Raw genomic sequence first — 72089 nt, forward strand, 5'->3', positions numbered from 1 at the left:
CTTACCTGAGGAAGGACGTTCTTGCCATGGAGGGAGTGCAGCGAAGATTCACCAGGCTGATACCTGGGATGGCAGGAATGATGTATGAGGAGAGATTGTGTCGATTGGGCTTATACTCACTGGAGTCTAGAAGATTGAGAGGGGATCTCATCGAAACCTATAAAATTCTGTCAGGTCTGGACAGACTAGATGCAGGAAGGATGTTTCTGATGGCCGGGGGAGTCCAGAACCAGGGGTCATAGTCTAAGGATAAGGGGTAAGCCATTTAGGACTGAAATGAGGAGGAATTTCTTCACCCAGAGAATGGTGAACCTGTGGAATTCTCTGCCACAGAGGGCGGTGGAGGCTAGTTCATTAAATATATTCAAGAAAGAGTTGGATATATTTCTTGAGGCTAAAGGGATCAAGGGATATGGGGAAAAGGCAGGGACAGGGTACTGAATTTGGATGATCAGCCATGATCTCATTGAATGGCGGAGCAGGCTCGAAGGGCCGAATGGCCTACTCCTGCTCCTATCTTCTATGTTTCTATGTTTCTATAAAACTTGGAAATGTAGTAAACAGTGAGGAGCATAGTAGCAGATTTCAGGAGGAAATAGACAGACTGGTGAAATGGGCAGACATATGGCAGATGAAGTTTAATTCAGGGAAATGTCAAGCGATGCATTTTGGAAGGAAGAATGAGAAAAAGCAATATAAACAAAATGGTACAATTTTAAAGTGGTGTAGGAACAGAGAGACCTGGGGGCTTACATATACAATTCTTGGAGGACAAGTTGATAAGGCTGTTAAAAAAGCAGATGGGATTCTGTGCTTTATAAATAGAGGCATAGAGTACAAAAGCAAGGAAGTTATGCTAAATCTTTATAAAACACTGGTTAGTCTGCAGATGAAGTATTGTGGCCAATTCTGTACACCACGCTGTAGGAAGGATGTGTAGGCCTCGGAGAGGGTGCAGAAGAGATTTATTAGAATGGTACCAGGGATGAAGGATTTCAATTATCTGGAGAGACTAGAGAAGCTGAAATTGTTCTCGAAAGCAGATAAAGTTATGGGGAGATTTAATAGAGATGTTCAAAATTATGAAGGGTTTTGATTTGAGTAGATAGAGGGAAACTGTTTCAAGTGACAGGAGGGTCAGTAACCAAGGATACAGATTTAAGGGATGCTTTATGTTGTTGGTGTGGGGTGGTGCCAACCTGGTGCATCATGCGGCAGCCAAGGTGTACAGCGTCAAGTGAAGTAAATCTGGCCATGGTGAAGCCATCCCTGGCCTCCCAGGCAGCATTGGGCTTGGGTGCCGATGCCCTGCATCCTGTGCAGAAGCAGTTAATTGTGGAGAAGGTTGGTGTTGTTGTTAGTGCTGCTGGTGTGTCTGGTGCTGCTGGTGTTGGGGCTGATTGTGTTGGGATTCTGAGGACCAAGGTGAGAGAGTATAAAGGGCACCCATGCTGATGGAATAGATGGCAGGTGAAGTAAAGATGACAGAAGCAATCTGTTAATGGTGAGAGAGGTAATGAGGTCAGACTGGATGGAGACTTATGTAAAGACTTGCAGCATGGTGAATCTGTTATGGAAATGTAGTGAGGAAGAGCTTGTTGCTGAGGGAAAATATCTCTGTATAAGGTGGGAACTTTTACTGTACATTTGAAGCTGTCAACTCAACAGCTGATTCAATGGCCACTGAACTCCTGCCTCAGTTTAATGGACGTGATCCCCAGGCAGCAAGGACTCCATGGGTGAGCACATAAAATTAAAAGGTGAGCTCAAATGTGTTCTTATTCATTTCTAAACAAGGTCATAATGACCTGAATTGGGTCCCCCGCCACTGCGTGTTGGGTCTGCTCAGAGCTGGCAGACCTGACATTGGGGAAAAGCACATGGCGGCAGGTTCACAGCGGGGTCCTGGCTCATTGGGGAAAAAAACATTTTCCCACCTGACCCACCACCGATCGTGCCTGCTGACCCCCCGGAAAATCCAGCCCAGAGAGTGAGACACAAAAAGAATGATTGGGGGAAAAACAATGAAACACTTACTTCAAGAGAGACAGAATTTTTGTTTCTTTATGAGCATTGCCAAGAAGATCCATTATAATGTATACAAATATCTTATCACAAATGTGCATAAATTAAGATAATTGTTTGATTACAGTGTACTCTACAGGTGGATTTTGGTTTATTGATGCCCATTTAATCTTGTGTTGTGAAAATACTAGATTATATATTATACCTAAAATTTAAGAAAATATATACACACAATATATTGGCCCTGAAATTTCTGTTGGAGGCGTACCTCCGGAATACGCCTCCAACCAACGAAAGAATTCCGAACCTGCCTGCTGGCAGCGAAGCTGCGAAAACTTGCGGTCTCAGACTTTGAGGTGGAGGCAGCGTAATGGCTCATGGATCCCAGGACACAGGCGGTGCAGAAGTGTACCAGGAATCACGTGGGCCTGGTCCTCCAATCACAAAGCAGAATTCCATTTGAATCATTTCCGAAGGGAATCCCTTAATGAGATGTAATGGAATCCTGAAATCTAATTTAATTACAATTTACAGAATTGGAATTTTATTTGTAATTACCTTCATTCCACCAATTTTAGACATCATTTAAACTGATCCGGGCCGATATTTGCAGAAACTCATTTCATACAGTGTATGCATATAATTTACAATCTGAAAATGTTTAATTAATGGCTTAGATATCCCCTTACACTGATGCAAATAACCCTGCGCTTGTTTGAATCAACCATAACACTTATGTGGGCAATTGCTGGCCAGTCGGTGGGCAAATAGCCCAACTCTGCACCAGCGATTGCTTTATCGTGGCCCACGCAGATGACAGGCTTCAAGTTCCAGATTTTGCACATGTGCTAATCCTGAACTTGCGGTGGATTTCAAAGGAGGTATGGCGGCATACTCTGAGAGTACCAACCGCAAAATCTGGGCCATTATTTTTGGAAAATCAGGTGTTGGTCATCAGTCAACAAACATGCAGTGATTACATCACAGTCATTAACCCCACAGTATTGATGATGTCATACTTCCGTTAGTCAATGACACACTGTTGTCGAAGTCTCGACTCCCGAGTAAGACTCTTTAAACACAAAGTATCATTAAAGACAGGCTTTATTTGCTTGCAAGGGAAGAGTTGTGTAGACAAGGGCTACATCAGACCTCTTCAAAGTAATACAGAAATTGTAACATATTTATACAGTAAAAAGCAAAACAGGCTTTCTATGCCACATGACATAGTATTGAATCATAACTGATTACAAAGGCACAGACCTTGCGAATTATTGAAACAACGTATTCCGGGCTGCGTTAGAATAACGAACAGAAATACCTTTGGGATAAGATTAATTAATCCTTTATTATGGGATCTCTCTGTTCCTTCTGTTCTCTCACTGTACCAACTGGGCCCGTGGGCCGATGTTTACCTTATCATGTCCTTGGCTGTTTGTTTGGAAACTGAGGCTCCTTGTTAAGCTTATCACAGACAAGGAGTACATATATGGCATTCCTAAAATGTCTCGTTCCCTTAAAACATGATTAGTGAATCATGCTGTTGGCCATTAAAAGTTTAAATGAATTTTATTCTATGCCTAGGAAGCCATTTTATGTCTAAATGAGAAACTGTACTTCCACACTGTATACCAGCTGTAGTGTACATTATAGTATTTGCTGCTGATAAAAATGTTATTGCCTATCATCTTGTGTCTATCACAGTCAGACATTCAAAGTGTCCATCACCCAAAAAGCACCATACTGTCATACAACCATTGATGGGTTGGTTCAAATAATTAAACAACATATCAATGTTAACTGAATAATGCTGATTACTTGCAATATGAGTATACAGGTAAGGAAATTACCAATGAATAACTACCAAGCAGTAAAAAAGGGTATCCATCAACAACTATCCTGTGCCAAAAAGCTATCAAAGAAGAACTAACAAGCACCACAAAACCATCGGGTGGAATGAGTCAACAGCATTTTCTGATGAGGTTTCTTGTCTGTCTGTTTTTATGGTGTCAGCTGTGGCTCAGTGCGTAGCACTCTCACCTGAGTCAGAAGGTTGTGGTTTCAAGTCCCACTCCAGAGACTTGAGCACAAAAATCTAGGCTGATGCTTCAGTGCAGTGCTGAGGGAGTGCTGCACTGTCAGAGGTGCTGTCTTTTGGATAGGATGTTAAAACGAGGCCCCATCTGCCCTCTCAGGTGTACATAAAATATCCCATGGCATTATTTCAAAGAAGAGCAGGGGAGTTATCCCTGGTGTCCTGGCCAATATTTATCCTTCAATCAACATCACTAAAACAGATTATCTGGTCATTATCACATTGCTGTCTGTGGGAGCTTGCTGTGCGCAAATTGGCTGCCACGTTTCCTACATTACAACAGTGACTACATTTTTAAAAATGTACTTCATTGTCTGTAAAGTGCTTTGGGAACGCCATGAGGTCGTGAAAGGCGCTATATAAATGCAAGTATTTCTTCCTTTTGCCTTAACATTAGACTTGGTTATGGATGCGTGACCTCAAGTCCGATCTGCCAATTCTGGGACCCATTGCTTTTCATATCAGTGCAATTTCCTAAGGTTTTACTTGATTCAAAATGAGACCCCCGCCGACTGAGAACAGGGAATGCAAGGAACAAGTGGAGCACAGACAGGTCTGGGAACAAGTAACTGCAGGGAGGCCAAAGAGCCTTTTTTGGTTGACTTGTAAAGGTGACATTAACTTGCCCTAGGAAACATTAAAATATTAAGGTAAGTGCCCTCCTAGGGTAGCACAAATATAATAAACAAACAATAAGTATCTATGCATAATACAGCGACATTACACAAATAATAATTAAATCATAATGTGATTGTGAGTATCGATTACGCCTCTACACCCTGCGGTGCCTACCGGTCGCGCGAAAGGGGAGGCTGGGGTATCGAGAGCTCCATTGTGTGTTTTACTGAAATTGACTGTCTGGATATGATTGGTCTGGCTACCTGACTGATAATAGCATATGATTAGCATGGACCAATCAACGATGCAACAGGCACTCTACAATGATACACTATGTTCTTGCAGAGGCAAAAGTTTTAATAGTATAGCCAGATTGGAAGCGTGAAATGATATTATGCATGTGTCAATGCTAAGTATGACAGTTGCAACTTCACTTATTAGGTTCATGCTCACCACTGCCCTGAAAATTACACTGTGCGGGGCATAAATGCTTAAAATGTGTTTGGAATTCCTCGCCGCTAAGTATATGGATTATATAAACTAATCGGGAGTTTATTCGATTTTCACTCTTGTTTCCGTGATCAACAGTTTCGGCAGATGTACTTATAATCAACTAACAAACCCGCACATTTCACAACTTTCCTATGCGGGGGCACACAGCTGTAGATCGCCGAATCTTACTGGTTTTCACACTATGGTTGATTCGTTCTCATTCGGATCAGAGCACTTGGGCTGTTTAATGAGCATTGAAAGGGCGTAACAATCTGAAGCTAAATGAAGTTACAAACTGCATCTTTATTTAAATTATTGTGAGATTATAAATTGACTATGTGCACCTTTAAATTCTTATTAGGAAGGGGGATTATAATAAATAATTGCATCATATTGAAAACGCCCTCAAGCAAATATTGTTGTCATTTATAAGCGGGTCGACTGATGGATATTAGCTTCTCGATGTTCTTATAGTTGTCACCCTAAATTACTTAGTAAAATAAAGTCTTATTTTTTAATTGCGTGCAACACCATTCAATGCTTAACCTTCAAACACCCCATAGCTTTTAATATTGGATATTCCTAGCTACTTTTATAGATACTACTATTTTCATTTAATTGTTCTAAGTCGCTGCCTGCATTTTTTTTGTATCGGGCCATTCTGGCCAATGGTGCTCAGTTTCGATTGCAACGTTAAACTATGGTTACCCGCAGCCAAATCGCGTTTTAACTATAAAGTAGGCGCGTCGGTTTTTTAAGAAAACCTCGCTCAAAAGTGACAGCAGTCTAAAAGTCTGCCAGTCACAACAAACCCACGTCTCGATGGAATTACTTGACATCGCATCGGCTTTTCATAATACAGCATTTCAATTTAGAATCAACGTTTTTTCATTCCTGCACACCGTTCTCTACTTTTTGTGATCTAATGGTGGTTTATTATTCCATTTATATACACGCCCAAACTAATGGGGAAAAATAACTATTCCTACTAGGTCTGCAAACTGGTGACGTTAGGATGTTTAGGAGGGTTCATTGGGGGTTGGACAGTTCCGCTACTTTCTATCCAGTCTGGTGGTCATAACAGCAACACTGTTCTTGCAGATACGCCCTTCAGTTGTTACTGGGTAAACTGATAAAACTGTTCAATAATGCTGCATTCCTTTCGGCGATATTTTACAGTCCCTTTTCTAGCGAGATTATTTAGTGATTCGGATCATCATTGCAATAAATGTCAGGCAGGTGAAAGGAACTGCAAACGTTTCATTTTACACCGTTCCAATCAGGAGAGAGAGAGCGATTCGCCAATCAAACCGAGCAGAAAGGTAAGGGCAAGCCAACCAGCGAGTGAATGAGTAAAGTCCCGCCTCCAGATATAATCCAGTGTTAGGACTGCAACAGCAGCAGAGCTCAGAGCCCGAGGCGTAACATGGGAAGCGAGCAGCTTCAAGTCACACCCGCTACATTTCAATTAGAACGGGCAGGATGGACTTCAGAGGATTTTGTGTATTTTTGCAACTACATGGTGAAAGTGTACTTTTGGACGAAAGCTATAACATCAAAAGCCAGAGAAAGGTAATAAACATGTGTGTGTATTATATATATGTATGCATTCTTATATTTCTAAGTTATCAATCACTGTGTGGGTGTTCCTTATTTTAGCTAACTGCTCGATTTGTTCATTTGGATGGATTTTTTTTTAGCAACAATTGTTTGTGACTTTTCGCAGCATGAAACTTATCCGACATATAACTGCTACATTACAGAACAAAGATTATATTAATTAACCTACTACATTCCAGCTTCAAAAAAGTCTTAACAACATCCACTCACACACTTTGTTTTGTGTTGTGTCTCGAATTTCTAGTAAAAAAAAGTCGTCTATAGATGTCTGCATTTTTAAAGTTGTGTTCCTCCGCACTTGGTACACGCCCATGATTTAATGTGTTATATGTTAGATGGGCCTTGTCATTTCTTCAGTTTTTAAAGTAAACCGTTACATGATTTGCTGTTCACAACCTACTACTGTTACATCCTGTAGCGATATCACTTTGGATCTATTCGAATAGTTCGGATAAATAAATAATTTAAAAGTCTCCCTGAAAGCCTTATGTCATGATAACAGTGATTTCCAAATTCTCCTCCACACTTTCTATAGATCGATAGATTTTTGGATATTATGGGATTCAAGGGATATGGGGATAGTGCAGGGAAGTGGAGTTGAGCTAGAAGATCAGCCATGATCTTATTGAATGGCGGAGCAGGCTTGAGGGGCCGAATGGCCTACTCCTGCTCCTATTTCTTATTACCTTATGTTCTCATAGACCAGTCACTCTCTTACTACACCGTTCGTTCTTCATTTAAGTGCGTTTTCTCCTTAAGCGTTATTCTTTTTATATTCTAATTTTGGGGTCTCCATCATCTTTGTACATCTCCCAGCACTTTACATCCTTTAATTTGCGAGGTCGAATGTAACCAATAAAGCACACTGAAAATGATCCTGTTATAAGTACAGTTGACATGTTAAGTAAAATGTCAATGTTTAGGTATGGGGCACTTTCAGTCAATAGTTAAGTGAGTTATCTAGTGTAAGATGTTAAGTTCAGACATGTTAAATTATTCAGATATTCATACCTGCTGTTAAATTCACCAAGTTTCAAAAATCTTGTACTGAATCTAAACGTAACATAACAATTAGTTAAATCTTGGCTTTCATCCTTTATAACATTAGCAACAATCACAACTTAACACATTTCTTCCGAAGTTTAGAATAGGTAAGAGAAAGTGATCTTGAGACACTCAACAGTGAGTATTTGAATTGCAGAAATGTGCTCACAGGGGTTCTTTCCCTTACATCATGTCCAATCAGTGTACCTCCAGGGACAGTTAGCTCGGATGGCCGAGTGTGCAGATGTGCTTTAGCAGCATGACAGACCCGAAAGAAATTATGCGTTGGAAACAAGCAATGGCCCGTATTACGAGAGATGTCCCGAAAGCAAGCGAGGTTCCTGAGTTATTATTGTAAGACAACGGGAAAAACTTAAACAAATGTATGTGTTAGGATTTCGAGGCTATATTATCGAAACAGTTAACACGGGACTGATTTTGTATTGCTGAATTGTGAGTTTAGCTATTCGGCATTTGTTCATTCTTCAAGACCGCTCGATGTATTCAATTTTGGTTTATTGCAGCCATTATTTATGGATGCTTCGTGGATCTATAGCAAAAGCGGTGTGATGCTTTGAGGGCGATGTTATGGGCTCTTATCGATTTTTCTTCTGAACTGCCCTTCGACTTTTTTCAAGGGGATATTCAACTCCCATTTCACCATTGCTACCAAATCATTTTTCAACGGTGTACAAATCTGCCTCTTTCACAACTTATTTTAGAAACAGCGCAGTCTATAAACTTGAGTTGCTCAGTTGCTTCAGGTGATTCGAAGATGAACAGTCGGTTTCCTTTTAAATACTTGCTTCATTGGTCATTAAAGCACTTCAGTGTTTGATTTCTAACAAAAATCATGGTTTTATTGTTATAAAAATTCTACAATTCTTTTTCTGTCAGGAAAGACATTCCAATCATTTGGAGAGTGTCCTAAGGGCTAATATTGCACAACTTTAGAATGGTGAGTAGGAAGAACCACCTTTGGTCATCCCAATTAATATATAATGGCCCAGAATTTACTGGAAAAATAATGACAAGTTCATGGCACACGCCATTATTAGTGCGTAACCCCCCCCCCCCCAGCAATTTGTGGCAAGATAGAGTTACGCCATGGGTTCCGACCATCACAAATTGCTTGATGATTTACGCCGCTCTGCCATTAACGTCGTAAAAATGAGAGCTCACCGTTAACCTCCCCATGAGTGTTAAGAAATTGCTGGATTTGCGTCATAAATACAGATTAAACTGTCCGCAGAAAGTTAAAGCTGCTATTTCATGGTGTAAGACCCTGTTAATGGGGTGACTTCTGGTCTTGATATGCCACTGAACCTTGGAGGACCAGAAAGGGAACAATTTAAACTGGCACCTCACTCCTGCAGCTAGTAAATTTTTCCTACAAATTTTTCAAATTTGAATTTTTACATTTTTTTCTTACTTTTCCTCTCTGACTCTTTTTTCTCCCTTTCTTAATCCGGAAATGTGGAGTAATCAGATCAGCCATGATCTTATTGAATGGCAGAGCAGGCTCGAGGGGCCGAGTAGCCTACTCCCGCTCCTAATTCGTATGTTCATATGTTCTTTCCCTCTATTTCTTTTCTTGTATCTAATTTGACTAATTCACACTATTTCCTTTTCCGTCATTCACTCTTTCTTTCTGTATCCTTAAATTTAATTGATTATGGAGATACGCTGTTGGTCCCATCATTCGCCAAGTTCCCAGATGCCCCATTGACCTCACTGCGCCGTTATTAGCTCACACTTCCAGCAATAATTGGAGCTGAAGGGTGAGGAAAAAAATCCAACTCATGGTGCGTACCGTGAGATGCCCGCTCCAGCAAATTCTGGGACAATATCAGCGACCTGAAACGTTAACTGTTTCTCTCTCCGCAGATGCTGCCTGACCTGTTGAGTATTTCAGCATTTTCTGTTTTTATTTCAAATAAATCTGCAGTATTTTGCTTTTGTGTAGTAGTAAACATAACGCTGTCTGTGGCATAGAATTGGATTGGATTGGCTGATAATCTGCCTGATAATATACAGTACAATGTATAAACCATATCAAAACAAAGTCATTTCAAAAGATTGTTTGCCTTTTATGGACCTTCTAAGGATATCGCTTAAAGAAGGGATCCATCACTTTTTAGGATCAGCTACAAAGAGCCAGTGTAAGCATCAGTTTATTTATTTTTGTTGTTCTTTTGAATTTTTATTGATGGTATAATAGGAAGAGTTTTGGAAGTTGTCAATGTGAGGCAACAGAATTAACATGAATATATGCAGTCAGTAATTCAGACTGCTTGGAACCATCCCATCTGTATGGTTCACCTGTTCACTGATTAAACTTGCTCAGCCATAAGGAAAATTAAACTTTAATAAGAACTCAGGAAATCTGCTGAACCACCTTGAATCTTTACACAGCCTGCAGCAAGTTCTATGCTCATCAGGCTAGCCACGTTTTGAGATTTCAACACACCATAATATTATAGTAATAATGCTATTCGGATGTTGGAAGTATATTTATTACTGTAAGTTTAATACTTTACAAAAACAAACACTTGAATGGCTTCTAATAAATGGTTTCTAATATTCTATAATAATATTTTTGATTTTCATTTTTTTTAATTCTATGGTCCCACTCTCTACTTTGGAGCTAGGAAAAATGTCATCAATATTGGCCACTGATTGGCTAAAAAGTGATGCAAAATTCAAATTTATCAGCCAACAATGGTTACAGCATTGCAGTTTTATCAGTCTGCCTCGCAGAATTGTTCAGGACAAACTTATGGGCTGGAATTTTAATTTGGAGGTGATTAGGGAGCAGAGGGGCGCTGGAAAGCAGTCAGGAAACCCAGGAGAATGGGTTTCCCGCAGGCCCTGCCAAATTTAGCGGCAGGGCCTGATGAGCATTTAGAATCTCTTGTTTCCTGCCTGCAGCCAGCCAGATGGAGAGTCAGGCGGTTAGGCTGGCTGTCAGGCAGGTAGGCCAGCTGCATCAGGCCACAAAGAGGAGGGTGGGAGGGATCACGGGGGCGGGGGCGGGGAGGGGCGGAATTGGAGGCCGCAGGGAGAAAGGCACTTACCTCCTGGAAACCCGCAGTCCTCATCTCACTTTAGTTGGGGGTTCCCCGAGGCCTGGGAATCCTACCTGCCCACCCACAGTTAAATTTAAAATAATGGCATGAGACATGCAGTCTCAATTATAATATTTAAAGTGCCAACCCGCCTCCTGGGCGCAGGTTGGCCACCCACCCCACCCATCAGCCCCCCCCACAACCCCCCGCCGTCCCGCCTCCATTAAAATCGGAAGTGGGCGGGTTGGGGCTAGGACTCTGATTTTGAACTCTTTAACCTCCCACCTGACCCCAACCCACCCAGTTTTGAGGTTAAAATTCTCCCATGATGTTTTTTAAGGGAAAGGGGGCGATAGTTTGCAAGGATGGAGAGGTCAAGGGTTGGTTTTTAGAGGAGAGGTGTGATGACGGCAGATTTGAAGGTGAGGGGGACAGTACTTGTGGAGAGAGAACCGTTAACAATATCAACTAACATGGGAGCCAGGAAGTGAAATTGGGTGGTCAGCAGTTTAGTGGAAATAGGGTTGAGGGAGAAGGAGGTGGGTCTCATGGACAAGTTGAGCTCGGATAGGGCATGAGGGGAGCTAGGAGAGAAACTGGAGAAAGATGCAAGTTCAGGACTAGGGCATGAGGAACCTTAGAGGAAGTTTGGCCTGGTGGGCTAGGGGAAGAGGGGGAAATGGCAGAGGCAGCTGATTGGATAGTCTCAAACTTAGTGACAAAGAAGTCCATGAGCTCCTTGCACTTGTTGTTGGAGGTAAGGGTGGAGGAGACAGAGGGAGGGGTTTAAGGAGGTGGTTTGCAGTAGAAAAATGAAGCCGGGGGTTATCTTTGCATTGAGCAGTTTTGGCAGAGGAGAGCAGGACCTGATAGTGCTGAATGTGGTCCAGCCAGATCTGGCGGTGAATGATTAAACCAGTTGGTTGCCATAACCATTCAAGCCTGCGTCCTTTGGACTTAAAGGGTCAACACTGGGAGGGGTGAGTTGAACGGGAGGGAGATTGGCAAGATTAGCCCGCAGCGGGGGCGCTGGGTGGGAAGGTCGCGAGAGAGTAGGGGTTGCTGCTCGTAAGCAGGCAGTGACGAGTGCCTCGATGAGCCCTTCAGAGGATACCCAGAGAAGCACAGAGGGAAGCTGTAGGCTTTTCTAAAAGGGTGTCAAGCCTGGGACGGCAGCAGGAGAGTAGGAAGGTCGAGGAGTGTTGAAGGGTTGGGGTAGGGATTTGGGAGGGCAGCGTACCTGAGCGGGGACAAATGAAAAAAAGCATGATGACAGGAGTGAGGGGTTTAGGAGGAGTAAAAAGAAAAGTAAAAAAGGGGAGAAAAAAATGGAAATAGCCAAAATGTGCTCGTGAATGGACACAGGGAAAACTCAAGTTACATAGGCCTGGTTCTGTAGCAATTATTAGGATACATATATCCTGGTAGTAAATGGGGAATAGAGAGGAGATAATAGGTGGGAGTCCAGAGTTAAAGTCAGAGGTCTCGTGGAGGGATAAAGTTAACATGCGTAGGGTGGAATCGGCATGGAGCATCAACAAAATGTTGTCCAAGTTTGGAGACAGGTGTGGCGGGTGATTGAAGTCCAGAAGCTATTTGAAGGGTAGAGTATTGGAGGACGCACTGATGGAGGTATTTCTGTGGGAATGAAGATCCAGGAGGTGTGCAGAATCCGTTGCGGGGCAGAAAAAAAATGACGGTGAAGTTGGAGGTCACCATAATATCTAGAAGCGGTAGAGAAATGTACTTCGGCCCAGGAGTGCGAAACTCTAGCCAGGAAGCAGACTGTAGCTGAAGCTAAAAAACCAGTAGGTCAGTCACAGGCTCAGCAGATAATAGCAGCAGTGGGGGAAGGGCAGTAAGCTGATCAAAGTTACTTCAAAATTTAAGCAACTGAGCAGAAGATCAGAGTCTTATGGTGTAGTTCAGTGCAGTCTTGATGTCCAGAGAAGTCCAGGAATTTGGAAGCTAAATTTGAGCAAAGATCCAGTACTCACTGAGGAAAACAAAGAGCAGGCATGGGCAGTGGCAGTTTAAACTAGCAGTTAACTTGTAGTTAGGGCTAAAAGGCACCCACTGTTAGAGCCAGGGGAACTTGAACAGTGGAAGAGAAAAGATTGGGGGAGAAAGGGCAAAGGATGTCAGCGGATGGCCAAGAATAGAGGGGCACAGTAAGGAGCTCCCTAGGGAATTGACCACCCAGGAGCCATCTTGAATCCAGATAACAAAAAGTAATTCAATAGTTGCAAATACTTTAGGACATCCTAAGGAAATGAAAGGCACTATATAAATACAAGTCTTTCTTTATACTGATATACATATCCTTCTGCCATTATAATTTATGAAGATAGTTGTAAATGTGTATCTATCCCAAAGACATATTTGATTTCACTTTCCAAAAAAGGGTTAAATACTAATATAAAAACATAAAATGCTGGAAATACTCAATAGGTCAGGCAGCATCTGTGGAAAGAGAAACAGTTAATGGGCTGAATCTTTATCTTTCCATCAGGTTGGGTGGTGTGGGGGCGTGTAGCTGGTTGCTATCCCGGATGATCTATCAGCGCGTTCTGCAGTGGCTTTTTAACTAAATTGCAATTGAATCAGTCAAGCTTTCCCGGCTAATTAACTGGAGCGGGTCTGATGACGTCACAGATGATGCAACTTCATCTCACCTATTTAAAGGAGAATTGCACAGATGACAATTGTAGGTTGGTGGAGGTGCTGCAGAGGTTGGTGGGGGAGACAGTGGATTGTTGTGAGACTAAGCTAGTTGTTTGAATATAAAGGTATAAAGATCTTTAAGCAAAAATGCAGATTCAGCGCCAAAAGCTGCCCCCAGATTTAATGATGCCTTCCTGGAAATTCTGCTCCAGGGAGTGAGAGCCTATAGGGAGGTCCTCTTCCCTGGTACAGGAAGGTCCTCTTCCCTGGTGACAGGAGGAAGAGGCCAGCAGCAGAGACAAAGAGGGCATGACTGGAAATCACCGACGAAGTCAGCAGCAGGAGTGTGGTTCCCAGGTCCTGGATACAGTGCAGGAAGCGATTTAATGAACTCATGAGGTCAGGAAAGGTGAGTGCAATGCCACATTCCCCTACATCCTGACGTGTGTGTCACCCCAACCCCCTCACTCTGCCTTCCCAAGCCTGGCCCTGCATATCATTCCTCACACCAACCTACCTTGCAGGTGCACCCATCCCTCACTGTCTATGCACCTACTCACATCCCTATCTGACCATCCACCACTGGCACTCACCCTCATCCTAATGCAATCATAGAAATTAACGCCACAGAAGGACGCCATTTGGCAATGTCACGTCACTCCCTCATAGTCACCCTCTACAGATGTAACCCTACCATCCCTTACACTCATTGCATGACTCTCACTCAAAGGTCTCTTGTTTCCCTCTTTACAGAAGAAGAAAGCATAGAACACGCGGGAGAGGCAGAGAATGGGAGGTGGCCCTCCAGTAATGACACCATTGACTGCAGCAGAGGAGGAAGTACTGGAGGTCAGCGGAGTTGCGGAGCTGCTGACAGAGCGAGATGGAGAGAGGGGATCTCCCAGCTACCTGGTGACAGATTAAATATCATACAGCCACATGGCATACAACCGTCACTCATGGTGATTTGATGTCAGCAGCCAGTGAAATATGATCATGTGCATAATGGTAACTTAAAACATTCTTATCATAACAGTTCTCATTCTTGTCTTTCCTCTCCCTCAGGCCCATCAAGTGCCCCCTCCCACCTCCCCACTGTCCAGCCAGAGAAGGAAGATGACTCCTCAGAGGAAGCTGCAGTTTCTGAGGTTGCACCGTCACACAATCCATGCGCACCCAGCACCAGTGCAGATATGCCCACGTCACTGAGCCCAGTGAGAGAGAGTAGTGTTGTCACCTGGTGTCTCACACAGCACATGTGAGCAAGAGCAGATGGTGGAGACAGGGACAGCAGTGGAGAGTCCTTGTTGGAGGGTGCAGGACGCTCCAAGCTCTGCTCAGCTGGACGCAGATACTGAACCTCGGGGGCCGTCGACAAAGAAGATAATTCTGGAGGAGCAGCAAAAAATGCGCGATGCTCTGACAGCTTGTGGGAGAATGGAGGTGTCCATCTCCAACATGAGCAGCACCATGGCTACGTTGTGCTCTTCCATGGAAAGGGTGGCCACCTGCATGGAGCATCAAATGCGCCAAACGAGTACAAGCTTGCTGTTAACAACAGATTGCAGACTCTGATTGCAGTCATATCTAGGAGGGATACAAACCTAGACTTGGCCGTTCAGCACCCCACCGATGTGCAGCAAGGTGCTCTCCAGCTCCTTGCTAGCAGCGAAGTGCGGATGCGCCATGAGAGAGATGATGGTAAGAGAGGACATAGAAGTGGGGGCTCTGCTCAAAGTGCTCCCACTGCTCCCCCATTGCCTCCTCCTCAGTCAGATCCCCACATGCTGCCTCAGATCCCGATGGCTGAGTCGCCCCTGCACAGGTGCAGGAGGAGCAGTCTTTGATGGAGCCCTTACAGGCTCCAAAACTGAGGGAATATTGGCCAAAAGTGTCTAAGCAGTCAGAGCATGGAAGTGAGCAACCTGCCTCTACCTCTGCTGAAGCCACAGGTGGTGCATGTCGTAGAAGTAGTAGGGAAAGAAAAATGACACAATTGTAGATGCACAAGGGTATGCACATGGGTGTGTTCCAAAATGTTAGAGGGTTAAATTTCAGTTCTATTTATGAGCCAGATAAATTTATTTATTTGCACCACTTTCCTGTCTTGCCCATTTTTGCCTGCTACTTGGGAAGTGGCCTTGTCAGTTAGAGTGAATGGTAAGACATTACTTAACCTCGAGCAATGGGTGTGTGTGTGACAGGAATGGCTTGATCATTTCAGGACTGCTTTGTGGTGTTGGTGGGGTGGGGGAAAGTTGGTTCTGCACCTGGGTGCCATATGGGTGCACTGGTGCAACTTAACTAAATCGTGCCATTATGAGGTCATCCTTGGCCTCCCGGGCAGCAAGGTGCGCCGCTGCTGGTGCCATCTCCACCTCAGGTTCCTCCTCCTCCTCCTCCCCATGTTCCACCTGCTGCTCCTCCTCCTCCACTGACGAGGCTCTGCGCTCTGTGCCTTGCTCCTCCTACAGCTCCAATCCTTGCTGCTGTGCTATTTTGTGCAGGGCACAGCACACCACAACGATTCTGGAGACCCTGCCTGGTGTGTACTGAAAGGCTCCTCAGATCTGTCCAGGCATCTGACGTGCATTTTCTGCATCCCTATTGCTTGCTCTATTACACATCTGGATGTCATGTGGCTTTGATTATAGCACTCTTCGGCCTCATTGCTTGGCCTCCTCAAAGGTGTAATCAGCCACGTTTTCAGTGGATATCTCTTTTCTCCAAGCAGCCAGCTGGTAAGTCTGGTCGGAGGTGCGAAGAGCTGAGAGAGGGTGAACTGGTGCAGGATGAAAGAGTCATGACAGCTCCCTGGGAATCTGGCACACATATGCAGGATCTTTTTGTGGTTGCAGATGAGCTGCACATTGAGGCAGTGGAAGCCCTTTCTGGTTCCTGGGTGATGTGGGGGTGCCTTGATGCCCACATGTGTGTAGTCGATGATGCCCTGCACCTGTGGAAAGTCAGCCAAAGCCGCAAAGCCGAGCATCCACTCAGTCATACTGGTTTCATCAGTACATAAGTGCCTGACTGCCCACCCGCTCGCAAACCTGCACTCTCTTCAAAGTGAAAATTCCGACCAACGTTTCAGGTGGATGACCTTTCATCAGAACTGTGTAAAATGTCCTTGCATTTATACAGTGCCTTTCACAATCTCAGGATATCCCAAGGCACATTCAGACATAGTTGAGAACCTTCGAGTGAGACACTGAAATACTAATGTTTCTTAGATTTTTATGACCTATGAATGATATGGTGGGAGTGAATGGTATTTTTACAATCAGTTTTGTTAGTGGGAACAAAACAAAAGTGCACGATTGCAATGAACATATAATGCTAATTGTCACATTTTGGGATCTTTTGACTATTATTCCATTGAAAGGCTTTAGAAAATAAGGGGGAAAAGCTCATCCCCTTAGCGCCTCCTGTTAGCGACAGTAGATGGCACTAATGGGAAGCTAGACCAGTATCGCTGGGACGAGGTGAATCCAGTGCTGCATGCGAAATCCGGCCCACCCCCCATAGCGCTGCCAGTAAGCGGTGTTGCCGGGAACATCAATGCCAGGTAGATTGTGACGTCAGTGAGTGTGGAATGCTCACTGACCGGCCGATTTGCAAAATCGATTCTCGCCACTTACCTCACCGCCTGGAGTAAACACCGACAGGGAGAGCTGGCGTGCAGCACCAGGAAGATGACTCCAGGTATGTTATTTAAAGGGATCATCAGTATTCACTCGCAACTGTCAGGTTAGTGCAGTTTCAGTGTTTTTTTACTAGTTTCACCCACTGCAACAGCTTCATTCAGTAATTTCAAGGTTCTTTTGTATCAGGAGTCTTCTGACAACTAAAAAGTAGCTACATTTATTCTTTAAAGATTCAAACTGCTACACCTGGTACCTTTAATGGGGGCTGTACTCGCAGGACACATTGCCCTCCAGGATCTATGGCAGAGGGAGAGTAGGCAGCGAGAAATATGGGAACATGTGTGCAGAGAGATGAGGAGGGACATCAGGGCTCTCACCAGGAGGCCTTACCCTCTGAGGGTATTCCAATAGCATTTCTCCTACCTGCAATTAAGTGAAGAGCAGTGTATTAGACATCTCTGCTTCATCAAGGAGGCGGTCAAAGAACTCTTCCGCCTCCACCAAAGAGACCTCCAGCCTCACACCAGGATGACTGAAACCCCAGATCCCCTTTCCTCACCACATCCTCATCATTCCATCCCTCTTGCAGGCCATATCACAGCGTAAAGCTGAAATGAGAGACAATACAAAAGAATTGGTAAGTGAAGTAATAAATTTATCAAAAAGTAGTGGACACACATTTACACCAAAAATAGTTACTTTTCACCCTTGTGCAATCCCTTAGTGCCTGTCATTACTGTGCCTTTTCCTGCTCTAGTGCTCCTATGAAATGTTGGCCCAGTGGCTGCAGCACGGCTGGTGGAAGGCTGCTGAGGGTCCATGCGGGAGACTTCAGATGACCTAGCAGGATGTCCTCGACCAGCTCTGAATTTGGAAGGCCTGGCTGTAGACTGCACCACCTCAGCATGGGCGGCAGCAGTCTGGGCTGGCTGGATGACAGGCAACGACAAGGGTAATGGTGGAGTGGCAGTGGTGGGAGCGGGAATGTTGTCATCTTGAGAAAGGACAGCAGGTTCCTGTTTCACTGACCAACTGCCACTCCCCCTGGGCAGCACCTCAGCATCCCTACCAATCTGTTGGAGCACAGATTGCTGGCCTGCTGCAACACCGTGAAAGCCCCGGTTGATGGTGGCAGCAGTCAGAGCTTGCATGGCTTCGAGCGGAGACTGCATGAGAGAAGTCTGAGATTGGATGCCACCAAGCATAGACTCCATTACAGAACTAAAATGTTTTGTCGCTTCCACCTGTGATGCAATGGAAGCTGCCAGATCACCCATCACATGCGGCATCATGTCTGGGCCGCTACGGTCTCTCTGGGAGTCTACCATTCTTTGCAGACTGGAAATGATGGGCTCCATGGTGTGCGCAGAGCCTTGTGCAATGTTGGAGGCGGACTCCTGCACGCTTATCATTGCCGAGGGGCTCTTGGGCACCCTTGCTATTGCACCTATCATCTTCGTGTGCATGCCCATCACCCTTCTTCTAAAGGCCCCCCCATCGAGGTCCTCATCTGAGTCCTATGCAACAGAACTCGTAAAAACATAAGAAATAGGAGCAGGAGTACGCCATTTGGCCCTACGAATCTGCTCCGCCATTAAATAAGATCATGGCTGATCTTCTACCTCATCTCCACTTTCCTACACTATCCCCATACCCCTTGATTCCCTTAATATTCAAAAATCTATTGATCTCGGTCTTGCATGTACTCAATGACTGAGCCTCCACACCCTCTGTGGTGGAGAATTCCAAAGATTCATCACCCTCTGAGTGAAGAAATTTCTCCTCATCTCAGTCCTAAATGGCCGACCCCTTATTCTGAATCTGTGACCCCTGGTTCTAGACTTCCCAGGCAGGGGAAACATCCTCCCTGCATCTACCCTGTCAAGCCCTGTAAGAATTGTGTATGTTTCAATGAGATCACCTCTCATTCTTCTAAACTCTAGAGAATACAGACCTAGTCTGCTCAATCTCTCCTCATAGGCCAAGCCCCCCACCCGAGGAACCAGTCTGGTGAACCTTCGTTGCACTCCCTCTATGCAAGTATATCCTTCCTTAGGTAAGGAGACCAAAACTGTACACAATATTCCAGGTGTGCTCTCATCAGGGCCCTATATAATTGCAGTAAGACATCTTTACTCTTATACTCAAATCCTCTTGTAATAATGCCAACATACCATTTGTTTTCCTAATTGCTGCACCTGCATGTTAACTTTCAGTGATTCGTGTACAAAGACACCCAGGTCCCTCTGAACACCAACATTTCCCAATTTTTCACCATTTAAAAAATACTCTGCTTTTTGATTTTTCCTACTAAAGTGGATAACTTCATATTTATCCACATTATATTCCATTCCATATATTCTTGTCCACTCACTTATCCTGTCTATATCCCCTTGAAGCCTCCTTGCATCCTCCTGACAACTTACATTCCCACCCAGCTTTGTATCATCAGCAAACTTGGATATACAGTACAGGTAGACTATCCTTTATCCGAACTTCCGAAAACCGAAAACCTCTAAAAACCGAAAGTTTTTTCGTTCAGCGTAAGTCGTGCGCACGACATGACCAGAGTGGCGCACGACTTACGCTGAGCAGGGCAGAGGGTCACAGAGTTCCCTCCTGGGTAGGAGATTGCAGGCCGAGCCGGGCAGTGTGAAGGAGGTACCGGGAGAGTGAACCCAACAATACAGCGGCCCGTCCGATAGCTGCAGCGGCCCGTCCGATATTCTTTTCTCCCCCCGACCCGACCCGAACCGAACCGCGGCCCGTCCGATATTCTTTTCTCCCCCCCCCACCTGACCCCCGACCCGAACCGCGGCCCGTCCGATATTCTTTTCTCCCCCCACCACCCGACCCGACCCAACCTGAACCGCGGCCCATCCGATATTCTTTTCTCCCCCCCCCCACCCGACCTGATTTGCGGGCCAGCTTAGTAGGAGTCAGCCGATATCCGGCTTTCCAGAGAAGCAGGAAGGTGAATGAAACAAGGAACAGTCGCAAGAGGTAGTCTGAAATGAAAATTTATATTAAATACAAATTTCCCAGTCTTATAATAATACCTTCTGAAATCCGAAAAATTCCGAAAACCGAAACTCAGCTGGTTCCAAGGCTTTCGGATAAGGGTTAGTGTACCTGTATTACATTTGGTCCCCTCATCCAAATCATTGATGTAGATTGTGAATAGCTGAGGCCCAAGCACTGATCCTTGCGGTACCCCACTAGTTACAGCCTGCCAACCCGAAAATGACCCGTTTATTCCTACTCTCTGTTTTCTGTCCATTAACCAATCCTCAATCCATGCTAGTATATTACTCCCAATCCCATGCGCCCTAATTTTGTTTAATAACCTCTTGTGTGCCACCTTATCGAATGCCTTCTGAAAATCCAAATACACCACATCCACTGGTTCTCCCTTATCTATTCTGCTAGTTACAACCTCAAAAATGAACAAATTTGTCAAACGCGATTACCCTTTCATAAATCTATGTTGACTCTGCCCAATCCTATTATTATTTTTGAAGTGCCCTGTTACCACATCTTTAATAATAGATTCTAGCATTTTCCTTACTACTGATGTCAGGTTAACTGGTCTGCAGTTCCCCTTTTTCTCTCTCCATCCTTTCTTAAATAGTGGGGTTACATTTGCTACCTTCCAATCCATGGGACCCATTCCAGAATCTATGGAATTTTGGAAAATGACAACCAGTGCATCCACTATCTCTATAGCCACCTCTTTCAAAATCCTAGGATGTAGGCCATCAGGTCCAGGGGATTTACTGGCTTTCAGTCCCATTAATTTCTCCAGTACTATTTTTTTACTAATACTAATTTCTTTCAGTTCCTCATTCTCGCTAGACCCTTGGTTCTCCACTATTTCCAGGAAGTTTTTGGCATCTTCTTCCCTAAAGACAGACACTATGGGCTGGATTTTACCTTTCGGTGTGGCTTAGGGGCGGGACAGCTTCCTTCCGGGTTCCAATCCCGCCCCCAATGACATCCGATGCACAGATGCTATTTTGCGTCAATTGGCCTTGTTAAGCCCACCCTGTGGGCTTGCCGGCCAATTAGGCTAAAGCCGGTGTCAGATGACTTCAGTTGATAACGCGTCATCTGCTGGTTTTCTTAAAGGGGCCGGGCACAATTTTTTTTGACAGGTGATTTTTCAATGTTTGACAGCATTGAGCTGCTGCAAACACTGAAAATCACTGTAGAAAGGTGAGCCCTTGCACTCAGGCTCCCCAGTGACTCCCTCCTTAGGCTAGAACAGATGACAGCTGCAGGTGAGGTTACAGAAATGATCTGTCACTGGTGAGAGAGGTTCTCCCAATGAGGTGGGACTACATAAAGACTTCAAAACTTGTTACCTACAGAAAAGTCTAAAAACATTAACAATTATTTTCCCAACATTTTCTTACCTCTGAAACTCACCAGTGTACCGTTGGATCCTTCACACCACTTCTGCAGCTGTCATCAATGAAGAAACATTACAGTAGACCCACAGCACACCACACTTACCCTGGCATGATGTCCGGACGTCGGGAAGCCCGCAGTAGACTTGTCAAAATTGGAAAAAACCTCTTAACTGCCTGTTAACTACCTGTTAACAAGCAGTTAAGTGCCTATAATCCTCTTCCCGCCACTAGGTGTCGGTTGCATGTGCAAATCAGGGACCCGGCACCCGGGAAGATTGTATGGAGGTGGGTTGACAGCGGGTTCGGGATCCGCTGTCAACCTTTGCAATTTTACCGGATGTCCCGCCTCCAAACCGGCACCCTGAGCACCGGCAAAATTCCTCCAAAAGTATTTGTTTAATTTCCCTGCCATTTCCTTATTCCCCATTATAATTTCTCCTGTCTCAGCCTGTAAGGGATTCACATTTACTTTCGCTAATCTTTTCCTTTTTACATACCTATAGAAGCTTTTACAATATGTATTTATGTCTTTCGCTAGTTTACTCTCATTCTATTTTCCCGTTTATCAATTTCTTAGTCCTCCTTTGCTGAATTCTAAAATCCTCCCAACCCTCAGGCTTGCTACTCTGTTTGGCAACATTATAAGCCTCTTCCTTTGATCTAATACTATCTTTAACTTCTTTTGTTAGCCATGGTTGGACCACTTTTCCCGAGGGGTTTTTGTGCCTTAAAGGAATGTATATTTGTTGTAAATTATGCATTAATTCTTGAAATGATAGCCATTGCTTGTTTATCATCATACCTTTTAATATAATTTCCCAATCTACCTTAGCCAACTCGCCACTCATACCTACATAGTTTGCTTTGTTCAGATTCGGAACGGTCATGACCCTGTGGGTGGCGGAGCGGGCCCAGGGGCCGTGTAGCCTCTACTTCTTGTGTTCTAATTATGTGTTAGATTTCAGGAGAAGGCTCTATTCCTGTTCCTGGCTGGGGTGGAGATCACCTTTTACAGAAGGTAAGTACTGTAGAAAATATAGGGACAGAGTGATCTCCTGGACGAGTTTCGATCGCCTAGATGGATCGGAGAGGAATTTCCCAGATTTTTTCTCCCAAATTGGCCATTGGGTTTTTTATCTGGTTTTTCGCCTCTCCCAGGCGATCACATGGGTTCGGGTGAGATGTAGAGTGATAGTAGATTTGAGGTTCGGATCACATCAGCCATGATCTTATTGAATGGTGGAGCAGGCTCGAGGGGCCGATTGGCCTACTCCTGCTCCTATTTCTTATGTTCTTATGTTCTTAAGACCCTAGTTTCGGATTTAACTAAATCACTTTCAAACTCAATATAAAATTCTATTATTTATTATGGTCACTCTTCATAAAAGGCTCCTTTACTACAAGGTTATTAATTAACCCTTTCTCATTGCACAATAGATCTAAAATAGCCTGTTCCCTAGTTGGTTCCTCAACATACTGATCTAGAAAACTATCTTGCATACATTCCATGAATTCGTCCTCCACACAATTACTGCAAATTTGGTTTGCCCAGTCAATATGTAGATTAAAGTCCCCCATGATTAAAGTCACCCTTGTTACATGTGCCTCTAATTTCCGGATGTATACTCTGCCCTACATTACAACTACTGTTTGGGGGCCTATAAACAACTCCTACCAATGTTTTCTGCTCCTTGCTGTTTCTTAGCTCCACCCAAACTGATTCGACTTCTTGATTTTCAGAGCTAAGATCTTTTCTCTCTTCCGTCTTTATCCCATCCTTTATTATCAGGGCTACCCCTCCTCCTTTTCCATTTTGTCTATCTCTTCTAAAAGTTATGTAACCTGGAATATTTAGTTCCCAACCTTGGCCACTTTGCAACCACATCTCCGTAATGGCTATTAGATCAAACCTGTTAATTTTATCTGCACTATTAATTCATCTATTTTGTTGCGAATGCTTCGCGCATCCAGATATAGTGCCTTTAGCTTTGACTTATTTCTCTTTATCCCTGATGTCACCTTAGTCACTGATGCCTTATTACCTTTGTTACTCTCTCTGTCCCTTCCTGACCCACTCTGCTTATTTTTACCCAAAACTCTACTCTGCTCTAGAGCCTTGACATTTCTCTCACGGCTTTTAAATTTACTATTTCCTGAATCCTCCCACCCCACATCCGTTAGTTTAAAGTCCTGTCTACTGCCCTAGTTATTCGGTTCACCAGAACACTGGTCCCAGCCAGGTTTAAGTGGAGCCCGTCCCAACGGAACAGCTCCCTCTTTCCCCAGTACTGGTGCCAGTGCCCCATGAACTGAAATCCCTTCCTCCCATGCCAGTCTATGAGCGACGCATGTAAACCTCTAATCTGTTTGACCCTATGCCTATTTGCACGTGGCTCAGGCAACAATCCAGAGATGATTTCCTTTGAGGTTCTGCTTTTTAATTTAGACTCTAGCTCCTCAAACTCCCTCAGCTGAACCTCATTCCTCGTTCTACCTGTCGTTAGTTCCTATGTGGACCACGACAGCTGGATCCTCCCCCTCCCACTCCAAGTTCTTCTCCAGCTGCAAGGAGATGTCTTTAACCCTGGCACCGGGCAGGCACCACAACCTTCAGAACTCGGTCGCGGTTGCAGAGAACAGTATCTATCCCCCTGACTATACTGTCCCCCACTTGAATGGCCTCCTGCACCATGGTGTCATGGTCAGTGTGCTCATCCATCCTGCAGGCTTTTTTCCTCATCCACATAGGCAGCAAGAATCTCATACCTGTTGGACAAGGGCAAAGTCTGAGGCTCCTCCAGCACTGCACCTGGGGTCACTTTACCTGCCTGAGCTGCAGTCACACCCTCCTGTCCCTGACCACTAGCCAGACCTGTACCACTACCTAACGTAAGGGGTGTGACTGCCTGCTGGATCAAAGTGTCCAGGTAACTCTCCCCATCCCTGATGCCCCGCAATGTCTGCACCTCAGACTCCAGCTCAAAAACTCTGAGCTGAAGTTCCTCAAGATGCAGGCACTCACTGCAAATGTGGTTGTCCGGGATCACAATGCTCTCCACAAACTCCCACATGCTGCAGTTGCGGCACACCACCTGCACTGCCATCCCTATATGACCTTGTTTTATTCAATTAAATTTAATTAAATTTGTATTTAGGTAATTTAGTTTACACTGTGGTTTCTTGACTGCTTACTTGATCTAGATTAAATTAAGGGTACTGAAATTAAATATCTACCTGTAACACAAAGCACTACAAGTAGTGTAGGCAAAAAGTAGCAACTCCTTCCCCCTCTTCTCGCGCGTGAACTCACCCTCCGGGGTGCTGGCCCCCGAGCTACCCTTTCCCCATGGCCTTGCTGCAGCCCACTCGTTCTAGTGCCTCACTCTGTGCAGATCCCGTTACTATGCTAGCCTCTAAAAAACGTGTAGTGCCAGTATCTGAGCTGGTGTCTGCGGGTGAGAGATGCAGTGACGCGGTGTGTTCTTCCTCCTCCTCTTCTCCCACCTCGCTCTCTACCGTGCCCTCAGGGACAGGCTGCACAGGTTCTTGCTGATTATCTGAAAGCATAAAGGCACAAGAGTCGGGTTAAGGTGAAGGGCGGGGGGCAGGAAGGGAGAAATGCATGCACACAGAATGAGTAGCTGAAAAATGCAAAACGTTGTGGGGTGAGGGGGAAGTAGGATGTGAGAAGAAGGAGTACGGATGAACATACCGTTGTTGTCCCCAAAGCGGTCAATGTCGCCGGAGGCCATGGCGCCCACCACCAATGATTTGCAGCACTCGATTCTCCAGCGCAGACAGTGGTTGGGTGTTGGCTTGTCCCCCGCCTGTGCACTCCTGCTCCCTCCTGTTGTGCGCCACCTTGGCCTGCAAGAGAAAGGAACATGTGTGAGTGAGTGTGGAGCAATGTGTTTGGGTGATGTGCCTGCCCTAGTTGAATAGCTGTCATTGTGTGCAAGGTGTGAGATGTGGGTGTGAGTGTTGGTAGGTAGAGATTGTTGGTGGGTGAGTGCTGGGGGTGCGTTGCTTTGGTCAGTATCTGCAGACTGTGGTTCAGATGTTTGTTGAAGCATTCACTCACCCTGACCACCCATGTGAGGTTGTTAAATTTCTTCCTGCACTATGTGTGGTTCCTGGGGACCACAGTGCTGCCCGAGACATGTTGCGCTACCTCCCTTCACATGGTGTGGAAGACTTGTGGCAAGGGCCTCCTGCCACTTGCTGAGTAGAGCAACGCCTGCCGTCTCTCCACAGTGAAAACCAATGCCTTCAATGCTTCATTGGAGAATCTTCAGGCTCTCTCCCTGGGGCGTGGACCTGCCATGAGCACACCTGGTTCAGTCCTCCGGCACCTTCTCCGGCTTCGGCTTCTGCTTGCTGAGGCAGCTGCACAGCCAGTAATGCTGAGAATGAGGTGCTGCAGCATCAATGAACCTCCCCTTCAAGTAGTGAAGAAAGCCTGTAGCAATGATGAGTTGCAATTAGACTGCGCCCGATATTGGACTCCAATCATTTTATTGAGCAGTGAGCACGAATTTTTCATGCAGTCTAAAGTATTTGCATCTGATGCTAATTCTCCAACTTTTCTACTGACACCATCCATTCCTTGGCTACAACAAATTTCTAGCCCTAAGTTTCTTTAAATGTTGTATTCTGAAGTAGTGTTTTAATGGAAGTTTAAAAAGTGATCTGAGATGATGGGCAATAAAGGTATTGAGGAGTTAGCTTTATTGCTTTTTCCTCAGTGTGTAAATAATAAGCAATTTGTCAGGTTGTCTTGGCAATCGATGAACATCTCAAACCCTGGTCCTGGATTCTCAGCAGGAGGTGTCTTCCCTTTCTGGTTGTGAACAATGAGAGATAAAACAAACAGATACAAGCAGTCAAGCAGAGGTTTTTGAAACAGAATGCTATGAAGCAGTATGGCAGCAAAATGCTGTGGAAAGACTGGAGTGGACGGGAGAACAGTCAGAATTACCTACTTTACTTCAAGTAAGGTGGCCCACTGATGTGGAAAAGTGGGGAATGTTCTTTATTTTGTATTATTAAGGCAAGATAAGTTCTATTGTTTGAACTAGGTGGGCTCAATCAGAAATGTAATTCTGTATGTTCACCTTACTGTGATACAAAGCAACTTATTGGTTCATATCAGGCTTCCTCTCACCAAGTGATGGCTCAGGCCACCATCAGAGAGATTGAAAAAGCACAAGAGTAAAAGACACAAATATCTGGTTCAGATTACAAGGGTACTGTTGTTAAACCCCCAGGTTAAGCTTTCGTGCAAATAAGTAAAGAGCAGTGTGAGTCATCTCCCATAAAATGAAGATGCTCAAGCTGCTTACAGGAGCAACTGAAGTCGTGTTCCCAAGAAAGTACCGACAGTAGACCCAAATATGTAACAATGGCCATTTAACATTTCTGAAACAGCTAATCAGCCATTTAACTTCATAAAAGGTTAAATAATCCAACTGTGGAGTGCAAAGTATTTCTCCTTAAAAGCTAAGTGGAAAGATTGATTATTTTTAATTCACCAGTCCTTGCGCATGTTTGTGTTCACTTCTATCACTATTTTTCTGAATGCAACAATTTTTTTATTTTGTGCTCTTGAAGTTTCCAAAAAAACTTCCATGAGTGTCCTGCTTCTCAATCACAATTGCACTCTCCTGTGCTATCTTGCATTGCCAATTTTTTTAATATAACAGTATGTGTGATGCGCACAATGGGAATAATATTGAATAACATAATAGATAATATAATGAATGATATAACATGGAATGGGACCAGATCGGTGACCCAGTCCATGGAGAGCTGAGTGCCTGAGCAAGAGAGTTAGGTTAAAAACATTCAAAACATCGGATGCTGGCCGTGGTAATGTTGCAGTTGCTGCTATTTGTGGAGCGTGATATGCAGCTGGCAGAGTATAGTTATACCCCTGACAGTGCATCATTGCGGGCTGTACTGCTCTGTGTGTGTATGTTAGGAGAGCACACACCATGTACTATGTTACAGTGTAACTTAATAACAGTGAAACTTAATAATATGAGTAATATATTCTTAGAGAAGTTTGTAATCACCGTTTAAATTCACAGGCATGGCAATTTCCCTGGAGGTTCTCCTGATCTCCTGTTATAATTTCACCAGAGAAATGGAGCGAATGGCTGACAATGGATGTTCCACCAATCTCCCACCGAAGTCATAGTGGGGGATCAGGAGAACCCAGCAGAAATTCAGGGCCACAAATTTTAACACTATGTTTATTTTGGAGGAGTGAAGCAGGAAGAAATGGATACAAGTACAAGATGACAAAATCTCTCTGGCAAATCATCCTAGAATTATAACTAACTCTCAGATGCTGTCTTTTAAAAGTTGGAAAGCATGTTGTTATTAATTACAAATTCTCTTGGGGTATAATGTGACCAAATGTTCAAAGTTAGTCTCATTATAGTGTGTAAGTTTGTACCATATATTTTTACAGTAAAAAATAACAAAATGAAGACAGCATTCTTTAGAAACTGCAGCTGGGGACTGTAAACTAGATTATGGGATCGGGGAACTCAGCATTATAATATAGTGAAGTGGAGGGGGCGTTGGCCCCAGATCTTCACCCTGCAACATACACTTTCCATGGGGTGCTCCTTATACAATAACAACATCGACAGCACACAAATGGACAGCACAATATTGTATTTACAAAATTCCAGAGTTACTTTATCCATCAGTCCTTGAGGGGAACTGCTGAGCAGATTCGTTGTTCTCTGACTCACACTTTACTTTCTTATCTCTTGCAGCTGTGCTAAAATGTTTCCTTTAGTCAAGCTCACTTACACTAGAGCTTGAAACGTTGCTGTGGGATAATAGTATGCAAATCGTTAATGTGTTTGTCTGAAATTCATCTCTCCACTATTTTAGAATTGGATAACAAGGCTGCTAAGATGGAAGGAATGGCAGACAAATGTTTTAAACATCCATATGTTAGTAACCCACGGTGTAATTTCAGGGCCCGGGTATGCTCTAGAATTAAATAATCACTTTTATTAACTCCCTTCCCCCACCTCCCCCCCCGTGCAATTTTGCATTAGTTATTCTTGACTGGCCGACAAACAGTTGTCTTTTCTTAAACGTTTCTAAATTGTTAGACTGCTTGTCCAACATACAGCTCTAGATGAACAGAAATTTTCTTCAATTAAATATTGGGAAGACCGAAGCCATTGTTTTTGGTCCCCACCACAAACTCCGTTCCCTAGCCACTGACTCCATCCCCCTTCCTAACATCTGTCTGAGGCTGAACCACACTGTTCACAACCTTGGTGTCATATTTGACCCTGAAATTAGCTTCCGACCACATATCCGCAGCATAACAAAGATCGCCTATTTCCACCTCTGTAACATCGCCCGTCTCCGCCCCTGCCTCAGCTCATCTGCTGCTGAAACCCTCATCCATGCCTTTGTTACCTCTAGACTTGACTATTCCAATGCACTCCTGGCTGGCCTCCCACATTCTACCCTACGTATACTTGAGGTCATCCAAAACTCGGCTGCCCATGTCCTAACTCACACCAAGTCCCGTTCGCCCAACACCCCTGTGCTCGCTGAGCTACATTAGCTCCCAGTTAAGCAGCACCTCGATTTTAAAATTCTCATCTTTGTTTTAAAATCCCTCCATGGCCTCGCCCCTCCCTATCTCTGTAATCTCCTCCAGCCCCACAAACCCCTGAAATATCTGCGCTCCTCTAATTCTGCCCTCTTGAGCATCCCTGATTATAATCGCTCAACCTTTGGTGGCCGTGCCTTCTATTGCCTAGGTCCTAAGCGCTGGAATTCCCTGTTTAAACCTCTCTGCCTCTCTACCTCTCTTTCCTCCTTTAAGACACTCCTTAAAACCTACCTCTTTGACCAAGTCACCTGCCCTAATTTCTCCTTATGTGGCTTGGTGTCAAATTTTAGTCTTATAATACTCCTGTGCAGTGCCTTGGGACGTTTTACTATGTTAAAGGTGCTACATAAATACAAGTTGTTTTTGTTGTTAAATTTTCTGAAGCATTTTTGACAGGAGCAACAATAACAACTTGCACTTATAAAGCTCCTTTCAACACAGGAGTAGTTCCCAAGGCACTTCACAGCGGCTCAAGGAACAAAATGGATTCTGGGTGAAATCTGCTATTAGGAAGGATGACAAAAGATTGGTCAAATAGGTGGGATTTAAGGAGGAAGAGATAGGAGGAGGTGGCTGGGTTTAGGGAGGGAATTCCCGAATGTGGTGCCTAGGTGGGTGAAGTCACTGGTCCCAATAGCGGGGTTAAGGCAGGGGCGGATTAACGCAACCGTTTACCATGCCCAGGTGCTCCAGACAAATATAGGCCCCCGGTAAAACTCACCATAATGCAGAAAAACTGCATACAACCACTGGATCAAAATATTCTAGCATTTAAAAATACTGTCAGAAGCGGGTGAGGCACAGTCAGCATATTCATTACAATATAAATACTGACAGCAGTGTATAAACATTCTGCGAGGATATTTCTTCATGCATTTTACTATAAATTGCGTTTTAATCGATCATGCACTGGGTGCGGATAGGCTTTGAATGTTCTTGGTGCTCAGGGCCTCAAAAATTCTTAATCCGGCTCTGGGTTAAGGGAGGGGCGATGCAGAAGAATTCGGAGTTTAGAGCAACAGAGAGTTCTGGGGGTGGCGGGGGGAGGGTTGTAGTGTTGGGGGAAGGTTATAGACATAGGGAGGAAGAGGCCTAGGAGAGGTTTAAACAGGAAGATGACAATTTAAAATTTCAAGTGTTGAGGGATTGGGACCCCTATCAGTTCTACAATGATCTGTTAATTGATTGCTCAGATGTGCTCTCTGAGTAGGATAGTGTCCACATCAAGGGGGAGAAATTCTGCTTGCTGTGTTGTACGGATTGATATGCTCATCCTTTGGGGATGGAGGTTACAAGTTTATGAGGCCATTTCCAAGTTTGAAACAGGTTGCCAAAGCTATTGGAGAAACAAAAATTATGCCCAATATGTGTAAAGAGAGGGTTGATCTCATTCAGTGGTTTATGTTGCAATTTTAGCATCCTTAAAGTGTTTATAGATACGCTACCTTTTATGAATATCTCAGAAGTGGTGCCAAAGAGACAAAGTATTTTCCAAGCATAGTGCTACGTCCTATAGAGGCTGCTTTCATGTTTTCAGACAAAGTCTCGAACTAAAGTCTGATCCATTTCAGTTAAGGGAATCTATCATGTCAAGGAAAATAGGTTCTGAAATTCCGTGGGGGTTCTTCGTGGGAGACCAGTGAAAGTCTCAGAAAAATGCTGTATATGGTAATTTTAAGCTGTTTACACTCTTTCTCTGGGGTTCCGCCAATATCCTACCGTAGTTATATATAACACTTTAAACTCAATGGCCTAGAAATCCCATAATGTGTTTTGGTGCTGCCTGCTGATTTAAATAATTGCAGCGCAGATCCTACTGTGCAAAGCGATGTTTTAGGTGATGTGTTCAGCAGGAGGCCCAATTTAGCATGGCTGTAGCGTCCCTGGATCGAGGCAGCGTTGTCTTAAAGCTAAGCTGTCATTTTGGAAAGCAGGCTCAAGCCCTTAAAGGGGAACTGCCTTCTAAAATAAAAAAATTAAAATCATTTAAAAATAGGCAGTCTTTAGGCCTTTGAGCTCAACTGCCTTCTGAAAAAAACATTTAAAAAATAACTGCTTTCTGTACGCAAAAAAATGGTAAAAGTACTTCAGCATTAACACAAATGGCTCAACAAGCCAGGGAAAGGGCACCCAGGGTCTAGGATGCAGCACCCAAGCTTTTTGCAGGGGGTGAACACTGGAAGAGAGGTCCTTTACCCACAGGGCCAGGAGGCCCTCCAGAAAGAAGGATGTGAGACCAGATCACTGAGGCTGTCACTGCCAGCAGTGTTGCCCACGACCTGGCTCCAGTGCCCAAAGAAGTTTCATGACCTCAGACCACTGGTCAAGGTCAGCGAATGTATCTTCAAAAGCCGTCTCCTATCAACTGCATCATTAGCTTCAAACATTGCTTAATGAACGACCCCCCTGCCCATCACTCACTTACCAACAATCTCTACCAAACACAAGGCACACCTCCCATTCCTAACTTCACCTCACCCCCTTGGAGGAGATGGTGCTGGCCATTCTTGGCAGGGGCATAGCTGAGCCCTTGGCCAGCAGCAGGGCTGAAAGAATGCAAGATATGTTATCCTCCTTCTCACATCCCACTTCCCTCTCATCCCACAATCACTTCTGATGTACAAGCTGCGCATGGCGTAAGCATGCATATCTTGCTTTCCCGCCTTCCTCTCACTACAACCCTACTCTTGTGCCTTCCTCATTTCAGACACCCAAGAAATCCAGCCTGCCCAGCCCAGACCAAGAAGATGTAAAGACATGTGTGTCTCTTTAAGAAGCGCTGACAGCGACTCTGCAGGGCTGCTACATGCACATTTTTCCATGTGTAATTAGGACAGGACATTATGGCATGTGGCGACGTCCAAAATAGTAGGCGTGACATCAAATCAGGTGTTGTACACCGATAGATGTCACAATATGCTCATTTAAATTTGAGAGGCGAGCGCTGTAGTAGTAGTAAGGAATTTACTGTTGTCACTGGAGTACACCCATTCCAAGTGTCAACTTTCCAGGTCATAACAAATGCATGACAGTTAGTATCAATGCTCGGAAGTCCTATGGCCCACCAACAGCCCTGCATGTCTGTTAACTGAAAGTTGGATGTTGCTTGGTCTTCTTGACATTGTTAAATCTCTTCCTGTAGGAGGTGAACATGGCACTGACCTGACTGAGCCTTCTTTCACATTTGCCAGTAGATTGTGGGCATGTACTAGAGCACAATATTGTTGCCCTTTTGGTAATTACTTCTTATACAATCACATTCACCATTGAACGGCTAACCATGCTTTTCTGCTGGATTATTTTCGATGTTGACTTTTAAGTTTTTACTCAGCATTCATGAAATGTTTGTTTCTAATATGGGTCAAGTGGCTCATTTCCTGCTTGTTAAGATGCTGGTCTGTCAAACTTCCTGCCCAGCTGTGATTGGGTCAAAACCGTTTACTGAACTTGGGTTGCTGGAAAGGAACTTTAGCATTTTTACCTGTTTGTAAATTCTTTGCATTTGGCAGCAAATCAGTTTGCTCGAGGCTCAAGGCAGTTAAAATGCCCAGGTTACTTACCTGCTCTGGAGCCACCGGGAGCTGACCAGTTAGGATTTTGCCTGCTGAACTGAGCAGGCAGCAAGTACACCTGGTCAAACTGGTGGGGTCCTTATTCACATATGCATATTGGATTCCAATGGCATCATCAGGACCTGACTACAATTTTAACTCAGCGGCCTGAGTGGGAAACCTAGCGAGGAAGTGAATTGGGGTCAGAAGAGGCCCAAAAAAGTAGGTTTTTAAAATGTTTTACATTTTTCTTGTGGGACCAGGAGGAGCAGGAGTATCCCTCTGGGCCCCACAAGAAAATCTTCGACCTTCCCTACTGCAGACTCTCATCCTCCCAATCCGATGGCAAGACCCCTGTGGGATGCTCCTGGCAGCTGATCTCACCACTTACTTGGCACGATTTCCTGCCGCTTCTGGCCAACTTATCACCTGGAATGACTGAGAAGTCAGCTGATGGGATACAAATGAGGCTTGGGAGTTAAAATACCTTGGCCTCGGGTGAGTTGCTAACTCCATCTCAGCCCACGCACTAAACCTGGCCTGGAATTAAAATCAGGCCCACCCCTATTGTATAGGCCAAAGCATTACAAGGTTTTCATAAGTTTCAAATAATATGGCCGGAATTTTACCGGTGCACAGAGTGCGGGTTTGGAGGTGGGTCCGCTGTCAAAATCACAAAGATTAACAAGTCGGTCGGTATCCCGCTGTAAACCCGCCTCCTTGTCAGTTTCCCAAGTGGTGGGTCAGCCAATTTAGATAGTTAAAAAGTAGTTAAGCACCATTTTCCCATGTACTTATCATTTTACCAGGTTTTTAACGAGGTTCCCATAGAGCGGGTATCACGTCAGGTAAGCATGTTGTGTTCTCAGTGACTTTCCATTGCTGTGAATAGGTGACAGCTGCAAAAGTGGTACAAAACCTATAACTTCACAACTTTTCACTTCCCAATCGTAGAAGCTGGAGCCTTCATGATTTGAAACCCACTTTTGAGCTTTATGCAGTTTTGAAGAGTTTGGAATAAACTCTCTATCCAGTGTCACCTCATTGGAACAACCTCTCTCACCATTGACAAATTGCTTCTATCATCTCAACCTCATCTGCCATCTATTTCATTAGCATCGGTGCCCTTGAAAAAATCTCACCTTGGTCCTCAGAATCTTAACACAATCAGCCCCAACACCAGCATCACTGGGCACACTAGCAGCACCAACACTCACACTGCCGGTGGCTCCAGAGCAGGTAAGTAACCTGGGCATTTTAATTGCCTTGAGCCTCGAGCAAACTGATTTGCTGCCAAATGCAAAGAATTTACAAACAGGTAAAAATGCTAAAGTTCCTTTCCAGCAACCCAAGTTCAGCAAATGGTTTTGACCCAATCACAGCTGGGCAGAAAGTTTGACAGACCAGCATCTTAACACACCAACCTTTCTTCGCAATCAACTGATGCTGCACTGGACACAGGGCACTATCACACGTGCACATTGCTGCCCGGGACGCCAGCGATGGCCTCACCATTTCCAGATTGATTTCACTTAACACTGTACACCCTGGCTGCCACATGATGCACCAGGTTGGCACCACCCCACACCAGAACCATAAAGCATCCCAAACCATTCCTTTCACACTCATCACCATGGCGGGGAGGGGACCATTATGTCTCACCATTCACTGGAACTCACTAAGACACTTTCAAAGGTGCACACAAATCTGTCCAAGAACACAAAGTGTTGAAAATAAATGTTTCAATGTTTGACACCACATTAACAGAAAGTTTACATGAACATTGCATAAAACACCCAAGTGGCTACCCTTGTGAGTTGTTAGTTGGTATGACTGGACTAGGATGAGGGGTGGCTAGTGAGATGGGGAAGGATAATATAGATAGAGAGGGATGGGTAGAGGTGCAAGGTAAGTTGGTGTGAGGAAGGATGTGCAGGAGTAGGGTAGGGAAGGCAGAGTGATGGGGATGTGATGAGTGGCACAGCAGGATGAGGTTGAGTGTGGCTTGGCAGTAACGGTTCGTGATCTGCTGAGATCATTGAAAGGTTTGTGCCACTGGTCCTCCTGACAACATCCCTGCTTGTGTCCTCCTGTGCAATGTGCAACCAGGCTGCGTTGGCGTCCTCAGGAGGTCTCCTCCGCCCATTGGAAGGGAAGGGAACCTCCCTGCATGCTGTGACTCCCTCCATAGGCATATGGCAGGACTCATGGGAGAGCCTGGGTGCAGCCGTGCACCTCTGGCAGTGCTTGTCAGTGTTTGCAGCAGCCCAGTGCTATAGAACACTGACAGCACAACTGTCAAAATGAATGTGGACATGGTCCCTTTAAGGAAACCGGCTGATAACGCATAGTCAGATGACATCATCAGGCCCGCTCCCTTTTAATTGGCCGGGAATCTCGCATGGAGGTCTTAACAAGCCCAATCAGGGCAAAATCACTTGGAGGAGGCGGGATGAAGACGGGAGCGAGGTTTGAGGCCGCTGTCTGCTCCGGCCGCACCGGACTTGCTACGGCTGGTGAAATCGCGGCCTATGGTTCTATGAAATTTCAGAAAATGTTCTTTAGCTATATTATAATGTCTCTTGTAATTTAAGAAAGTATTCCATAAAATATTGAATTGAGTTGTGGAAAATGAAGGAATATTATAATGTGCTGATGAATGCAAAAAATTGTGCTTTTCCCCCCAATCATCCCTGTTTTAAAAGTTAGAACTTGGGAATACACAGGACTGGAAAAGACGGACGGGCTTCAACTTGCTGGCGTAAAAGTTTAAGAAATACCTTTCTACACTCTCTAAAATACCCCTTAATTACTTATTTTGCCTAAAACTATCTAGCTCCCTATTAAATTTGCTGTTGCTATCCATTCCATGGACTCCTTGGCCAGTCTGTTCCAACAAATCACCACCCTCTGTGTGAAGTACTTGAATCCAAACTGCTATTCCACTAATCTAAAATATAAACTTGAATGCTTAGAAATTACTGTTGGTGATATCAGTGGGTAAATGCTTGACACACTCAATAGCATTCCTCAATTTTAACGGCAGTGTTAATTCTGTACTAAAATAGTAAACAAAACTTCAACTGCTAATATCACCAACAGTTAATTTTTAGGCTTATATCTGTTTATTTTTCCCTCTTTTTGACAGACTTTATAAACTTTATGTGCAATCATAGATTATGGTCCAAAGGATGGAGCTCTCATCTCCATTGATAGATTGGTTAAATGTTCTGGCAGACAAGCTTTGAAACCTTTTAGCTCATTGGATTCTGGGATAAATAGTTATTTTACTATTAGTCTATCATAAAATCATGCAACAACAACAACTTGTATTTATATAGCGCCTTTAATGTACTAAAACATCCCAAGGCGCTTCACAGGTGCATTATAAAACAACATTTGTCACTGAGCCACACAAGGAGATATTAGGATAGATCTTGGTCAAAGAGGTAGGTTTTAAGGGGTGTCTTAAAGGAGAAAAGAGAGGTAGAGAGGCAGAGAGGTTTAGGGAGGGAATTCCAGAGTTTAGGGCCTTGGCAACAGAAGGCACGGCCACCAATGTTTGAGCCATTATAATCAGGGATGCTCAAGAGGCCAGAATTAGAGGAGTGCAGATATCTCAGGGGGTTGTGGGGCTGGAGGAGATTACAGAGATATGGAGGGGCAAGGCCATGGAGGGATTTTAAAACAAGGATGAGAATTTTAAAATCAAGGTGTTGCATAACCGGGAGCCAATGTAGGTCAGCGAGCACAGGGGTGACGGGCGAATGGGACTTAGTGAGGGTTAGGACACAGGTAGCAGAGTTTTGGATGACCTCAAGTTTATATAGGGTAGAACGTGGGCAGCCAGCCAGGAGTGCTTTGGAATTGTCAACTCTAGAGGTAATAAAGGCATGGATGAGGGTTTCAGCAGCAGATGAGCTGAGGTGGGGCGGAGTCGGGCGATGTTATGGAGGTGGAAATAGGCAGTCTTAGTTATGGCGTGGATATGTGGTTGGAAGCTCATTTCAGGGTAACTATTGAAAGTAAATGGTATGGGAGAACTTCAGTAACTATTGTATATCAGATTACAGGTAAATGATTATTGTATCATGCTTTGATTTACATTCATGCACAATTTAATACAGTTTTTTAATAATGTGGGTACTCCATTGGCCTCAATGTTTCAGAATAAGATAGCAGATGTTTCTTACCATGAGATTTACCTTTTTGACTATATAATGTTAAGTAACAATTGTTGTATTTTAGGTGTAAACTGTCTCTTAATTGGAAATATTAAATGAAAGCAACAAAGCGATAAGGACTTGTCGACATGGTTTACAGGCAGATGTTCGAAAGGACTGCGGCTGATCACGAACTTATCAATATAAACGTGGGAGGATTCAAACAGAGAGTCGACCAGGGTACCCTACTACAGTTTCCTCACACCAGGTTAGGAAAACTACTGAACTGTGACACTGAGGAGGCTATTTTAGAGCTCTGTGATGATTACAATGTTGTGGACAAGGAATATTACTTTGATCGGAATCCCTGCTTGTTCCGGTACGTTTTGAACTTCTACTACACTGGGAAACTGCATGTCATGGAAGAGCTCTGTGCATTTTCTTTCAGCCAAGAGATCGAGTACTGGGGGATTAATGAACTTTTCATTGACTCCTGCTGCAGCAACAGGTACCAAGAGAGGAAGGAGGACGTTGTGGATAAAGATTGGGAGACAAAAAGCAACGAGAGTACTGATTCTTCCTTTGAGGAACTGTCAGCCTTGGATAAAGATTTGGATAAATTTAACAACATTTGGTGTGGAAAAGTAAGGAAGAATGTATGGATCAGGTTAGAGAATCCTGGGCACTCACTCTTGGCCAAACTTTTGGCAGTTTTTTCTTTAAGTGTGGTCCTTACATCCATTGTGCTTATGTGCATTCACAGCATGCATGAGTTCCAAAAATTTGATGCAGATGATACGGAGATAGTTGATCCTGTACTAGAAGGACTGGAGATCGCGTGTGTTGTCTGGTTCACCATCGAGTTCATTGTGAGGTTCGCAGTCACGCCATGTCTAAAAAAATTCTTCAAAAACCCCTTGAATATAATTGATTTTGTTTCAATTCTACCTTTCTACTTCACACTGGCCGTGGAGACAATGGATGAGAACAGCGAGGAGTTAGAAAATGTGGGTAAAGTGATTCAAATCCTACGTCTAATGAGGATATTCCGTATCCTGAAACTGGCCAGGCACTCAGTGGGGCTGCGGTCATTGGGAGCCACACTCAGGCACAGCTACCATGAAGTTGGGCTTTTACTCTTGTTCTTGACAGTTGGGATCTCAATATTCTCTGTCCTTGTTTATTCTGTTGAAAAAGATGAACCGGAATCAGGGCTGCATAGTATTCCTATGAGCTGGTGGTGGGCAACCATTAGCATGACCACAGTTGGGTATGGGGACACATACCCTGTCACTCTATTAGGAAAACTCATAGGAAGCATCTGCATTTTATGTGGGATTTTGGTAGTTGCTCTCCCCATTACTATCATTTTCAATAAATTTTCCAAGTACTATAGGAAGCATAAAATGGTGGACATTGGCCGTTGCAATGCAGAACTTGTAGAAGATTGTTCTGATTTACCTTACATGAACATTCGAGACATATATGCCAAAAATATGCACTCTTTCATAGCTAGTATCTCTTCCATGGTTAGCACCAATTCCAGTGATCACAGCACCATAGATGCCTCTAGCATCCAAGACCTTGAAATCGTTCATAAAACCACAACATGTGAGAACTGTTCAGCGAAATAGAACATTTGCAATTTATTTTATTGTCTAGTCTCACTGCTTTCCAATCAAAGTTGTGTTCTATGATTATTTATTTATTTGTTGCACTTTAAAATACTCAGGGTATTATATGTTTGACACACAATAGCTATTTAAATGATTGTAGTATCATCATGGAAATGAAAGAAGCATGTGAATTCATTTACTGACTTCTACTTTATGCAAGTATACATGTTGTTTGTGTTTTGTCTGTTTCTAAAGTAAATGACAATGCAATAATAAACTCAGTAAAATGAAAAATATATGATAATGATTGTACGCCTGCAGGAATATATGAATTGACCTGTTATTCATTTTTGGAGGGAGATGCAAACCAGCAGAAATTATAACTGCATCAAGTTTAGGAATAGTTTCCATTTCTTAAATGTGTGCAGAAAAATACTGCATGAAAAGAAAGAATACAGAATTTAAAAAAATTATTCTGTACAACAGTTAAAGTAATAAAGATCTTAATATATATCCAGTTAAAGTATCTAGAGTGTTTTGACTACAATAGTGTGTTCTGCATTGAAGATGCTATATTACTCACAATACACAGACTATTACGTCAACAGTTAAAAAGACCAAAAACGATCGTCTCCATATAAAAGTCAACTCAGGAAGTTTTACATTTTTTGGAATTTGCAGCAGAATTCACAATGGTCAAGTCTAAACTTATTTTGTTTTTGAAGTCAACTCACCCAATGCTTGACTTTGGAGTTGGAAAGTTCTAGGAGCAAGCATACTACCATGGGTGTCAGCCTTGGCTCAGTGGTAGCACTTGTGCTTCTGAGTCAGAGGTTGAGGATTCAAGTCTCACTTCAGAGACTTGAACAGATAATCCAGGCTGACACTTCAGTGCAGTACTGTCTTTCAGATGAGGCATTAAACCAAGGGCCTGTCTGCCCTCTTGGGTGGATGTAAAAGGCAGGGCAGGGATGTTCTCCTGATGTCCTGGCCAATAATTATCCCTCAACCAACACCATTAAAACAAATTATTGGTTCATTATCTCATTGCTGTTTGTGGGAGCTTGCTGTGTATAAATTGGCTGCTGCATTTTCTTACACTACAACAGTGACTGTACTTCATTGGGGTATCATGAGGTCATGAAAGGTACTATGTAAATGCAAATTCTTTCAATACGAATCTCCTGATGTTTCAGAAGGAAATCAAAAACTCAGTTCATACTTGGAGCAGGCAGATGAGAATTGAGAATATAGATAGACTTTCCTAATCTTCTCAGTATAGCCTCCTGGGGATTCACTTTAAATGTGGATTATTCTAAGCCAAATGGAACACAATCTCTGGAAGGATGAAAGTGTGAACCCAGCTTAACCCTGGTAAAATAAATGTGATCCATTTTGAAGATGTTTCATTTTTAATCATGAAATTAAAATTAGAAATTGCATAGCCCACTGATCTCAGTGTTTTGACCCTGGTTTGCAGCTATTAGATTAATTAGAATCAGGGGCAAAGGCTGAGGTCAGCATGTGGTATGTGGTTTATTAACTCAATCCCAACAGTAAAAGAACAATTCATAATAGATTACATTTGAAAAAGAGATTTTTCAACAGATGAGCTTTTATAGCTTGATCCTTTACACACAAACAAATGGATTGTGGCATGCAGCAATTTGGTTTGTGGACATTGTCCCTAATCTATCAGAGGAGATGTTCCAACAACAATACCAACAACAACTTGTATTTCTATAATGCATTATAAAACAACATTTGACACTGAGCCACATAAGATGATGTTAGGGCAGAAGAGGTAGGTCTTAAGGGGCGTCTTAAAGGAGGAAAGAGAGGTACAGAGGCTTAGGGGGGGAATTCCAGAGCTTAGGGCCTTGGCAGCTGAAGGCACAGCCACCAATGGTTGAGCGATTAAAATTGGGGCTGCTCAATGGGCCAGAATTAGAGGAGCAAAGATATCTCGGAGGGTTGTGTGGCTGGAGGAGATTACAGAGATAGGGAGGTATTTGAATAAAAAGATGAGAATTTTAAAATTGAGGCTTTGCTTCACCGGGAGCCAAGGTAGGTCAGCGAGCACAGGGGTGATGGGTGAACGGGACTTGGTATGAGTTAAGACATGGGCAGCAGGGTTTTGGACTAAAGGTGCAGGGAGGACGGAAATAAAGTAGAAGAATAGATACAAGCAGATCAAAACTTATTCAAAATGAAGATTACAATTTCTTGCACAAATGGAAGTGCCATTCCTAACATATAGGGTAGATAGAGAGAAACTATTTCCGCTGGTTGGGGAGTCTAGGACTAGAGTGCGTAGTCTAAAAATTATAGCCAGATCTTACAGGACTGAAACTAGGAAACACCTCTACACACAAAGGGAGGTAGAAGTTTGGAACTCTCTTCTGCAAACAGCAATTGATGCTAGATCAACTGTTAATTTTAAATCAGAGATTGATAGATTTTTGTTAACCAATGATATTAAGGGATATGGGCAAAGGCGTGTATTTGGACTTAGACCACAGATCAGCCATGATCTCATTGAATGACGGAACAGACTCGAGGGGCTAAATGGCCTACTCCTGTTCCTATGTTGCTATCACAGAATCACAGAAACCCCACAGTGCAGATAGAGGCCATTTCGGCCCATCGAGCCTGCACCGACACATATCCCACCCGATCCCCGTAACCCCACATGTAACTGTTTAACTTAGAACATGAATAGAGCTATCAGTTATTACAAAACTAAATAGGTAATTAATTTTTAAATAGAAAAAGAAGAATAAAGCGATATTGCATATATGCAGTGCAGTATAGCATTGTACATTTTGCAGGTTGAAAGTAGGCAATAATGCAAAAAGCATTTACCTCAAAGAAATAAAAATGAGAATTCAGTGATTAACAGTCAGATACCTAGGATTTGAGTAACTACATAAATATTTTTAAACAGCAAATCCTTTAAGCTTGAGAGCTAAAAGGGGTTGGGGGGCAGTGGGCAGGAATCTGCCTACCTCGGTGGGTCTAGTGCGGCGATGTCTGGTGGGTCGCGACCTCGCTGCTGGCTCCATCCCACTGCTGAAAATAAACTTACCTTAATGGGGCCTATTAAGCCTGCCCTGCACATTACCCGGCTCTGCAGCACGTCACGCCACGCTATTGCAGGCCTTCCTCCCCTTATTAAAGGAGAGGGGCCTAGCGCAGCACGACCCGGGGCCCGGCTGGGCCACCAGGGATCAGAGTGCCGGCAAAAGAGCCCGGCACTCAAGAGAAGTGCCGGGCGCACGGAGCGCAGCCAGCACCCCGCGGGGGGGGGGGGGCGGAGGAGGAGGACGGGGATGGCTGCCTGGCACCTCCCCTTTAATTTGCACCGCCCCAGCCGCAGGTATGCCCCCCTGACCCCGTATTACATAGCATCCGGTGGTAAGTCAGGGGGCGCTACCGAAGATTGTGGCCGGGCGCCACACGGCGATCATGTCATCTCTGGGGGCGCAGCGCCACGGGGCGCTAACAGTTACCGCCGCTGCTAACCTCCCGCTGAATTTTGCGGGAGGTGTTGGTGGTGCCACGCCCAGGTGCTAGTTTCGTTGCGCCCCATTAGCGCCCTCTTAGGGCGTTAACGGGAGGTGCAAAGCAAACAAATTTTTAGGCCCTGATCCTTGACCCCAACCCGCCTTCTTACAGTTTTAATGGAGGCGCACAAGGGGCGGGCAACCAATCCGCCAATTTAAATATTTTAATGAGGCTGGCAGCCTCTGATTTAACCTGCTTTGCAGGTTTAACAGTGGGTGACTGGGTTTCCCAGGCTTCTGGAAACCTGGCAGCTGAAGGGAGGTGAGGACAGCTTCGGATAGAAGGTAAGTGTCTTTACATAACTGCTTGTGGGTCAGGAGCCGTAGGAGTGCTTCCCCATCCGGTCCCCACCCCTGGCCCCCCAAATGAGACGCTCCCATTCAGAGACCCCTGGGATCGGACCACCCCCTCCCATCGGGTTGGGGATCGAACCCACCAGGTCGTGGATCAGACCCCCCCCACAACACCGGGGTTGCGGATTGGACCTACCTGCTCCTGTGGCCTGCTCCTGTGGCCTGCTCCGGAGTCCTCCCCGCCCGACTGGAAGCCAAGCCTGTCAATCAGGCTGACTTCTTGGCGGGGAACCTGTCAATGACAAAAGACACGTCATCGTGCAGGGATTTACAGGCTTCCGGGTTTCCCATCCGAAACTCCACGTCTCCTGCCTATGTAACCCGCCCCTGTTAATATCCAGGCCAATTTATTTGATTTGTAAAAGTTTTTGTAGATATAATTTAATCATAGTATCAAACAAACATTTGATATCAAATTATTTTTTTCCACTTGGCCACGTATTGGTTCCAATGTCTTAAAGGCTACTATGAAAACTGTGGTTAAATAATATTTGTGGTGTCCTAATGTACCACTGAGGACAGAATTGTAATCTGCCTTCAATAAAAAGCAGGACTAAAAGGCAATAATTTCACTATCACCAAATATTTTCTCTTTTTATGTTATTCTAACTGTGTTTTGGTATCATTAGTATTTTTTGTCTTTTGACTTTTCTGGATAGATTAGATAAATGCTCATAATGGAATACCACATAATATTTTAAAGTATTTTTAAATATTCAATGTAAAGAATAACTGACAGAGAGCATGGTGCTGACTCACAGCTGGCACAACTGGCATGCCCTGGTAGTGATTACACAGCTGGGTTGGGCGTTACAACTGAGACCAACACCACAGAAACATTAATAGCACAGCTGATGCAGAGAGTACAGTTGACGTAGCTGGCAGGGGTACAGTTCCTGTAGATGCAAGGGGATAATTTCAATCACTTGATACGTTCGGTAGAGTCTGCATAGTTGAAACACATGACATTCATCACAGTAAATACTGTGATAGACACACATGGCCTACTAGTACAGATTAAATACACCTCCTGAATATGCCACTACAAAGTGCAGGGCAACTCCTCTTAAAGCAATGCCAACTGCACAGATTATTTTTCTTAGGCAGTCCCTCAGAACCGAGGATGGCTTGCTTCCACACTAAAAATGAGTTCTCATGTGACTGATGAGTCCAATGTGGGACCTACAGTCTCTGTCACAGGTGGGGCAGATGGCGGTTGAAGGGGCGGGTGGGTGGGGTGCTTGGGTTGGCATGTGCTCCTTCCGCTATTTGTGCTTGGCTTCCGCTTGCTCCCGGCGAAGAGGCTCGAGGTGTTCGGCGCCTTCTCGGATGCTTCTTCTCCACTTTGTGCGGTCTTGGGCCAGGGATTCCCAGGTGTCAGTGGGGATGTTGCACTTTTTCAAGGAGGCTTTGAGGGTGTCCTTGAAGTGTTTCCTCTGCCCACCTTTGGCTCTCTTGCCGTGCCGGAGCTCCGAGTAGAGCGCTTGTTTTGGGAGTCTCGTATCGGGCATGCGGATGATGTGGCCTGTCCATCGGAGCTGATCGAGCGTGGTCAAAGCTTCGATGCTGGGGATGTTGGCCTGAGGAAGAACACTGACGTTGGTGCGCCTATCCTGCCAATGGATTTGCAGGATCTTGCGAAGGCAGCATTGGTGGTACCTCTCCAGTGCTTTGAGGTGCCTGCTGTATATGGTCCATGTCTCTGAAGCATACAGGAGGGCGGGTATCACTACTGCTCTGTAGACCATGAGCTTGGTGCTGGGTTTGAGGTCCTGGTCTTCAAACACTCTCTTCCTCAGGCGACCAAAGGCTGCACTGGCACACTGAAGGCAGTGTTGGACTTCGTCATTGACGTCTGCCCTTGTTGACAGTAGGCTCCCGAGGTATGGAAAGTGGTCCATGTTGTCCAAGGCCTCGTCATGGATTTTGATAGTCGGGGAGCAGTACTGTGTGGCGGGGGCAGGTTGGTAGAGGACCTTTGTCTTACAGATGTTTAGTGTAAGGCCCATGCTCTCGTATGCTTCGGTGAAGGTGTTGACAATGGTTTGGAGTTCGACCTCAGAGTGTGCACAGATGCAAACATCGTCTGCATACTGGAATTCGATGACAGAGGATGGGACGACCTTGGATCTGGACTGGAGGTGACGGAGGTTGAACAGTTTCCTGTTTGTTCTGCAGATAAGCTCCACTCCAGCAGGGAGCTTACTGAGGGTGAGATGGAGCATTGCAGCCAGGAAGATCGAGAAGAACGTTGGTGCGATGACACAGCCTTGCTCGACCCTGGTCCGTACGTGAATTGGGTCTGTGGTGGATCTGTTGGACAGGATCACGGCTTGCATGTCATCATGAAACAGGCAGAGGATGGTGACAAACTTTTGAGGGCAGCTGAATTTGAGGAGGACACTACATAATCCCTCATGTTTGATGGTGTCGAAGGCCTTTGTGAGGTCAAAGAAGGCCATGTACAGCGGTTGGTGCAGTTCCCTGCATTTCTCTTGTCGTTGACGTGCGGTGAAGAACCATTGTGCCCCTTAGTGGGCGAAATCCGCATTGCGACTCTGGGAGGAGCTCTTCAGCCACTGGGAGAAGGCGATTGAGGAGGATTCTTGCGACGACTTTCCCTGTGGCAGACAGCAGGGAGACTCCTCTGTAATTACGGCAATTGGACTTGTCACCTTTCTTGAAGATGGTCACGATTACGGACGGCATCGCTGAGATTCCCTGGCATGCTCTCCTCCTTCCAAATAAGAGAAATGAGTTCATGCATTCGCACCAATAGTACTTCTCCACCATGTTTTAGTGCCTCGGCGGGGATTCCATCTGCTCCTGAGGCCTTGTTGTTCTTCAGTTGTTGGATGGCCTTTTCAATCCCATGCCGGGCTGGGGTTGTGCTGAGGTGGTGGCGGGTAGCATGCTGCGTGCTGGAGTTCAGGACACTCGCTTCGAAGACAGAGTCTCGGTTAAGGAGATCTTCGAAGTGCTCCTTCCAGCCTCTCTATCCTTGATGAGTACCTCTCCATTCTTGGTCCGTAGTGGGGTAGGACCTTGGGTGCTTGGGCCGTAGGTAGTCTTGACTTCGCTGAAGAATCCACGCATGTCATGGTTGTCGGCTAGCTGTTGGATCTCCTGCGCTTTCTCCACCCACCTGTTCTTTAGGTCGCGAGTTTTTTGTTGGACCTCAGCCTTCAGGCGTCTGTAGAGCTGCTTTCTTGCTCTCGAGTTCTGTTGCTGTTTCCAGATCAGGAATACCTTGCAGCTTATTAGCTCCTGGATCTCCTGGTCATTCTCGTCGAACCAGTCTTGGTGTTTCCTGGTCGAGTGACCGAGCATCTCTTCACAGGTGCTGATTATGGAGGCCTTGAGTGCAGACCAGGCACTGTGGACGCTCTGGGCTGGATTTTGTCAATGGAAGTGACTTGGAGGCGGGACTGCTGCTTGTCATGACAATGTCCCGCCTCCATCCTCGACTGACCATTCAGAGGGATTTTCCCCTGTTTGAGCTTGTTAAGCCCGCCCTGCAGGCTCAGCAAGCCAATTAGGGAAGAAGTCACTGACAGATCACGTCAACATCAGACGTGCTATCTGTCAAGACTTCTTGAAAGAAGAAATGACAGCATTTGACAGCTCTGTGAAGCTGTCAAACACTGACATTCTCTTGAGTTTAATTTGTTTTTGAGGTGAGGGCTGAAAAAACATTGTAAAAAAGTAAATTTCAGATGTCTGATGGATCAGAGGGTCCATCAGCCATTACCTGAAATTGACAAGGTAGATGTCCGCTCTCCCGATCCAGCACGGCTAAAGGCTACAGAAGTAAAAAAAAGTAAGTGAACACTTTTTTAAACTCATCACTCAACTTGCATACTTACACTCCACACTTGCACCCATCACTCACCTCTACACTTTACTTCCAGGTGGCTCCGACCGCCGCAGACCTCCTCCACGTCTCCTCCAACCCGGTGGGGTTCTCCGAGGTCAGGAAGCCTTCACCTGTGAAGGTAAAATGGCACTAATCCCTTTTTCTGCCTGTTAACTACCTCCAGGAGACGGGACCCGAAGCTACACATCTTTCCGCCTTCTGGCAAAAGGGCACGGAGGCGGGATGGGGGCGGGTTTGCCACCCGCCCCCAATTTCTCCGATTTTACGTGCTGTCCCGCCTCCTCGGGGCTTGGTAAATCGAGCCCTCTGTGTCTCTGAATCACTGGGAGTCGTCAGGTTGGTTGTGAGGCGCAGGCTGAATAGGGCTTTCTTAGCAGGGTCTTTGAGTGCTCCAGTGTTGATTTTCCTGCGGCATTCCTTCTGTTGCCACTGCTGTTTTGGGGCTACGTTGATGGACATGACAGAGTGGATTAGGCGGTGGTCTGTCCAGCAGTCATCAGCTCATGTCATGGCGCGGGTAATGCGGACGTCCTTGCGGTCCCTCGCTCGGACGATGACGTAGTCCAGCAGATGCCAGTTCTTGGAGTGAGGGTGTTGCGATGAAGCCTTGTACTTGTCTCTCTGATGGAACAAGGTGTTGGTTATGACAAGGCCATGTTCTAAGCATTTCGTCAGGAAGAAGGTACCATTGGAGTTGGCTTTCCCTACCCCCTCACTGCCAATCACACCTCCCCAGAGGTCTATGTCCTTTCCCACTCTGGAGTTAAAGTCGCCAAGGAGGATCAGCTTGTCACCCGTTGGGACTTGGGACAGGGATTGTTCGAGGCTGGAGTAGAATTCCTCTTTGGTCTCGTCTGTGGCTTCCAGTGTTGGGGTGTGTGCACTGATGACTGTAGCGCACTTGTTCCGGGCGAGGGTGAGCCGTAGAATTCGTTTATTCCACAAGGGGAGTCTCTGAGACATTCAACTAGCTCATTTTTTATGGCGGAACCTACCCCATGGAGGCGGCGTTCTTCTTCAGGTTTGCCTTTCCAGAAGAAGGTGTAACTACCGCCTTGCTCCTTGAGCTGGCCTTCCCCTGCCTGTTGGGTCTCGCTTAGGGCGGCGATGTCAATGTTGAAACGTCTGAGCTCCCGGGCAATGATAGCAGTACGGCACTGTCGCTGTTGGGGTTGTCCATGAAGGTCCTGACGTTCCAGATCCCGAACTTCATTTTAAAGGGTGGAAGATGCCTGTGCGTGAATTCTTTTAATGTGGGGTGACCGTTGCACACCAGCTACCACACGGGCTTGACTGAGCAAGGTCTTGGTCCAATGGCAAGGGGATCCAAGGCGATTGGAGACCAGGCTCTGCTACATCAGCCTAGCACACACACACAAACATACTCCTACTGTCCTCCTCCCTCCTTCCCACAGGTCCTCTCTGCCTGGGTTTCATAGGCTGCAGTTTGGTCCTCCCAACCCCGCTGCTGGTCCACGCTACGCCACTCCTGGGCCTCGACATTGCTGCTGGGCCCGTCCTTGCTCCTGGGCCTCGTCCTCGCTCTTGGGCCTCATCCTCGCTCCTGGGCTTCGTCCTCGCTCCTGGGTCCTGACCTCACTCCTGGGCCTCGTCCTCGCTCCTGGGTCCCGTCCTCGTTCCTGGGTCCCGTCCTCGCTGCTGGGTCCCGTCCTCGCTCCTGGGCCTCGTCCTCGCTCCTGGGCCTCGTCCTCGCTCCGGGGCCCCGTCCTCGCTCCGGGGCCTCGTCTTCGCTCCTGGGCCTCGTCCTCACTCCTGGGCCTCGTCCTCGCTCCTGGGCCTCGTCCTCACTCCTGGGCCCCGTCCTCGCTCTTGGGCCTTGTCTTCACTCCTGGGTCCTGACCTCGCTCCTGGTCCTCGATCTTGCTCCTGGTCCTTGATCTCGCTCCTGGGCCCCGTCCTGGCTCCTGGATCCCATCCTCGTTCCTGGGTCCCGGCCTCGCTCCTGGGTCCTGGCCTCGCTCCTGGGCCTCGTCCTCGCTCCTGGGTCCCAACCTCGCTCCTGGGCCTCGACCTTGCTCCTGAATCCCGTCCTCACTCCTGGGTCCCGACCTCCTTATAGTGTGCCTCCTTCTAGTGATACCAACCTCCTTATAGTGTGTTCCCCTCTTAAAGCAATGCCAACTGCACGGATTAGCGAGTAGGTAGAAACAGAAATATGTCAAGTGCTTGAATACTGTTACTTTCTTAAAGGAGAAATGGACTGATTATTTCAGAGTTCATATTCTCTAAGGTTTTTATAATTAAATACATACTGTACAATTTGTCATAGCACTGGTGAGAGCACCATAATTAACAAATAACCAGTGACTGCGCATGGGTGCGTGTTTGCATATATAGGTGATGAAGGTATATAGGCTATAATGGTTCCTATGCATAGTTAGCCTACTGTTATAGTTAGCCTACTGTTATGGTTCGGGATTGCGTGGCCATTTTATTCATGAATAGGACCCAGACAGAAGAAGCAGGATTCTCTTTAGGGCGACGTTCCGACAGGGCGGGATTTCAAGCTCCCCACTGCCCCCACAACTTGTCCCCGAATCCACCCCAACCTGGACCCATTTCCCCTGAGTTGGGGGTGATAAGTGGTGCATGGTGGCCTTCCAGTGAGGTTCCTGTCACCAGAAGTGAGCCCAGGAGTGCGAAGAGGACAATCCTGACAGATTTGAGCGCTACATCAGGTGCTAACGTCGAGGAGCGAGGCGCTACCTCAGAGTGCTACCGAAGCTCAGGTGATATCAGTTAGCAATGGAACCCAGACAGACTGGCACCGGCCAGTTCTTAAAGGGAAGGGTCCATCTTGCTAACCAGCCACACCTTGCTTATTGTAGCGTTGACTCTGGTGCTAGGAGGAGTAATGGATAGGCCCAGGGAGAGAGCTCAGCGCTTTAGCGACCAGGCCTTGGTGGCTCTGGTTGGTGCTGTGGAGCGGCGACGGGCAGTGCTCTACCCACAGAGTGGCAGGAGGCCATTGCCCCGGGAGTACCAAAGAATCTGGAGGGAGGTGGCTCAGCACATCTCCACGAGGAGCCTGGTGCCGAGGACCCACACCCAATGTCGGAAGAAGTTCAACAACCTCACTCGCGTGGTCAGGGTGAGTGGCTGCTTTTCAATACCTCTACATCTCTCCATCTCAACTTCACTCTGTGCCCAGAGGGTTTAAAAACCCCAAATGCCCAACACTCATCCAAAACCTATGGCTATCTCATAAAACACACACGCACATTCCACACCTTGCATACATTAAGGGCTATTTAACTATGGGAGGCACATCAGGCAAGCACATGGCTGCATACATTAAGGGCTATCCCAGTCCTTGCTCCCTTACTGCCCTCCCTGTGCTCAGGTTGAAGCCACTCTTGTATCTCCCTGCTTTCAGATAGTGAACCACCAGCTGACCAGCCTATCCCTCAACCTGCCAGTGGCAGTGACGCTCCAGATGAGGAAGCCGGAGCCTCACCATCTGTGTTCTCCCGAGTGAGCCCATTCTGACACACCCTCCCTGGAGGGGAGCAGGGGGGCGGTAGGGTCTGATGAGGGCGAAGCTTCTGGACCCAGCGGGCTGCAGCAACGCCTTGGGGGTAAGGAAGCTCGGGGGCCAGGTCCCCAGAGTGCAAGTAGGCAAGCATGTCCTGCTGCACAGGACTCGGCTGAGGACCGTGCCATCGCGGCCATGAATAGCCAGGCCTTGAACATGCACACTCAGCTCATGGGTGCAATGGCAAGGGTGCCCGAAAGCATGGATGGACTGGCTAGGAGTGTGGAGCAGTCCGCTGCAGCACAGGCTGACGCAACACAATGGCTTAGTGCTGTAATTCAGTCATTGGCTGGTGCCATCCAGTCTCAGACTGCTCTCATGCAGTCTCAGATTGATGTCACGCAAGCACTGACTGCTGCCATCGTCGCTGGGTTGTCCACAGTCCCTCGGGAATCTCACAGTACTGCAGCAGGCCAGCAACCTGTGTTCGAGCAGATTGCTCCGGATGCTGAGGTACTGCCCCGTGGGAGTGGCAGTGTGTCGGTCGAGCAGGAAGGTGCTGTCCTCTCTCAGGATGACAACATTCCTGCTCCCACCACTGGCACTTCCCCATTGCACTTGCCACGGCCTGCAACACAGCCAGCCCAGACTGCTGCCGCCCATGCAGAGTTGGTGCAGTCTGCAGCCGGACCCTCCAGGCCCAGAGCTGGTCGAGGGCGACCTTCAAGGGCATCTGCAGTGTCTGGATCCAGCACTGAGCAGCCTTCCACCAGCCTTGCTGCAGCCACTGGGGCCACATTGCAGAGGAGCAGTAGGGTGGGAAGGGGGGAAGGGGATGGAGACCGCCCTCGAAGGGCCAAGAGTAAGAGGTCTAAATAAATGGTGGGAATGTTTGTGGTATAGGTCGAGGTTTGTGTAGTTACATTTGTTTACTGTTTTTCCATTTATCTCCATCTTGTGAGAATGAGTTCTGTTAGTTCATGATTTGTTGAGTTGGTTTCTAATTGTTTGACCTGAATAAATGACACAAACAGAGTTTGTAAAATAGAAACATAGACATAGAAAATTAGGAGCAGGAGCAGGCCATTCGGCCCTTCGAGCCTGCTCCACCATTCAATATGATCATGGCTGATCCTCTATCTCAATACCATATTCCCGCTTTCTCCCCATACCCCTTGACGCCTTTTGTGTCTAGAAATCTATCTATCTCCTTCTTAAATATATTCAGTGACTTGGCCGCCAAAGCCTTCTGTGGTAGAGAATTCCACAGGTTCACCACCCTCTGAGTGAAGAAATTTCTCCTCATCTCAGTCCTAAATGTCCTACCCCATATCCTGAGACTGTGACCCCTCGTTCTAGACCTCCCAGCCAGGGGAAACATCCTCCCTGCACCCAGTCTGTCTAGCCCTGTCAGAATTTTATTCGTTTCAATGAGATCCCCTCTCATTCTTCTAAACTCTAGTGAATACAGGCCTAGTCAACCCAATCTCTCCTCATCCTGCCATCCCAGGAATCAGTCTGGTGAACCTTCGCTGTACTCCCTCTATGGCAAGTATATCCTTTCTTAGGTAAGGAGACCAAAACTGCACACAACACTCCAGGTGTGGTCTCACCAAGGCCCTGTATAACTGTAGTAAGACATCCTTGCTCCTGTACTCAAATCCTCTTGCAACCATTTGCCTTCCTAACTGCATGCTGCACCTGCATGTTTGCTTTCAGTGACTGGTGTACAAGGACACCCAGGTCCCTTTGTACATCAAAATTTCCTAATCTTATCACTATTTAAATAATACTCTGCCTTTCTGTTTTTCCTACCGAAGTGGATAACTTCACATTTATCCACATTATACTGCATCTGCCATGTATTTGCCCACTCACTCAACTTGTCTAAATCGCCTTGAAGCCTCTTTGCATCCTCCTCACAACTCACAATCCCACCTAGTTTTGTGTCATCAGCAAACTTGGAAATATTACATTTGGTTCCCTCGTCCAAATCATTGATATACATTGTGAATAGCTGGGGCCCAAGCACTGATCCCTGCGGTACCCCACTAGTCACCGCCTGCCACCCCGAAAAAGTCCCATTTATTCCTACTCTCTGTTTCCTGTCTGTTAACCAATTTTCAATCCATGCCAGTATATTACCCCCAATCCCATGTGCTTTAATTTTGCACACTAACCTCTTATGTGGTACTTTATCAAAGGCCTTCTGAAAATCCAAATATACCACATCCACTGGTTCTCCCTTACCTATTCTACCAGTTACATCCTCAAAAAACTCCAGTAGGTTTGTCAAACACGATTTCCCTTTCATAAATCCATGTTGACTTTGTCTAATCCCATTGATATTTTCTAAGTGTCCTGTTACCACATCCTTTATAATAGACACTAGCATTTTCCCTACTACTGATGTTAAGCTAACTGGTCTGTAGTTCCCGGTTTTCTCTCTCCCTCCTTTTTTAAATAGTGGGGTTACATTTGCCACCCTCCAAGCTGCAGGAACTGTTCCATAATCTATAGAATTTTGGAAGATGACAACCAATGCATCCACTATTTCCATGGCTACCTCTTTTAGTACTCTGGGATGCAGATTATCAGGCCCTGGGAATTTATCGGCTTTCAGTCCCATTAATTTCTCCAGCACTATTTTTTTACTAATACTAATTTCCTTTAATTCCTCCTTCTCACTAGACCCTTGGTTCCTTAGCATTTCTGGGAAGTTATTTGTGTCCTCTTCCGTGAAGACAGAACAAAAGTATTTGTTTAATTGCTCAGCCATTTCCTTGTTCCCCATTATAAATTCTCCCGTTTCTGACTGTAAGGGACCTACATTTGTCTTCACTAATCTTTTTCTTTTTACATACTTGTAGAAGCTTTTACCGTCCGCTTTTATGTTCCTTGCAAGTTTACTCTCATAATTTATTTCCCCCCTCTTAATCAATCTCTTGGTCCTTTTTTGCTGAATTCTAAACTGCTCTCAATCCTCAGGCTTGCTACTTTTTCTGGCAACTTTATATGACTCCTCTTTGGATCTAATACTATCCTTAATTTCTTTTGTTAGCCATGGTTGGGCTACTTTTCCTTTTGTGTTTTTGCACCAGAAAGGAATATATAACTGTTGCAATTCATGCATTCGTTCCTTAAATGTTAACCATTGCCTATCCACTGTCATGCCTTTTAATGAAGCTCCCCAATCTATCATAGCCAACTCCCTCCTCTTACCTTCATAGTTTCCTTTGTTTAGATTTACGACCCTAGTTTTGGATTGGACTACTTCACTTTCCATCTTAATGAAGAATTCTATCATGTTATGGTCACTCTTCCCTAAAGGACCCCGCACAACAAGATTATTAATTGACCCCTTCTCATTGCACAATATCCAATCTAGGATAGCCTGTTCCCTACTTGGCTCCTCAACATACTAGTCTAAAAAAACATCTTGTACACACTCCAGGAATTCATCCTCCACAGTATTATTGCTAATTTGGTTTGGCCAGTCTATATGTAGATTAAAGTCACCCATGATTACTGTAGTACCCTTGTTACATGCTTCTCTAATTTCCTGTTTGATGCCATCCCCTACATTACCACTACTATTTGGAGGCCTATATACAACTCCCACCAATGTTTTCTGCCCCTTGGTGCTTCTTAGCTCCACCCAGACTGATTCTACATCTTGATTTTCTAAGCCAATATCCTTTCTCACTATTGCTCTGATTTCATCCTTTACTAACAATGCCACCCCACCTCCTTTTCCTTTTTGCCTGTCTTCCTAAATATCGAATATCCTTGGATATTCAGCTCCCAGCCTTGGTCACCCTGCAGCCATGTCTCTGTGATTGCAATTATATCGTATCCGTTTTCATCTATTTGCGCTGTTAATTCATCTACCTTATTACGAATGCTTCGTGCATCCACATACAGTGCCTTTAGATTTGTCTTTTTAACATTTTTAGACATCTTAACATTTTTTTGTACTATGGCCCTATTTGTCTTATCATTTTTTCTTACCTGGACCCTATTTGTTAGTGCACTCCTTTGTTTGTACGCTCTGTCCCTTCCTGACACAATCTGGTTATCTTTACCCCAATCACTTTCCTGCACTGCTTCCTTGTCTTTTCTCTTTAGCATTCTAGATTTCTCTCCAGCAGGACCACCCCCCCCCATTTAGTTTAAAGCCCTATCTACCTCCCTAGTTATTCGATTTGCTAGAACTCTGGTCCCAGCATGGTTTAGGTGTAGTCCGTCCCAATGGAACAGTTCTCTTTCCCCAGTACTGGTGCCAGTGCCCCACGAATCGAAATCCACTTCTCCCACACCAATCTTTGAGCCACGCATTCATCTCCCTGATCCTATTGACCCTATGCCAATTTGCTCGTGGCTCAGGTAATAATCCAGAGATTATTACCTTTATGGTTCTTCTTTTTGATTTAGTCCCTAGCTGCTCAAACTCTCTCAGCAGAACCTCTTTCTGAGTCCTACCTATGTTGTTGGTACCTACGTGGACCACGACAACTGGATCCTCCCCCTCCCACTCCAAGTTCTTCTCCAGCCCAGAGGAGATGCCCTTTACCCTGGCAACACAGCCTTCAGGACTCATGCTCCTGTCTGCAGAGAACAGTGTCTATCCCCCTAACTATACTGTCGCCTACTACAACCACCTTCCGTTTTACTCCCCCCACTTGAATGGCTTCCTTTACCACGGTGCCGTAGTCTGTTTGCTCGTCCTCCCCGCAGTCCCCGCACTCGTCCACAAGGGTTGCAAGAACCTCGAATCTATTGGACAAGTGCAGGGACTGAGGCTCCTGCAATACCACCTCCTGGATCCCTGTACCTGCCTCACTAGCAGTCACACCCTCCTGTCCCTGACCACATGTCAATTCTAAAGTATTTAATCTAAGGGGTGTGGCTGCCTCCTGTAGCAAAAGGTCCAGGTAACTTTCTCCCTCCCTGATGTCTGGCAATGTCTGTAGCTCAGACTCCAGCTCCTCAACTCGGAACCAAAGTTCCTCGAGCCGCAGACACTTACCGCAGATATAGTCGCCCTGGACAAAAATGTCCAAAAGCTCCCACATATTGCAGCAGCAACACATCTCCTGTTCTCCCATTATTTTATTTATTTACTTCATTAATTAGTTTAGTGTTAATCAAATTATTTACCTTGTTTAGTTTATTAAATTAATTGAATTAAGTTTTGTTTTTGAAATTTAGTTATATGCTATATGTTAACTTAAAACTTAGCCCACAATCACTACCAATCACTTACTTGCCTTACCTGTGACGTCACGCTGCCGTTTTCTCTTGTAGTTGCAGGTCTGCTGCTGCTTTTACCCCTGCTCTTGGGCCTCGGTCTGCTCCGTCTCCGCCGCATCGTCAAAACAGATGCGGCAGAGACGGAGATACTGGGAGAATGGAAGCAGGGTGGGAGGAAGTGTAGTCCAGGTAGCTGTGGGAGTCAGTGGGTTTGTAGTGGATGTTTGTCGATAGCCTATCACCAGAAATGGAGACGGAGAAGTTGAGGAAGGGAAGGAAAGATTCGGAGATGGACCATGTGAAGATGAGGGAAGCTTGGAAATTGGAAGCAAAGTGAATGAAATTTTCTAGTTCAGGGCAAGAGCAGGAAACGGCAGTGATACAGTCATCCATGTACCGGAAAAAGAGGTGAGGGAGGGGACCTGAGTAGGACTGGAACAAAGAATGTTCCACATATCCCACGAAAAGGCAGGCATAGCTAGGACCCATGCGGGTTCCCATAGCAACACCTTTAATTTGGAGGAAGTGAGTGGAGTCAAAGGAGAAGTTGTTCAATGTGAGAACAAGTTCAACCAGGCGGAGGAGGGTGGTGTTGGATGGGGACTAGTTGGGCCTCTGTTCAAGGAAGAAGCGGAGCGCTCTCAGGCCGTCCTGGTGGGGGATGGAGGTGTAGAGGGATTGGACGTCCATAGTGAAAAGGAGACGGTTGGGGCCAGGAAACTGGAAACTGTTAAAAGTGGCAGTGGGCGTTGGAAGAGTCGTGAATGTAGGTGGGAAGAGACTGGACAAGGGACCTGAAATGTTAACTCTGTTTCTCTCTCCACGGACGCTGCCTGGCCTGCTACGTGTTTCCAGCATTTTCTGTTGTTATTTTAGAAGATATATAAAGTACCGTGGGACATTTTGCTATGTTAAAGGCGCTATATAAATGCAAGTTGTTGTTGTTGGTAGTCTCGTCTTACATTTATCCTTGACCTACTGCTTTCCTTAATATAATTGTTACATGGTCCGAGAAGATCAGAAACAATTTTGTTGAACCGAGGCATTCAGTCCTCTGTACTTACCATCATACCCCTCCATGCTTTGCCAACTCGATATCTACCTGGCTCTTTATTCTTTTGTAGAAGTGTTAATTAACACAACATTAAGTGCTTTTACTGGGACTATATCCCATAAATTTATTACTCTTCTGGAGAAAAAAATTCTAATCTCATTTTACTTTATGTGTGTTAATTTACACTTATATCCATTGATGCACTTACAACTTATATAATCTGTTTAATTTTAAATTGTCCATTTCTTTCTGCATTATAAAAATCTGCAGCATATCTTCTCTCAATCTTTTCTTCAATGTAAACAACTTCAGTTTTGAAATTATTTTTATAAATTAGAGCCCTCAGTCTCAATTTCATCTCTGTCACTCCTATCTGAACCCTTTCCAAATCATCAATATGCTTTGAGGATAGGAGTGCTCGAATCTGCGCACAGTATTCCAGAAATGGCCTCGCCAGTGAGCCACACATGCTCAAAATAACTTGATTTGGTTTATAATCAAATGCTCTTGAGATGCCTTCCGAAATACCTTTGTACATTCAGCTGCACATTGACTGCCCACTTCCAGTGAATGGTCAATAATGACATCCAAATCATTTCCCTCTTAACTAATGAACGCCTTTGCCCTTTAAAGATATTTCATTAAGCCGATTTCCTGATTGGGTGCCCCTGGTAAAAAGTGATGCTCACAGGGTTGGTCCTTAGCCGCTGCTTTTTTGTCTGTTCATTTAAATGGATGTGGGCGTCGCTGGCAAGGCCAGCATTTATTCCAACCTAAGCTTCTTGTGAGTGCCGATCCTCACTGAGAAATGGGTTCTCATTTTTAATGTTGCATTGTGCATAACCTTATACCTATAGGGATTAATATTCCTGGCCCCCTGCTGTCCGGGTGCAGGACAGGCACAGTGTGCCCAAAGTGTGATGTGCTTGTCCAGGATTCAGTGTCTTGGACTTGGTGAGCCAGATCATTTCCATGATCAAGTTGCCCTTTCCAGCTACTGGTGGCAATGCATAGCACCTTGAAACGAGGCAGGAAAGTCATTTACTGCTGCACTCCTGAGTGGCCTGCATCATTTGCAAAGGCTGTCATGGTTATGGCCTTTTGGCTGCTGTGCAAAAATCAGTAGCCAGAAGACCTCCAGTAAATCCCTAGCTCAACATCACTAAAAGGAAGGGAAAGCACTTTCCGTCAGTTGAAGAGAGCTGGGCCTGGGGGCAAGGCTTGAAGGCTTGCTTCTTCTGGGTGTCCTTCCAAATGGACACTCCACCAGCAGAAGTATAGGAAAATGAGGTGGGAGGGGTGGAAACATCCTCTCCTGCTTCATTTACATGGAAAACCAGTGTTTATGCCTATTGCAGTCTCAGGTACTCTGCTCCCTTGGAGGAAGCCCCAGAAGTCCCTTGTCTGTGTAAATTGGGAGATCTGGTGTTACGGGTCTCCACTCTGATTTCTTGTCATTTTCATCCATGGAATGTGTTCCTTGATGCTAATGACAGGCAAATCAGCTCCATTGAATTTAAAATCTATCTGCGATTCCTTAGTGAACTCCTTGTTGTCCAGATTAATTTGAATGTTTTTAATCTCCCTTATACTCACCACCTGACTGCTTAACTTGGTGTTATTACCAAATTTTCTAAGTATTATATAGTAAAAATCTTATATCGGTATGCTTTTTCTACCTACAAAACCTTAATCGCTGTTATCACATTTTTGTCACACTTTTGCACAAACTTCATCCTTTATAAATTCCCATGTCTATATTTATAATGGACAGGTTCCATTAAAATGTGTCACATTGTAATTACACCCTTCTGCCAGGGGTGGCACTGTTTTGCATCTCCCAGTTCCTCAGCCTATGTTGCAGAGAAACTCCTGTGCCCCTATCAACTCTTGTTTCTCAAATTGCCATAGATATTGGAGTATGGTTCCATTGATGCCATCATCCTTGTGGTACTTCAGACATTCTTCATGATTGATCTGAGAGACAGACTGATCAGTAATTTGATTGTAAAAGGCATCAGCTGAGCGCAAGCAGTCATCATCTGATTTCCACCTGTGCAATTTCCATTGGAGGATGAGGCCCTCAATAACAATTGGGAGCAAGAACTGTGGCTGATTTTCCCCCCGATCCTAGCCTGGGGCATTGATTCCAATTGTAGCATCCTAACTTCTGCCTTTGCTGAAATCAACTAAATTCAGCATTGACTTGGAATTGTACTGAGCCACATGGCAGCCCCTGATTTTCCATTGATTTCAATTAATGCAGAATCAGGGGCTGTGGACTGACTATTTACTAACCTGCGCTCACTGCTCCTTTCTGGGATCACCTGATCAGGGAATCAGCCCTTGTGTGTTTACCTGCATAGCTAAATGATCAATTGCATGTTGAAATGAAGAGACTTGATTGGCTGGCCAGTCCAAACAAAGTCTTTGTAGAGTCATAGGACATGAGAAAGGTCGAGGCCCATTGAAGCTCAGGGTTCCAGTGCCCAAATCTCCCATCTTATATTAGTTTAAAAAAATACTTCACTACACCGTCTAGACATTAATGGGGTAATTTTACAAGTCCATGCTCCCAGTGGGAAGCTTCATGTATTGGGAGGGCATATGAGAAATTCAGGCATACAGGTCTCATGATTTTCTGACCATTGATTTTAATGCTAAGAAAATTGTGGGTAGAACGTGCTTCAATTTCAGTTATATGTTGTTGGCAGATACGGCTTCCTGCAGCAGCATAGACACGTAAAAGTAAAGTAATGGGTCTACTATAATTCCCAGGCCCCTTTATAAGTACTAGTGCTAGTATAACTTCATTCATTGTATATTATGGTGCAACTAATGTGCATTACTTTTTATTCATCAGTATTAAATTTCACTTGCCATTTGTGTGTCCAGTTACATAATCAGCCTAGTTCCTTCTGCATAACTGTAGCTACATCCTTTTTCTCTATGTTTCCCCCCATTTTAGTGTTGGTAGTAAATTGGATAAGCTTATATTTGGTTTTGGTATCCAGGTCATCAATATAAGTTAGAGGGATCGACATTGACCTCTGTAGGACTACCATCAGCACTTCTCCCAGTCCCAGGTCTGACATAACACTTCTCAAAGGCATATTACATTTCCTATTTTTTTGAGCAGCTTCTTATCCAGTCCCATGTCCTAATCTAGATTCCTGAGACTTTTAGTATAATTGGAAGTCTTTCATGTAGAGCACCATTTTTGGAATGCAATTAAATATCATAGAACCTGCATATTCCTACTACCGCCATAATAGTTTCAGAATAATTATGAAGTATTATTGTTATTTTCAGTGCAATTGTTTAATCAGAATATTTCAGTGTGTGATCATCCTCTATTATTGCTTATCCTGGCAACAGAGACTCTCCATTTTAGATTCAACATTAGACATTCAAATGGACAATTGCAATGTTGATCATCTTTGATTGGATATATAAATTTAAACCAAAAAATCATGTGGGCAGCACTCCATAGGCTTGAAGTGAGGTTGAATTATTATGAGGGCTCAGCCTTTGTGTGAAAATATTGGTCCCAATAAAAACTGAGGTGCGTTCAAAGCAGGGGGAGTGCAATATTGGGTGCGAAATGCAGAACAAGTTTCAGTGCATTGGTTTGTGTAATTTCAATGAGGCCACCTCATTATAATATTACTTCTGGATTTGGCATCAAATATGCAACGGCGGGCGTGATGCGGACCTGCATGAAGCGATCTCAACTGGAGCATTTAAAGAGTCAATCCAAGGATGGAATTTGAAAGAGTTAGAAGTTGCAGCAAAGTGAGGGAGAAATACTGTGCTGCATTTAGGACAGTCACAGGCTGCAACAAGATTTAATGACGCATCCCTTGATGCCCTCTGGGTGCAGTAAGTAGTCGGAGAAAGGTACTTTTCCCCAGCAATGGGAGGAAGAAACCTGCTGCTGCAACAAAGAAGGCGTGGCTAGAGGTGGCTGAGGAGGTCAGCAGCAACAGCATTGTGCCATGCTCCTAGATTCAGTACAGGAAGCGCTTTAATGACTTAACCAGATCAGGAAAGGTGAGTACAGTTTCATATTCACTTACAAACTGCTGTGCATATTATTCCCGCCATCCCCAACCCCCTCACTCAGCTTTGTCAAGCTTACTCCATTACATTACTCCTCATACCCACTTATCTTACAAGTGCACCCATCGTTCTCTTTCTATGTACTTCCTTACATCCCCATTTATCCACCCACCACTGCCACTCACCCTCATTCTTATGCAATTTGATGCCTCTCCCTGATAGCCACCCTCACCAAATGCACTTCATCCATCAGGTGAACATATGCCATTACAGTCACTCATACAATAGCAAAATACTGCGGATGCTGGAAATCTGAAATAACAACAGAAAATGCTGGAAATACTCAGCAGGCCAGGCAGCATCCGTGGAGAGAAACAGAGTTAATGTTTCAGGTCTGGGACCCTTCATCAGAACTGGAAAAAGCTGGAGATGTAACAGATATTAAGCAGGTGCAGAGACAGTGTGGGGGGGGGGTGCTTAGGAGGGGAGGAAGGAATTGAAAGAATATACTGTACTTTTGTAAGAGGCAGGAAAGATAAAATGTTGCAAATGGGAATGGCAAAAATCATACAGCATGAAAAATGGGGGCGGGGATTATTATCTGAAATTGTTGAACTCGATGTTGAGTCCGGAAGGCTGTAAAGTGCCTAATGGAAAGATGAGTCACTCATAGGTCTGTTCTTCCCCTGTTGCTGGAGAAGAAAGTGCAAAACACAAGGGAGAGGGGGAGAACCTGAGGTGGTCCTCCACAGATTTCCCAGTTGATAGCTGCAGAGGAATAAGCCCTGGAGATCAGTGACATTTCGGCATCCCTGGCCATCGGAAATGGGGAGATGGAGACCTTGCAGCTACCCGGTGACAGAATTAAATATCAGCGACCCACATGTCATACAACACTCAGTTATGTTGACTTGATTTCAGCAGCGAGTGAAATATGATCATCTTAATAATGTTACGTTGCAACATTCTTACTTTGTCAGTACTAATTCATATCTTTTCTCTCCACCAGGGCCTTCAGACATTCATCAGCAGTCGGTGGACATCTCGGATGATGAATCTTCAGAACAGCTGATCCCTTCTAAGGGTGCACCGTCACAGGACTCATGCTTACCATGTACCAGCGCAGATGCTCACACTTTGGTGGTCCAGTTAGACAGTTAATTGGAATTTCACCTGGTGACTCACACTTCATAAGTGAGCAAGAGCAGACAGTGGTGAGGGACAACTGCAGAGAGTCCACATCAGAGGGTGCAGCCCTCTCCAAGCTCTGCTCAGCTGGACACAAATGCTGTACTCTGGGGGCCATCGATGAAAAGGATAATCATTGAGCAGCAGCAGGAAATCTGCAATGTACTGACAGGCCTTCCAGACAAACTGTCCGCGACTGCAGAGAGAATGGAGGAGTCCACCTCAAGCATGAGTGGGTTGATGTCGCAAGGCATTGAGAGGATGTCTTCTCCCATGGATAGATTGGCCAACTCTGTGGAACATGAGTCTATGCAGACGTTGACCACAGCCGTGCAGACTCTGGGTGCCAACATGTCTGGTGCCTTAAATAGGATGACACACACCTTAGCCTGATCTGCACCAAGCTGCTCTCCAGCTCAGTGGTAGTAGTGAAATACAGCTGGCCAATGAGAGGGATGCTGGCGAAAGGGGACATGGAATTGGGACTCCACTCAAAAATGCTTCCATTTCTTACCTGTTGCCTCCCCCTCCCCACCCCAGTCAATACCTGACATGCTGCCTCATGTCCTGATGGTCGAGTCTGCCCCTCCAGAGGTGCAGGTGGAGCAGTCTTTGGCAGGACCCTCATGGGCTCCAACACCCAGAGGTCGTCAGCCAAGAGCAGGAATCTGAGAAGCCTGCCTCTACCTCTGCTGAAGCCACAGGGGGTTGCACCATGTAGGAGTGCTAGGAAAAGGAAGAGTAAAGCCTTGCATTTGCAAAACATATGCACATGGGTGTTTGAGGAAGTATTATGTTGTTATGTTTCCATTGTTTACTAGAATCACTTAAATTGTATTGCTTTGCACCATTTTCCTGCATTGCCCATTCTTTTTCAGTTCCTTGTTGATGAATGGGAAGACATGAATTGATGAAGACCAATGGGGGGATGTGCAGTGGGTGGATGGTTGGTTACAGGACTACTTTATGTCAATAGGATTGTGTGGGGAGTGGGGGCGCGGGAGAGTGGCTGGTGGATGTGATTGTTACATCGGTCCAGTGGTAGTGACTAACTAAACCGTACAGCTATAAAGGAATCCCTGGCATCCCAGGCAGCAATGTGAGCAGCTGGTGCTGTGTTACGGGCGCCATCTTCATCCTCCACCTCCTCCTCATCCTTCTCCTCATCCTTTTCATTAGATTCGTCCGCAGACAATGTGGGCTCGAATTTCATCGGGCCGTTGAGGCAGGATTGGAGGCATGTGGGGGGTTAAAATCGCGAAATCGGGGGGCACAAACCCATCCTGCCCCAATCCTGCCTCCATGCCCGTTTCACAGGAGGCGGGTACCCGACCTGTGCTGGGAGCTGCCTCCCCAAGGCGGGAAGGGGATTAGTGCCAATTAACTGCCTGTTAACAGGTAGTTAACAGGCAGTTTTTAGCCGAATCCCTATTTTTATCCCTGAAGTGTGGGCTTCCCGACAGCTCCAAACCACGCAAAGTTAGCGAGGTGGACCATCGGGCTGAAGGACTTGGAGGGTTCAAGATGTCCGGTGTTCAGGTGAGTGATGGGTGCATGAGTGCAGAGGTAAGTGTGTTTGGTATGTGTAAAGTGTTTAAATAAGTTTTACTTACCTTTACTTAATAATGCAGCCTTCCTTCCTTCAGGTTTCGGGAGTCCCTCATCTCACCGGCACAGAAAGCAGAATGGCCACGAGCTGTCAAAATCTGCAGCCTCTGCTTTCTGTTCTGGAGAGATCTCTAAATCAGCCTGAGAGGAAGGAATTAACTTAGAGTACAAATTGTCAGTGTTTGACAGCTTCAAAAAGCTGTCAAACGCTGATATTTCATCTGTCAAAAGCTCTTGACAGATTATTGTGTCTGTACCTTTCTACCTAGACACAATTAGGACTCAATACCCAGAGATTCAAACATGAGGTTACTTTATTCAAAAAGTAGGTTCTGGAGAGTACAGAACAAAGAGAACAAAAACCAAACCAAGAGAACAAACCCAACCATTTATCTGCTGTGACAGCGCCACTGCAGGTGGGAGGAGAACACATAATACATAACATATTCCTCCCCTCTTATATGAAATGTCCACATTATTCCTCAACAGGTAAGTTACTAAGCCTACAGATCCAAGCGTCTAGGAGGCCGCAGCTCTCTGACAGGATACCGGCAGTCATCGCTGGCTTCCACAGCAGTAGGCATTAACACAGGCCTAGATAGAGAAGGTGCCTGTGTCAGTCGAAAGTCAGGAGTTTGCACAGGTGGAACAGTCTCTTTGACTTCCTGTGTTGGAGAAGAGCACTGTGGCAAAGGATTAATTAGCAATCTTGTTGTACGAGGCCCCTTGGGTCGGAGCGATCATAATAGGATTTAATTCTTCATTAAGATGGAGAATGAAGTAGTTGACTCAGAGACAAGGGTCCTCAATTTAAATAAAGGAAACTACGATGGTCTGAGGAGTGAGTTGGGTAGAATTGATTGGGGAATGGCACACAAAGGGTTGACGGTGGATAGGCAATGGCAAACATTCAAAGACCGAATGGATGAGCTACAGAATTTGTTCATCCCAGTTTGGCATAAAAATAAAACAAAAAAGGTGACTCAACCATGGCTAACAAGGGAAATTAGGGATAGCATAAGATCCAAGGAGAGGACATATAAATTGGCTGGAAAAAGCAATAATCCTGAGGATTGGGAGCAGTTTAGGATTCAACAAAGGAGGACAAAGGGATTAATTAAGAAAGGGAAAATAGAATATGAGAGTAAGCTAACAGTGAACATAAAAACTGACTGTAAAAGCTTTTATAGATATGTGAAGAGAAAAAGATTGGTGAAGTCAAGCATAGGTCCCTTACAGTCAGAATCAGGGGAATTTATAATGGGAAACAAGGAAATGGCAGACCAACTAAATACATACTTTGGTTCTGTCTTCACAAAGGAAGACACAACTAACCTCCCAGAGATGCCAGAGAACATAGGGTCTAATGAGAGGGAGGAATTGGAAGAAATCAATATTTGTAGGGAAATGCTGTTAGGAAAATTGATGGGACTCAAGGCCGATAAATCCCCAGGGCCTGATGGTGTACATCCCAGGGTACTTAAGGACGTGGCCCTAGAGATAGTAGATGCATTGCTGGTCATCTTCCAGAACTCGATAGACTCTGGAACAGTACCCATGGATTGGAGGGTAGCTAATGTTACCATAATATTCAAAAAAGGTGGTAGAGAAAAAGCGGGGAATTATAGACCGGTAAGCCTGACATTGGTAGTGGGGAAACTGCTAGAGTCTATTATAAAAGATGTAATAGCAGAGCACTTGGAAAGCAGTGACAGGATCGGACAAAGTCAACATTGATTTACAAAAGGTAAATCATGCTTGACTAATCTACTGGAATTTTTTGAGGATGTAACTGGTAAAATAGATAAGGGAGAACCAGTGGATGTGGTGTATTTGGACTTTCAGAAGGCTTTCGATAAGGTCCCACATAAGAGATTAGCGTGCAAAATTAAGGCACATGGGATTGGGGGCAAGGTATTGACTTGGATAGAGAACTGGTTGGCGGGCAGAAAGCAAAGAGTTGGAATAAACGGGTCGTTTTCCGAGTGGCAGGCAGTGACTAGTGGGGTACCACAAGGATCAGTCCTAGGACCCCAGCTGTTCACAATATATATATATTAATGATCTGGACGAGGGAATTGGATGTAATATCTCCAAATTTGCAGACGACACAAAGCAGGGTGGGAGGGTAAGCTGTGAGGAGGATGTCGTGAAACTCCAATACGATTTGTACAGGTTGGGTGATTGGGCAGAAACATGGCAAATGCACTATAATGTGGATAAATGTGAGGTTATCCACTTAGGTGGCAAAAACAGGAAAGCAGATTATTATTTGAATGGCAATAGATTGGGAGAAGGGGAAGTGCAAAGAGACCTGGGTGTTATTGTGCATCAGTCGCTGAATGTAAGCATGCAGGTGCAGCAGGTGGTTAAGAAGGCAAATGGTATGGTGGTCTTCGTAGCAAGAGGGTTCGAGTACAAGAACAAGGATGTCTTACTGCAGTTGTACAGGGCCTTGATGAGACCGCACCTTGAGTATTGTGTGCAGTTTTGGCCACCTTACCTGAGGAAGGATGTTCTTGCCATGGAGGGAGTGCAGCGAAGATTCACCAGGCTGATACCTGGGATGGCAGGAATGACGTACGAGGAGAGATTGTGTCGATTGGGCTTCTACTCACTGGAGTTTAGAGGATTGAGAGGGGATCTCATCGAAACCTATAAAATTCTGTCAGGTCTGGACAGACTAGATGTAGAAAGGATGTTTCTGATGGCCGGCGAGTCCAGAACCAGGGGTCATAGTCTAAGGATAAGGGGTAAGCCATTTAGGACTGAAATGAGGAGGAATTTCTTCACCCAGAGAGTGGTGAACCTGTGGAATTCTCTGCCACAGAGGGCGGTGGAGGCCAGTTCATTAAATATATTCAAGAAAGAGTTGGATATATTTTTTGACGCTAAAGGGATCAAGGGATATGGGGAGAAGGCAGGGACAGGGTACTGAATTTGGATGATCAGCCATGATCTCATTGAATGGCGGAGCAGGCTCGAAGGGCCGAATGGCCTACTCATGCTCCTATCTTCTATGTTTCTATGTTTCTATGTTTGCGGTATCATCCGGAAACAGTTCAGGCCAACCAGCTGTTGGAGCCTCTGTGGCTGTCTCTGCTCCTAGCAACAGTTGATCAGTGTGTCTTCTCCAGACAACGTCCTCAGCAGTCTCAACCGTGTAAGACACAGGGCCCATCTGCACGATCACCGTAGCAGGAACCCATTTCGGTCCAGTGTTGTAGTTTCGAGCTAGGACGTGCTCTCCAGGATGAAACCGTCTCTCCTTGGCTCTTTTCTCTCTCCTTTCAACTTGAGCTTGTTGTTGACGTTGGACAACCTGCTCTGCCCTTGGAGAGTAAGTCAAAACTTGTCCGCAACTGCCTCTTCATCACGAGTGAAGCAGGGAAAGTTTTGGTTGTGGCATGCGGCTCGTTCCTGTAGGACAACAGGAAGCTGTTTAGATGTTGGTGGATTGAGCCCTGACCTTGCGATGCCTTCAAGGCGTGCTTCATAGTTTGCACGAACCTTTCTGCCTGGCCCTTAGTAGAGGGATGATAGGGCGCAGACCTGATGTGTTGGACAGTATTCACTTGCAGAAAGGTTGCAAACTCCTGTGATACAAATTGTGGACCGTTGTCACTTACGAGTTGTTCCGGTGAGCCATAACGGCTGAACATCTCACCAAGTTTCTCAATTGTTTTCTCTGCCGTGGTAGACCTCATCACAGTGACCTCTGGCCACTTGCTACGAGCGTCCATAACCACCATAAACATCTTCTCTTCGAAAGGACCGGCGAAGTCCACATGTACTCGCTACCATACTTCTTCAGGCCAATCCCAGGGGTGTAGGGTTGCCAGCTGTGGAACATTCCGGACCCTTTGACATGGGGAACATGTTTTGGCTTTCTCCTCAATATTTCCATTGAGATCTGGCCACCAGAAGTAGCTTCTTGCCATTTCCTTCATCCGAACCATCCCACTGTGGCCTGTATGAAGTTGTTGCAGTACAGGTTCCCTCAGAGGTGGCGGAATGATGACACGGCATCCCCAGAGAAGACAACCTGCCTGGACGGAGAGCTCATTTCTTTTTGAAACGTAAGGTTTCAAACTAGGAGAATCTCCTATAGCTCTCCCTCGAATGACATCGTCCATTACCTCAGACAGGACTGGATCGTTGCGGGTGTACCTTCGCACCTGAACTGCAGTGAAAGGTGCTCCTTCCACAGTTCAGTCCATTTCCATGTTTTGCCTTGACATAGCAACTGATGTAGCAGCTGCAGCAATGTTGCTAAGTCTGGAATAAACTTTCCATAGTAGTTAATTAGCCCCAGGAATGAACGTAACTGGCTCACATTCTGGGGTGCTGGGGCCTCCACGATCGCCTTGACCTTTGATGGCGCCTTATGCAGGCCAGTAGCGTCAATCACATGCCCCAGGTACTCAACTGAAGACTGAAAGAATTCACATTTGTCCTTACGAACTCTGAGTCCGTACTCTCAGTCGCTGTAGTGTCGCATCCAAGTTCAGAAGATGATCCTCCTCATTTGTCCCAGTGACAAGGATGTCATCCAGGTAGCACTGGACTCCTGGCAGTCCACTCAAAATCTGATCCATTGCCCTTTGGAATAGAGCAGGGGCTGACGTAATTCCAAACGGAAGGCGTCAGTACCTGTATAGCCCCTTGTGTGTCACAATTGTCAGCAACTCCTTTGATTTGTCATCGACATGCATTTGTAGGTAAGCCTGGCATAAGTCTATTTTGCTGAACTTTTGCCCTCCGGCCAGGCCCGTAAAAAGATTACCAATGAGGGGAAGAGGGTACTGTTCCGCAGACAGCACCGGGTTAATAGTCACTTTAAAATCCCCGCAGATTCGAATAGATCCATCCTTTTTCAGGACAGGAACAATGGGTGTGGCCCATTTGCTCACGCTCACAGGCTCCAGGACTCCATTCTCGACTAAGGCCTCCAAGTTAGCCTCAACTTTTGGCCTAATTGCATAGGGTACAGGTCGGGCCTTGTGAAACTTCGGCTTGCTGTCAGGTTTAATGTTCAGTCTCACGCTGATCTTTTTCATGCTCCCAAGTTCACCATTGAAGAGTTCTGCATGTTTGTTTAAAACTGCAGTCAGACCTGACTCCCCTTTTGACATCATGCGGACTGCAGGCCAGTCCAGCATGATTTTCTTAGCCACGCACGTCCCAGTAGAGATGGGTAATTTCCCTTTACCACATATAGTGGCAATTTCGCAGTCTGTCCGTTCAATTTAACTGTCACCTCAATGGCGTCTCTCATGGCCACAGGTTCGCTGGTATACGTCTTTAGCATAATGTTTGTTGGCTGAAGGGTAAGATGCTTTAGCATTTTGTTGTAGTTGCTGGGTGGCCCTTAATTGGCCTGCTGGGCGGGCTCAACAAGGTCAGTCAAGGGAAAATCGAGTGGGTTGGCCACAACTCGATGGAGGCGGGACTTACAACCCCAAAAGTTGGAGTCCCACCTCCTACACGCCTCCATTGATAAAATCCAGCCCTGTGTGTTCAGCGCCTTGTTCCTCCTGCAGCTCCAATCATCACTGCTGTGAAATGTTGTGCAGAGCACAGCACACCACAATCATTCTGGAGACCCAGATCTGTCCAGGCACCTGAAGCACATCTTGAGTATGCCAATTGTTTGCTCAATTACACATCTCGTGGTCATATGGCTGTCATTGTACTGCTCTTGGGCTTCATTGGTGGGGTTCCTCACGGTGTCACCAGCCAAGTCTGAAAGCGGTATCCTTTGGCTCCTAGCAGCCACCCCTTAAGTCTGCTTGCAGGTCCAAAGAGTGCATGGAACTTGGACTGCCACAGGATGAAAGTATCACGGCAGCTCCCCAGGAATCTGGAGCACACCTGCATAAACCTTTTCTTGTGTTTGCACACCAGCTGCACATTGATGGAATGGAACCCCTTGTGGGTTATGAATACCCCTGGTTGATCTGTGGGTGCGCGATGTAACAATCACTTCCAACACACTCTCCCGCGACCCCCACACAATCCCACACGTGTGCAGTTGATGATGCCCTGCACCTGTGGGAAGCCAGCCAGAGACATAAACCCGCATGCCCGCACATTCTGACTAGTGTCACCACAGGCGAAATTGAAATGCTGGCCCTGAGAAACCTTCCATCCGTGACCTGTTTTATGCATTTATGTGCAGCCCTGGAATGATGCGGAGGCAAAAAATGTGAGGCCGGTGGACAATTTCACATCCACTGGTAATGCATGCTCTCCAGGTCCAGCAGGCAGCAGGTCTTCTTCTAGGAGGCTGCAGATGTCTGCCACCACCTGACATGACAATCTCAGCCTCCAGAAGCACTGCTCTTCCGAGAGGTCAAGGAAGCTGAGTCTCTGCCTGTACACCCTGTTACTTATTGCAGTGCCTTGTGCGACTCTGACCCCTCTGCTGCTCCCTTCTCTGCTGACCACCTGCAGGTCTCTCCATAGCAGGCTGTTGTTGCTGCTGATGATCATCTTGCTCCTCGTCTGAGGTCAAATCTGAGGCAGCCATGGCGCCACCAATCCTGATCTTGAAAATCTCTAAAGTACACAAATTAGCCACTCAACACAAGGGGGGAGAAATTGGGTGAGTAGCGCCACCTGTTAGCGCCTAAAGAGGCAGTCAGTGGCTGTAGCGCCACTGGCTGCGTCTCTTGCGATATTCAGTAGGGGCGCTAATGGTGGCGTTAGGCTTTTGCGCTGCGCCGCCACCGATGACATCATCGGTGTGCGCAGCGCCCCATTCGTGCCCCGTTCGCGATATTTGGTAGCGAACGCCGCTGTTGTGCCGCCGCTACTTGCGCCTGGTTCACAGGGCCTTACTGTGCCGGCAGCGGCGCAAGTTAAGGTGGAGGTGCGGGGCGGCCGCTTTTTCGGCGGCCGCCTGCCAGCACCTCCGTCCCCGGCCTCCTAACCCCCCCCCCGCGGCATTGCCAGCTGTTTCCCGAGAGCCCGGCACTTCTCCTTGATGCCGGGCTCATTTGCCGGCACTCGCGATCGGGGATCGTGCTGTTGCAGGCACCTCCCCCTTAACAGTGGGAGGAAGGCCTGTAGTACCGCAGCGTGCCGTGCCGCAGCGTGTGGCGCTGCGGCACGTTGCGCTGCGATAATCAGTTTCAGCACCCTAAGAGGAACGTGGAGCACCTCGAGCCTCGCCCCGTGTCCCTCGAGCGGCACTGAAACTGAATTTCTGGCGATCGGTATCACTCCGATCGCTGCGCTAAATCCTGTGCTCAGGCGACTTTTGCGCCACTTTGGCGCCCCAACCCAATTTCTAGGCCAAATACTCTCAACAAACCCTTTCCCAGTGGGAGGTAAGAAAGCAGCAGTGAGCATTGAGTATTTATTGCTGTCATATCCCTGATATTTAATGAGCCCCATGAATTGCTATTCCATCTTCTCATCTTTGTTTCAATGGCAAGTTTCAGGAAGCCCAGAAAACCTGTGCATGTGAAGTTAAGTTTAAATGCCGGTCAAAATCTTGTGAAAATTGGCTCACTTAAAATATTATAAGCAGTAATCCCGCCTCGCCGGAAGGGGTTATGCATACACATCGAAATGTGCCCGAGTTAAACCCAGAAGTCGGAGTGTTGGAGCCAGCTTCCAGACGTGCTGATATTTTTGCCGATTTTAACAACCCACCTGAACTCAAACCCACGTTCTCTTTACTGTTAAAATTCCCCCATTGTGTCTCTTATAATTTTGAACAATATTGACTAAAGGAGGAGTGTCTTCATGAATAAAATGATTTTCAAATATTGTTTGGGGAAGGAGAACTAGTAAATTCATAGAACTGACAAAATGATGCATTGTAACACAATATGTCATTATATTTTATAAATGAATGAAAAAAGGCTTGCCAAATATGATTAAAAACTATGCTTCTTTAAGTAAAGAATTGGCTAGAAAACTAACCTAAGTAATACAGAACAACACTTTGACATTGATTTTATGGTTTCATTGTCTTTCATACTTAAATAATTTTCAGCAACAGTGTTGAAAATCTATGGATAGTATAACTGGGAGTAGTGGAAACAGCATCAATGTTATTTTAATGTATTTGAGAGACCTACTGGTCGTGTGTCAAGAGATGGAGAGAACAGAAGTAAGGGATGAAGAAGGACAGAAAATCAGATGGATGATTAAGGAAGAAAAGTTTCAATGGAGAAATAAACAAAATAAATTATGACGAGAAACAGAACAAAAACTGAGTCTCGCTGTTGACTAGTAAAAATTCAACTTGTTCTAATATGATGAAAAAAAAGAGCCAAGGTCAAGAAAAGAAGAAGTCTTTTGGGTGGTTAAGTATTGAAAATGAAAGATATGCATGATTCCAATAGAAGGTCCTTCAATGAGGCATGATGGGATTTCCACTCCAATGACCACCAAACAGAGAAAGGATTCTTGTCAAGGCCATTTGCAATGTCATCTTCATGTCTTAAGTGGGGAAATCTAGAATTACCTCTGCACTGAATTGTAATGTTAGGATGACTTTTTAACTGCAGAAAATTAATAACGAAAACATGTATCAATTTTTATCAAAAACTGTCCCCTCTTTGTATTTCAGAACTACTTTAGAGGAACTATGGGTCAGTTTATTTAGTGTAGTAATATAAAATGATCTCCTTCACAATACTTTGAGCAATTTTTACATATTGTAATCCATTGTGGTAAAGCAGTTCAGTTCTACGATCTTATTTTGATGACAGCTGATTACAGTATATATGACACACCTTTAATCTTCTTTACTCTTTGTATTTCATTTTCTAACCAGGCATCTCTTAATCTAGTTTAAAATTGGGGATATGCAGCATAACATAAAGAGGAAATACAGTAATAAAAGAATTTGACACTTAAGGTCATTTGAACAAATGAAAGTATTAAATGAGAAAGGGCCAGCGAGTTTTTTTGCCCTACTGAAGGATGTACTGAATTCACTCAA

The 72089-nt window shown here is 45.4% G+C and overlaps 1 protein-coding gene across 1 annotated transcript; it reads left to right on the forward strand.

Annotated features, from left to right (window-relative positions):
• The first annotated feature begins 6631 nt into the window (after positions 1-6631).
• kcns3a (potassium voltage-gated channel, delayed-rectifier, subfamily S, member 3a) lies at positions 6632-39791 on the forward strand. Its single transcript, XM_085996872.1, has 2 exons — positions 6632-6802; positions 37139-39791. The coding sequence occupies exon 2, from the start codon at positions 37203-37205 to the stop codon at positions 38685-38687; it is 1485 nt and encodes a 494-aa protein (XP_085852998.1). The 5' UTR covers positions 6632-6802; positions 37139-37202; the 3' UTR covers positions 38688-39791.
• Positions 39792-72089: the final 32298 nt, after the last annotated feature.

This window comes from Somniosus microcephalus, chromosome 9 (assembly GCF_052327205.1).
Source record: "Somniosus microcephalus isolate GS21.2 chromosome 9, FLI_Smic_1.0, whole genome shotgun sequence".
In the NCBI taxonomy this organism is placed as follows: domain Eukaryota; kingdom Metazoa; phylum Chordata; class Chondrichthyes; order Squaliformes; family Somniosidae; genus Somniosus; species Somniosus microcephalus.

Bases quoted from the DNA above. Each gene is read 5' to 3' on its own strand.
- kcns3a (XM_085996872.1), top strand. From the start codon at position 37,203: ATGGTTTACAGGCAGATGTTCGAAAGGACTGCGGCTGATCACGAACTT.